At 43.1% G+C, this 72,089-nt stretch overlaps 1 protein-coding gene across 2 annotated transcripts; it reads left to right on the top strand.

The window, feature by feature from the left end:
- Positions 1–44,488: 44,488 nt before the first annotated feature.
- NR2F1 (nuclear receptor subfamily 2 group F member 1) lies at positions 44,489–54,144 on the top strand. 2 transcript variants are annotated; one of them, XM_039470324.2, is made up of 3 exons: positions 44,489–44,952; positions 47,396–47,923; positions 53,072–54,144. In XM_039470324.2, the coding sequence occupies exons 1-3, from the start codon at positions 44,490–44,492 to the stop codon at positions 53,350–53,352; spliced, it is 1,272 nt and encodes a 423-aa protein (XP_039326258.1). In that variant the 5' UTR covers position 44,489; the 3' UTR covers positions 53,353–54,144. The 2 variants fall into 2 exon arrangements, with proteins under 2 accessions (XP_039326258.1, XP_074239794.1); XM_074383693.1 differs by lacking the exon at positions 44,489–44,952 and adding an exon at positions 46,553–46,697.
- Positions 54,145–72,089: the final 17,945 nt, after the last annotated feature.

Below are 72,089 nucleotides of genomic sequence, written 5' to 3'. Positions count from 1 at the left end.
ATACTTATAGATAAGCTGACTAGTTAAAATACCTTACTAGACTGTTTAAAGACTACCTCTCGTGGCTTAGGTGGAACAGAGATACACTGCCTCCTCAAAAAGCCCACAACTGACCCAAGTTTTTCTGCCAATATTTTTAATCTTCTTCATTATTTTAACATACTTACTGCTTTTCTAAAACATACTTTGTAACCAATATTGCACGAATTTATCACAATAAATTCAAATTTTTGATTTCTATCCCTAGGAAAAAAAGTTGTTATAAATTTATTAAAATATAAATTATTTTGTTGCTGCTTTTGTATACTTAATTTTTATAAAAGTCCTTGCATTTTTATAAGTTTCAGACAACCAAGAGAGAGAGAGAAAGAGAAAGAAAAGGAGGGGATTGTGCAACAGAATTCTGCCTCAGCCAACTCTCAGTAGTCTGTTGGCAGAAGGCCTGCGTGTGAACTATTTCCAAGACCTCAGTCTGAAAGGCAGCCAAAGGCTCCACAAAAGAACAGGCCAAAATGGTTTATTACCTTTCACCTTTGACCTGTTGCCCAGCTACCTCATACTTTGTGAATTTGAAGTCCTATGAGAGAATTCTTTGCCATTCTGTTTACAAACAGCTTACTTATTCCACAGAACAGTTTGACAGGGCATATCCAGATCACCAAACCTTAGGCTGTTGCAGAAACCATGAGCCTCAGACTCATGGTTAAGTGAAAACTGCAACATTTTGACTAGCTGAAATCAGTATTGCATTATGCAGCAATCATCAATCATTTAATTACCTTTATGTATATAGGTCACCAAAGTATCAATTCACAAAATGTGAAAATAATCATACTAGAATCACAAATGGTATAAGTCATGGCTTCCACAGAAAAGAGAAACAGCACAAATTTTTAACCGGAATAATACAAGTTAAGCACAACTATTACACTGTCCTATATCTTGCTAAATTTATCAGTACACAACAAAAATAACACAATATTTCAGTTATCCGTGTGTTTTCAAAACTCTAGTCTTTGTCTTAGTCAGACTTTACCTTATATTAGGCTTTTACCTGAAGAAATTACTTGATTAAATCCATTATCTCCAGCATGTTTGAACTAATCCCTCAAGGCTGACACTTTGATCATTTTGGTGATTCCTTTAAAATAAATTAATTAATTCTTACAAATTATTAATGAGTACAAATGTAGCCAGATTTCTTTTTTAAACTGTGAAAATTGATTTTAAGAATGAATAAATTAGTGAGTGATCACATTTCAAAGGGTCATTTATTATTCAGTGGACTTATTTTCAGGAGTTATTTTCTGAATGTCCTAGCTGTACTCAAAACATAATTAAACTTACAAAAATACTATATGCACACAATTTATCAGAAATATCTACTCTTTGAAATAAGTACAGCACGAATGAGTTTTCTTAAGAAAACTGTATCATTGTATGTACATATATATTCACCACTAAGGAAAATTAATTGCCTTGATACTTCACAGCAGGGCAGCCAGTAGATAAATGGTAAATAATGAACTTTAATTTAGGAAAAGAGTTTTCTTTTTTAATCTAAGAATGATCATGATGAAGATGCTGATACGTAACATTTACTGAATGTACTGGGCACTACTGCAAGCACTTTACATCGATTACCTAATTTAATCTTCAAACCACTCTATGAGATACATATTATCATTTTCATTTTACAGAAGAGGAAGGTGAGGCTAAAAGAGGTTAGGATATACCTCTAGGAAGAGGAAGGCTTAAAATTTGGCCTTAAGCAATGTCATTTAACTTTACTGCCTCTCAAAACATAGCCTTTAGGCCTAGCACAGAGGCTCATGCCTGTAATTCCACACTTTGAGAGGTCAAGGCAGGCAGATCACGTGAGGCCAGGAGTTCCAGACCAGCCTGGCCAATGCAGCAAAACTGTCTATCGCAGCTACTCGGGAGGCTGAGGCATGAGAATCCCTTGAACCTGGGAGGCAGAGCTGGAGTGAGCCGACATTGCTTCACTGAATTCCAGCCTGTGCAACAGAGTGAGTGTCTCAAAAACACAACAACAACAACAAAAACATCCTTCAGAAAACAAAGTATAAAAGCATTCAAGTAAAAGAACATGTTATTACTTAGAATTATAATAACATATACTGCTTTATAAAGCACCCTCACAAAAATTATCTCATTTCATTCTCACAATTACCCTGTGAGCGAATACTACCATTCCTATTTTGCAGATGAAGAAGGTAAAGCTAAGAAAGATTATCCAAGGTTACTTAGCTAGTAAATAATAAAGTGAAGATGCCAATCCAGGTGTTCTAATACCATACCTTATATTTTTCCTACTATAATAAGTCTTTTTATTTCATATGCAAATCTTTGCTAAGATGAAATATTATTCATTCAACAATTAGAATGAAGAATGCCTAATATTATATAAGAAATGACAAAATAAAGTTATCTTTAACATTAAACAAAATATCATGAAACAATTTAGAGAAAATAAATCCCCTTTTCCATATTTAAAATCATATGATTCCTAGTAGCAAGATTTTCATTTTCCTTACTTAGTATCCATAAATACATTCGTAATTCAAATAATGAGGGAAAAAAAAAAGGTAGGAAGGCCTATACGGAAGGCCTATACACAAAGGATTATCCTATGACCCTGCCAGGCAGAGAAGTGGATCATCCAGGAAACAAGTAAATGATGATCCAGCTGGTGTAAAAGCTATACCAAAAGTATGACTTAAGAACCTCTATTGGTCCACTTCCTCTGAACATTTTTAAGGAGGTTCACCACCACCTGCATTATGAGCGATATTAAGATAGGTATATTACATGGAAGATCATTTCCGAAGTGGGATGCTCCTAACTCTTGCTTCTCTATTGTCACTGTTTGCCCAAAAGCCAAAAACTATCTGTTTCAGAAAATGCAGATTTTAAAACAGGCATCTATAGGAGTTAGATGGTAGGTAATTTTAGGAAGCAATATCTTTTCCAAAAGACTAAATATGATATCTGCAAAGCAGAAAGTATGTTAAGGAAAGTTAACTCATGTGTTACTAGAGCAAGTAGCTCCCCCAACCCCAGTTCTAACAACTAAAACTGTCTCCAAACATTTTTAAATGTCCCCTAGAGGAAAAAAAATCACCCCCAGTTGAAAACCACTAGTTGATGCCATCCCTCCTGCTGAAAACTGAAAATGCAGAATTTTTTTTAATGCAATCATTTAAAGCACTAAACTGACAAGATAATGGGAAACTGTCATGCCAAATACTAGGTGAAGTAAAAAACCCAGTGTTTATCTTTCTGTTAAGAAGAATATCAAAAACCTAAGCCAATTTGCCTTGAGGACATTTGCCAGTTGGCAAATAAAAGCTTCAATTCTTTTATTTACATCAAAGGCAATGGGTTTAGGAATCAAGGCTCGAGGTCCCATGTAAGATGGCACATAGAATATTCTCTCTGTATTAAGTTAGACCTCAAAGGACTATACCTAAAATGAAATTTGCCCTCATTTCCCACCCACCCCAAGGATTTCAGTGAAGGTTGTCTGTACACCAAGAGGAGCAGAGGAGGAAAGAAAAGAGAAACCGGAAAGGAGGGAAACTTCTGTCTAAAAATCTTTGGCCACAGCTTGGCCCTCATTAGGATTTACTGACCAGGTTCTCATCGCCTTGATTGATTGGGGAACTTCAAGCTAGGATTTTGTTTGAAATGATCCCAGGATACCTGGCAAAAGCAAATGCAAATTATCCTAAAGGTATATTCATCTTAAGCTTCCGGGACTCTCCAAATCATTTTGCAAGGTAAGATAACCAAGTATACAAGGAAGCAAAGCAAGATGGGTAAAAACTTGCATAACTACAGGACAACTGAAACAGACCTATTAAGACTTCAGATGTTAGAATTATCAGATATAAAACTACACTTGCTATATTTAAAAAATTAAATGGCATGACTGAAAATATCTTCAGGGATAGGAAACTATAAAAAATGGGAAAGTAATTTGAAAAAGAATTAGATGAAATTTCTAGAAATGAAAACACAATGACTGAAATTTAAAACTCAATGTATTGCATTTACAGCAGATCAGACCCAGAAAATGACAGAACTAGTGAACTGGGGGACAGATCAGGAAAAAACTATTCAAAGAGCAGCCTAGGAAGCAGCATACAGGAAATTGTGAGAAAATCTAATATATGTTTACTCTTGAGTTCCAGAAAAAGAGAATAAAAAATACGTGCAGAAGTAAACTAATATTTTATCAATGGTAACTTACAAACTTTTTAACATTTCTTAAATCAAGACACATCTCAAAACTGATGGTTTCTTATAATTACTGTTGGCCAGGCAGCAATCATAATGTATTTGTGCCATTCATGTTATCCTCACTTCAGCTGACTTATGTGCATTATTGGTAGTAAATAAGTTGAGTTTAAATGTTGTTTAAAATGTCTTCAAATACTATGATTTGGCATTTAGAAGTTATTGGTGATGTGTACTGCACTTACAAAAAGTTTGTTAAAAGTGTATACACAAAGATGCACAGTCTGACATTAGTGAAGAAAATATTTGTAATTGAAGTAGTGGCCACAGTTCAATTGTCATTAGATTCCTGCAAAGCAAGAAAAGAGAAATGGGAAAGGAGGGACTAAGTACTTAACAGGACCCAAGAAATAAAAATATTTGAGACTCTAGCTCAAAAAATTAAATAAAATATTTTTATACAAAGTTAATCTAAAACTAAAGATAAGCAGGAACTCAGTAATTAAATGAACAAATATAGGACATGATTATATGAGGAACCACAGATCAAGAAAATAAAAGTGAGAACTAATTTTCACTATGAGCTCACAGGCAGCCAAGACAAAAAGGAAGATGGTACATTACAGTCATTTGTCAAAAGTTACATGTTCATTAGAAGACAAAAACTTTCATTAGCCCTAAATTATTATAAAAACTATCATGACTTCTAGTTGAAGAATATATAATTATATATGGGTTGGGACATTATATAATTTAATCTTGGAGAAGAAACAGACATCTCAAAATAGTTTTTATACTGCCTGCTATTATCTTCAAGTCTCCAGGCATCCTACTCCGGAGAATTTCCAAATAATCCTAATAAATTATATGAAATCTTAATCTTAAATTTAAAGCCTTAATCTTAAATATAAAATAAGAATAACTGTTAGTAATTTGTAATAGCCATACAAAAAAATGAGTTATTCTGTAGGTATGTCTAATTTAATAACATCAGTGATATCAGAAATTATAAGAATGACTACAAAGAGTCTGCACCTTCTGGGGGCCTTTTGATAAGAAAAAGTACACATGCAGAGATAGATTGAATATTAAAGACTTAGTAGGAACAGTGTGAGGACAGTTTAGTAGGGCCAGGGGTAGGGAGGAACACTTAAGTCCCTGTAGATTTAAGATGGGTTACACAGTTTAATAACAAATATCCCGTAATCTCCATGGCTTAACACAACAAAAGTTTATTTCTCACTTATACTGCATGCACAAAATTCCTCAATGAGGGTCTCTACTTCATATTCACTTAAGAACCAAGGCTGACAGAGGTTCTGCCATTTTGTGGATATACCAAAAAGTACTGGTGACCTCCCCCGAGTCCCTCACAACTCCATCACCAGCTACAGAGTGGCTAGAGAATTAGAGGAGTACTTGGTTATTTGACAAGCATTAAGTATCTTTGTAACTATTCTCAGCTATTAGTGTTTCTATACTACAAAATGACTTAATGATTTGGAATAGTCACAAAATAGAAACACCCACTATCTCTAAGACCAAATTCATTTTACTCTACTCTAAACTTCTACTAAGGAATAAAAGGCAGTGGGTAGGCATTAATTCACACTTTTACCTCTTAGGCAAATTGCTCCTTTTCTTTTCCTTTACTCACACTTTCACTCCTGTGTATTTCTTTAAGTGTTAGTCATTTCTTTGTCTAAGCCTAGGTATACTGCAATAGTTTCCTAGTACCTACGTAAGCTATTCTCTTTTTGTTATTAATTTCATTAATTTTGCCTTAACATCAGTTGTTAAATGTTTCCTTCTACCCACATAATTTACATAATAATTCTCATACTGCTTGGGAGACAAGGTCAGTCAAATAAACTCACTTGTACTTACCAAAAGAGGTCACAGGAAATTTCATCTACAGAAGTCTAGGAATCTCTTTACACAGACAAGAGACTGTCCCAAGAGATGTCAGAGCCTTGCTAAGAAGCTTATAGAGAGACAAGCTGAGTGGGATAGAAAAAAATGAATGGTCTTCAGATTCGGACAGACTGTTTGAATTCCTGCTCCATCACTTAGTGACTGTATAACTGTGGGCAAGTTAGTTAACCTCTCTGAACCTCAGTTTCCTCATCTCTAAAATAGACCTATGAATACAGGAATGAGATAAAAGGTTTGTAAGGTATCTAGCATATGATAAGTTTTAATTGAAAAAATTATTATTACTACTGTACACAGACTGATCAGTAAAGAGAAGGGCAACCAATGTAAACTGACACAGAAGGAGAGGAGTTTCTACTTACAGATTAAAGGGCATGGTGCTTAAAAACCCAATGAACTCAAATATCAAAATTTTCCAAAACTGTTCTCAAAAATGTCTAAAGAAAAATATTGAAGAAATATAAATTATTTAAAGAGAAGCTTGGCTATTTTATCCATTGAGATTATCATAAGATTTATCTAATAAAAATTTACATAAAGCAAGTCACAGGGAAATGGTTTTTTTCATTGGGTTAACAATCACATTTTGCCTCTTTCCTAGGCCTCTTTCCTATTCTTTTGTAAACTACAAAAGAATAGGGTCTATAAGTGGTTGTGCATGTCATCCACTTTCAGTACTGGCACAATACATATCACTCAATAAATGTTTGTTAATGAACAAATGGATGCCAGCTATTAACTCTGGAATTGATGGTTTCATTTCGAGGAAGTTGCCTAATATGTTCTTTGATGATAGTTTGACCCTAGGCAATTCTGTGACTTGTGACATAAATAATGGGGGATGGGGAAGAATAACCAACTGTGATGGTTAATTTTATGGATCAATTTAGCTATGCTATAGTACTCACTTATTTAATCAAACACTAACCTAGATGTTGCTGTGAAGTATTCTGTAGACGTTGTTAGCATCTACAATCAGCTAACTTTAAGTAAAAAAGATTAACTTTTAATAATGTAGGTGGATCTTATCCCATGAGTTGAAGGCCTTAAGAGCAAAAACTGAGGGTCCTAGATGTGAAGAAATTCTGCCTCAAGACTGCAGCATCACCTGCTGTGTGAGTTCCCAGCCTGCCAGCCTGCCCTACAGATTTCAGACTTGCCAGTCCCCACAATTGTGTGAGCCAATTTCTTAAAATAAATCATATATGTGTGTGCGTAAGTGTGTGTGTGCATATGCATATGTATATGCATATATATGTATTTTATTGGTTCTGTTTCTCTGGAGAACACTGACTGATACACCAACAAAAGTGTATATTATTTGAGGCTTTAAAGTACTAGGTAGACATCAAAAGTAGAATGTACTAAATGCTATTATATGTTGCGGTAGACCTTTAGTTTCCACTAAAACAATGCCTTCTTTATGTTCTTCTTTTTTATCAATCCAAAATGACTAATTCCAGCCAGCATCTATCACCGTTAACAACTATGTCCCTTGAATCTCTTTGCATAATAATGTATACATTTCTCAGAATCAAAACTAAGTATCATTGAATCTAATTAAAAGGGGGTTCTAAAAGAATTATTCTACATATTATCTACAATATCAACAGCAAGGAGGCATAGAATCATACAGAATACACTTATGCCATTTTAGTGTTCATGTAATAAAAAGATATCATAATTCTGTACTCCCTACCTATTAATCTTTAGTTCCAACTTTTAGCATATGCCTAAACAAGAGAAATAAAGAGCTAATCAAATCCAGGCCAAGGAAGGATTTAACCAGAAATATCCAAAAGGGCCATAAATATTAATATACCAGATACTATTTAAAACCTGCTTATATCACCAGAATAGAAAATGTCAGTGTTAACATACGGAACTAGAATAGGAATACCAATGTAATATTGATATCGAGAAATACAGTATACATTTATGTAATATGAGACACTTGGACCATGTTACAAAAATGCAAATGTTATTGTCTTGCACATGTCAATGGGGAAAAGGTACAATCAGTGTCAAGGGTTAAAGTATAAATTGTGGAACATAAGTCTGGCAGATTTCACTGATACTGGACATCCTGACTCCTTTATACACTTACTTAGAAAAGTAAAAACCAGAAATTTCTTCTTAAATATTTTCCTTCAGTTTTCCTGAAGGAAATCTCCAGATATTTCATTTCCTCTTTCAATGACTGTCCTATTACTAAATTGCTCAATGGGAGCAATTAAGCATCCAGTTGACATCACAAATGGAGACACCCTAGCAATCTATTTAATCAACATAAACAAACTATCAAACTAATTCAGTCAATTTCTGTAGCCAAAAAAAATATTTTCTGTCTCCTCCTTTCCCCTACTCTTCTTTCATTTCCACATCTTATGGTCTGGTCACAGCAACAAAAACCCATTTTACCATATACTGTTTACCTCAGTATGTCTAAAGAATTACAACAATGCCTCTAGATTCCAAATGTCCAGCTCTGTCAAAAAATAGGAAGTATCAAGTCAGACGGGAGAATGGCATTATTTTACAGTTCCAGTTCAGTTTATGGTCCTCTCACAAAACCTACTGAAGTTATAAAAGACTTAAAGTTTTTTTCTATAATTAATAAATTGGACTGGGCACAGTGGCTCACGCCTGTAACTCCAGCACTTTGGGAGGCCAAAGTGAGCAGATCATTTGAGATCGGGAGTTTGAGACCAGCTTGACCAACATGGTGAGACCCTCATCTCTACTAAAATAAAATTTAAAAAATTAGCTGGGCATGGTGGAATGGGCCTGTAATCACAGATACTCAGAAGGTTGAGGTAGGAGAATCACTTGAACCCAGGAGGTGGAGGTTGCAGTGAGCCAAGACCATGCCACAGCACTCCAACCTGGGCAGCAAGAGTGAGACTCTGTCTCAATAAATGAATGAATGAATGAATGAATGAACTGATGCCTTGTCTTTCCATTTCTAATTCCTTAATTTCAATTATAGCAGGGTAGTCTATATAGTTTAAAAAAATCTTTGGAGGATTAATATTTTCATCATAATTTTAAATGAATGTAATAACTGGTTACATATACAATCATTGCCTAATCATGAATAAGACTTTAATCCCATAAAAAATGTTTAATAGCAATTTTTAACCACTAAGCACAAAATTAATAGACACACATTATACACTGACTCTAAGAAACTAGTAGGGAAAAGGGACTCTCCCTATTCATAACCATTAGAATGTTCCACATTTTTAAGTTTGCAACATCATGGCCTCATTGCAAAATAGGTTATTTTGGGAAAACTACATTTCCTTCAAAGGAAAACGTTTTTAAAATGCATAATTTCTCCATCATGCATTTTTTAAATAATAAGAATAGAAAACCTAACTGTTTTACAACTTACGTTCAGCAACTGCTCAGGCAGCCTATAGAACCGATATCAATAGTTTTATGCATGTTGGAAAATCATTCTAAAGAATTTTTTTTTTAATCTGAAAAATAACATCATCACTGTGGATTCCACCCTGAAACCTGGAGGCAGGAATTACATTGTGTTGTTAAAATGTTAGCAACTGCATTTCATTTTCTGAAAAGGCAATTTAGTTTTCCTGAAATAAAGAGCTGATTATATCTCTTATTACTGTTATATGAATTTGATATATCACAAAGTGAAAGAGTTACAGCATGTGTCAACTACCAACCAGGAAAAATGAACCTGATTCATAATTCACTTTGAGAATGTCTAGTTAGTCAATCAATTGATTTGTAATCATGAAGGCTGCCAGAAATTGAATGAGGAATGGAACACAGTAAAATTCTTAGATTTTTTTTTTTTTTAGTATTCTTATTTTGTTATGTTACTTTTATTGCCATTTTTGATCACTGTTTCTCAGCAGCACAAGTTAAATCACACATATTTACTTAGAAGTTTTTGACTATAAAATAGGCTATAGGTATACAAGTTGAATGACCATAGTATAGAGTGTCTTCCTACAAAATTAAAGTTTTACTGTTTATAGCTTGAACAAGAAAAATTTCATTCCTTCCAATCCCCTCCATCCTCTTCCCATTTTATTTATTTAGTAAATATGCTATTTGTTCTAATTCAGTATATTTCTATATATTCTAAAACAAATAAAGTCATTTAAAAGAACCTAGTTAATAACAGTAACTTTAAGCTTCCTTTTAATATCCTCATTGTATAGTAATTCCTCAGTTAAAACTATAATATAATCTGATAGTCAAAGAACATTTAACCTCTAATTAATACAATCCTAGTAAATAGACAAAATATAAAATCAACTTATAGCATGACACATTACTAACGGGGTAATGTGATAAATGAGTGTTTTTCAAAATGTAAACTACTGAACCATGTGCGAATATGCCATTCTGACAATACTGGCCATTATAAGCTTTTTCATCAGTACTGCATGACATAGAATTACACAGCTTTAAAGTAAACTGAACTTTAAATATGATAACAAATGGACTCCTCCTTTGATTTACTCCTCATAATTTTCAAGCAGAAGGGTCCTTTTTCCAACTTTAGACTGATTATAACACAAGATCTCCTTAGGGAAAGTAACAGAGTTCTTAACATCTATTATACTACTCATTACTGAAATCTAATATTTATTTTTAAAATTCAGCTATATAAATTTCGTGGGGAAATTTCCGATAATAAATGTTTGGTTTTTCAAAATAACAAAATTCCAGACACACATTATACATTGACTCCAAGAAACTAGCATAATTATGGTGAGACCTTGGGAAAGATACTGTTTTCCACACTGAATAGTCCCTGAAAAGTGTAGCAGCACTCCACTTGGGAATTCACATTATCACCACTAACACACCAACTGCCAGAATCACCTTTTCTTCTCTATTGAGCTTATTCAATCATTCATTCCACAAATGCTCATTAAGCACCTACTCTTGCCAGGTATTGTGCTAGAAATTGGGGATAAAAATGAATTTAAAACATAGTCTTTGTACTTGCCCTTAAGAAATCTATAGTAAGAAGAAGACGTAGGTAAATAAGAACAATGAAATACAGGCTCTAGAAGAGATCTACATCTTGGAAATCTCAGTGACAGAGGTCAGTAGTCAAGAAGGACTTCAAAGTGTTCACCAAGCTAAATCTTAAATGAAAGTTGGTACTTATCAGGGAGCAAAGAGGAAAGACTTCTTAATGGTAAGAAGGAGAATATGAATAAAGACCAAAGTGCAAAATAGCTTATCATGGGAATACAAGCTATTCAGTTTAACTGGGGTTTAACACGTAAGAAGTACATACAATGTTAGGTGGTAGAGGAAAAGGCTGCCAGAAGCCTCTTTCAAAAACATGTCATATTGGTGATCACGTGATGTCATGTGCTTGTAGGATAAGGATCCTGTCCCTCATAGCTACAAGTAGTTTTGACTTCAGTGAGCATCAGTCCTACAAATCTTTGACCTTGCAATTTGTTTATACTGTGAAAGAAGAAAAATTGAAAGATAATGCCAATTACCAAAAAAAAAAGTGGGGGGGAGAACACTAGCAAAGCAAGACTGTAAAGAAAATTTACTTTGACAATCTGACAGTGGCAATAACTCAAGTGAAAGCAACTAGAATAAAGAGGGCCAAAGCAACATAAGTGATTGTAACAAGTTACTTATATATTACTCACACATATACATACACACTCCATGATTATATAATATTTGGTCAAATTATAAATGAAACTAGTACAGTAAAATGAAGTTATGATTATTAAATGATATTGCCCGAACTATAGATCGCTATGTAGATATACTACTGACTCTTGTAATAATATTAAATATATAGAAGTCAAGCACTGTGTCTCTGGAATAGCAAACTTGCAACAAGCATTAACAATAGCCACCAGTTGATAGACTAAATAATTTATTTGAAAATGGAAAAGAATCTTTTCAGTGTACTTGTCCTGAAATTTCCTAATATCAGTAATACATCCATGGTGTTTTTGTTTTCTGTTTTTGTTTTTGTTTTAGAGACACAGTCTTGCTCTGTCACACAGGCTGGAGTGCAGTGGCTCGATCTCAGCTCACTGCAACCTCCACCTCCCAAGTTCAAGCGATTCTCTTGCTTCAGCCACCCAAGTAAAGCGTTTTTAGCATAGACGAGGTTTCAACATGTTAGCAAGCCAGTCTCAAACTCCTGGCCTCAAGTGATCCTCCCACCTTGGCCTCCAAAGTGCTGAGATTACAGTCATAAGCTACCTCACCTGGCCTAGTAATATGTTTTTAAAATAAGTATACAACATACGTGATCAATATATGACTCTTTTCTAGTCAGTATGTATTCAAATAAGAGTCATGAATTATAGGTTAGCTGCCATGTGTTATAAAATGAGAATGGAGAGGAGAGACAGGAGCTATTCAAACAACTCAAGTATATTCATAGATAACAAATTATAACTTCCATTACTTTTCACTGTTGTGTTGATTACTTTGTTATCCTTTGGGCTCAAGTAATGAAGCATCATGGTTTAACATCCCAATAATGTCTCATAAAACAAAGTTTAAACCAAATTGTTGTTTAATAACACTGCAAAGATAAAATAGCATTAACATGCTCTTTCATGTATAAAGATGACACTTACTCACCAGCAATAGAGATGAGCTGCAAGTTGTTGTTCCATAGTGGAAATGGGCTTGCTGATCTAGCCAATTCTCTTGCCAAAGCTCCCTAGTGAACGGCAGCTTACATCTGTAAGATGAGTGTTACCAGTGGTCACAGAAAATAACAAAACAAAATGATCTATACTTTAATAAAACCTATGTCTTTGGTCCCAAACTACCATATACTGATGACCTTTTAAAAAGTCACAGGAGTGCATAAATGCTGTATAATTCTTACATTAAAAATTACATATGTGATTACTCTGAACAATTCATTGTATTCTATATGTTACTTACATAAATACACAAATAATGAGAGCCCGACCCTCTACCAAAAAAGGTTCTCAGCTAACTTAAAACAAAGATTGCTTCTGACATGCAAAATCAGAAGCATATAATGATAATGCTCAAAACATGAAAGCATGCCAACTTTACATCCCTCATCACCAGTAGCAATAACTGAGAAAATCACAGAATATTTTTGTTAATTTAAGAAATACTCTCTATAGCATTAAATGCAATATTACTACAGCCAAAATCACTTTGACATTTCCTAGAATTCTGTAAAATACTTCCACTTTTTATGAAGTAAAAATACTTTAGTTACTAGCTACAGTGTTCGTTCTTGTCAATACAGAGGTTTCACAATGAAATCGTTCTGCTGACCCTCAATACGGAATTTTATCCTTTTCTAGTTAAATCTCCTTCATAAGACTTGGGAGGCTGATAAAATATTACTGGACAATATTGTTTGTAAGTAAAATTAATGTTACATGCTTCTTTATTATTTAAGGGAATAAGCAATTATAACTTAAAAATTAATAAGAAGCCATTAAAACTAGATACAAGTCAAAATCACAATGCTAAGCGCTATGATGAGCAAGGCACTATTCAGGGCTTCTATGAACAATTACAAAAATAACAAGGCATAGTACATAACCTCAAAAAAAACCACAATCTAGATATTATTGAAACATTCCTCTTTCAGTTCTCCATAGTTGTTTACAAAAACAAAACAGCTAGATTCTAACCCAGATCCTCTGCTAGAACCGGAAGGATGATGTGGAAGAGTACAGCATCACCTACCACGGCATGGTAGCTACCACAGGGATGAGGCTCTGGGGCTCCTCTTGCATATGGAAATAAGGAAATGTTAATAGAAATATTGAGAACATCTGCTGCAACCTGTGATGCAGGCCCACTGCCACCTGCAAACAAATAAACTTCATTAATTTTAAGACACTATAAAAACATTTCCAGTCACAATTCTGTTTTAATGGGACATGCAAGTATATTCTCTTTAACAGCTTTTCATTATCATCCTCCACCAACTTGCCAAAATTGGATGTCTTATACTAGGTTGTAAACTTCTAAAGCTCCTCTTCATTTTGGTTTCCAATTTCTACAATGCCCAGCAGAACACTCAAATAACTCAGTCTAGTAAGAAAATTAAGGTAAAAACTGGCTACTATAATACTCTGTAATCAGTTCCGTAACAAGTTTTATAGAAAGTATTACAGATACTAAAAGGAAGGAAAAACCGGCTTTAAATAAAGGCTTCAGAGAAGAAAGGAAATGTCATTTGAGATGAGTATTAAAGAATGAGTAGCTGCTGGACAGAGAGACAAGTAGAAAAAGTGCATTCTTAGTTGAAGAAAGAGGTAAAAAGTTAGGGAGGTACAAAACGGTACACAATATTTTGAGAATTTCAAGTAATTTTTGGAAAAGGAGCAAATAAGAAGACAAAGGCATGAGAAAGATAACGGAGATGACTTATATGATAAAAAGTTGAACCTCTACTCTGACTAAAGGAGTGAAGACAGGAAAGTGAAGTGATCATTAAAAAGATCTTGACAGCCAGGCACAGTGGCTCACGCCTGTAATCCCAGCACTTTGGGAGGCCAAGGCAGGTGTATCATGAGGTCAAGAGATCAAGACCATCCCCGGCCAAGATGGGGAAACCCCGTCTCGACTAAAAATACAAAAATTAGCTGGGCGTGGTGGTGCACGCCTGTAGTCCCAGCTACTTGGGAAGCTGAGACAGGAGAATTGCTTGAACTCAGGAGATGGAGGTTGCAGTGAGCCAAGATCGCACCACTGCACTCCAGCCTGGTGACAAAGTGAGATTCCATCTTAAAGGAAAAAAAAAAGACCTTGGCAGCAGTATGAAAGATGAGAGGAAGAACAAGACGGAAGGACAGGACTGAATGGACTAAATCACAAAAGACAAAGTTGGCTTTACCTAATGGTATATGGAATTATGGTGACCCAACTCATCACCAATGACCATTAGGTCTGTTACCCACTGGGTCTCAAATCCAGGTATACATTTAGACAACACTACAGACACTAAGTTATTTTAGAAAACTGTTTATGTAATATAATATCAATTTTAAAATGGCAGGAATTTGACACAGGAATATCAACCTGTAAAAAAAATAATAATGAGTAGTAGGGTTAGAGGTCAAGTTTTTCTTCTTATTACTGATATATTCCAAATGTTCTACATAATAAAATTAAAAATAAATTCTACAATTTCTTGAAGCTATAATAGCTAAAACTTGCATTAACCCTAAAGGACCTCACCCAGGATCCCTTGACAATATAACTGAACCCAAAGCCTCCTTCACCACCACAGCCCACTATACCTAAAATACCCCTACATCAGGACTTTCTTTACCTCATGTTCTTTCTGCTTCTGTAGCATCCTCTGGCCCCAAATGCCCAACTAAATCTCAACTTTATCATACCACCAGTTACAATGATCTCATCCATGCATTACCTGCTCCATACAGTTTCACATCCAATCATATTTAATGTATTGAAAACCATCTTCAGTAGTCCTCCTGTTTGTTCTTCCTACAGTTTTTATATAAGAACAGTGCAAGTCTGTTCTATTCCAAGGCAAATCTCATTTATGGACATATGCACATATAATTATTCCAATGTTTTGATAAACAAACTTATGCATATAATCACAACTAAAGAGTTTTCAAATCTATCTTCAGAAAAGTTGCCTACTGTTATGGATTGAATTGTTTCCCCTCAATTGAAGCCTTAATCTCCAACTCCTGTGAAGGTGACCTTATTTGGAGACAAGAGTCTTTGCAAATAATCAAGTTAAGACAAAATCATTAGGGTGAACCCTAATCCAATGTGACTAGTATCCTTATAAATAGGTAGATCTGGACACAGAGACAGACACGCACATAGGAAGAACACCATGTGAAGGCAAAGATCGGGGTAACAGATCTATAAGCCAAGGAATGTCAAAGATTACCAGCAAACCACCAGAAGCTAGGAAAGAAGCATGGAACAGACTCTCCATCATACCCCTTAGAAAGAACCAACACCTTGATCTCAGACTTCTATCTTCCAGAACTGAGAGACAATAGATTTTTGTTGGGTTACCACCCAGTTTGTGGTATTTTTTATAACCACCATAGCAAAATAACTCAACTACTAAGGGAAACCATGATTTCTTTTTCCCTGAAAGTCATTAAAAACAAAAACATTTGTAAGATTACAAATCAAAAAATATCTTGCTATTCATTTTTCACTCTGGCGGCAAATGTGTTATTTAATAGCTAAGCCAATCTAGTGCCAAAAACTTCTAAGAATAAACATGATTCATCCTTCATCCTATATAGTACCATTTACACAGACAGCATCACATAATCAAACATTAGAGGATGTAACCATTCTATAGATATTAGGATAGAGAGTAAAATGAAGTTATATAAATTTTTCTTTGTAATGGGAAGAGTTGCTTTGTGCATTTTCATGCTATGAAAATGTGATCTGACCCATAATACAACCAAAACATAGTATAATGAGTTACTTGATGAAGAGCAATAATATTGGCATAGACCAGGAATGGGCTCTGAGATAACACATACTTTAATTCAAATCTTTGCTCTGTCACTCACTAGTTAGAGGCATATCTTGAAGATATTGCAAATTTAATTCCAGATCACAGCAATAAAGCCAATACTGTACAAAACAAGTCATACAAAGTTTTTTGTTTCCCAGTGCACATAAAATTTATGTTTACACTATAATGCAGTCTATTAAATATGTAATCATAATATGTCTAAAAAAACATGTACATACCTTAATTTAAAAATACTTTACTGCAAAAGAAAAAAAAAAAAAACATGCAAACGATCCTCTGAGCCTTCAGTAAGTTGTAATCTTTTTGCTGGTGGAGGATCTTGCCTTGAAGTTGATGACTGCTGACTGATCAAGGTGGTGACTGCTGAAGCTTGAGTGGCTGTGGCAATTTCTTAAAAGAAGACAACAATAAAGTTTGTCTCATTGATTGACTCTTCCTTTAACGAAAGATTTCTCTGTGGCATGCAATGCTGTTTGATAGCACTTTACCCACAGTAGAACTTCTTTCAAAACTGGAGTCAGTCCCTTCCAACCCTGCTGTTGCTTTATCAACTAAGTTTATATAATGTTCTAAATCTGTTGTTACTTCAACAGTGTTCATAGCATCTTTATCAAGAGTAGATTCCATCCCAAGAAACCACCTTTTTTTGCTCATCCATAAGAAACAACTCATCCGTTCAAGTTTAATCATGTAATTGCAGCAATTCGGTCACATCTTCAGGCCCCACGTCTAATTATAGTTCTCGCTATTTCCACCACATCTGCAGTTACTTCCTCCTCCAAAGTCCTGAACCCCTCAAAGTCATCCATGAGTGTTGGAACCAACTTCTTCCAATATCTTGTTCATGTTGATATTTTGAGCTCCTCCCATGAATCACAAATGTTCTTAATGGCAGCTGGAATGGTGAATCTTTTCCAGAAGACTTTCAATTAACTTTGCCCAGATGCATCAGAGAAATCACTATGTATGGCAGCTATAGCCTTACAAAATGTATTTCATTTTTTTTAAGACAGAGTGTTGCTCTTGTCACCTAGGCTGGAGTGTCACAGCGCGATTTCAGCTCACTGCACCCTCCACCTCCCGGGTTCCAGCAATTCTCCTGCCTCAGCCTCCTGAGTAGCTGGGATTACAGACACCTGCCACCACCCAGCTAATTTTTGTATTTTTAGTAGACCTGGGGTTTTGCCATGTTGGCCAGGCTAGTCTCGAACTCCTGACCTCAGGTGATCCACCCCCCTTGGCCTCCCAAAATGCTGGGATTACAGGCGTGAGCCACCAGGCTTAGCCTCAAAATTTATTTCTTAATTAATAAAAATTGAAAGTTGAAATTACTCCTTGATCTATGGGCTGTAGAATACATGTTGTGTTAGCAGACATGAAAACAATATGAATCTCCTTGTACATTTCCATCAGAGCTCTTGGGTGACCAGGTGCATTATCAAGGAGCTGTAATAGTTTAAAAGGAATTTTTTTTTCTAGGCAGCAGGTCTAAAACAGTGAGTTTAAAATATTCAATAAATCATGTGATAAACACATGTGCTGGAATCCTGACTTTGTCTTTCTGTTTAAAAAGTAAAGGCATGGGGCCGGGCGCGGTGGCTCAAGCCTGTAATCCCAGCACTTTGGGAGGCCGAGGCGGGTGGATCACGAGGTCAAGAGATCAAGACCATCCTGGTCAACATGGTGAAACCCCCTCTCTACTAAAAATACAAAAAATTAGCCGGGCATGGTGGCGCATGCCTGTAGTCCCAGCTACTCAGGAGGCTGAAGCAGGAGAATTGCCTGAACCCAGGAGGCAGAGGTTGCGGTGAGCCGAGATCACGCCATTGCACTCCAGCCTGGGTAACAAGAGCGAAACTCCGTCTCAAAAAAAAAAAAAAAAAAAAAAAAAAGAAAAAAAAAAAGTAAAGGCATGGAAGATTTAGCATAATTCTTAAAGGTGCTAGGATTTTTGGAATGGCAAATGAGCACTGGCTTCAACTTAAAGTCACTAACTGGTTTAGCCTCTAACAAGAGTCAGCCTATCCTTTGAGGCTTTGAAATCAGGCTTTAGACTTCTCTGCTCTAGCTATAAAAGTTGGAGATGGCATCTTCTTCCAACAGAAGGCCATTTCATCTACACTGAAAATGTGTTGTTTGGTGTAGCTACTATTGTCAATGATCTTAGCTAGATCTTCTGGATAACTTGCTATAGTTTCTACAGCAACACTTGCTGCTTCACTTTATACTTTTATATTCTGGAGATTGCGTCTTTCCTTAAACCTCACGAACCAACTTCTGCTAGCTTCAATCTTTTTCTCTGTAACTTCCTCAGCCTTCATGGAATTGAAGAGAGTTAGGGCTTTGTTCTGGATTAGACTTTCACCTAATATTGTGGCTGGTTTGATCTTCTATGGAGACCACTCACACTTTCTCTACAATAAGACTATGCTTTTTTACTGTTTGTGTTTTCCTTGGAATAATAATGAGGGAATGTGTTCTCTTTCCAGGTCCACAAGGGGGCGTAGTTGTAAGGGCAAGAACTTCCCAGCGCCATGCCATCCTCACATCTCTCCATTCAGATTTAACTGCCTCTGTTTTAAGTTTCGCAGGCATGGTAAGAATCAAAAAGTCAATCGCTCCAGTGGAAGTTCTAAGGAACTCCTTTCACTGGCCAGAGGTCTAGAAGAAAGTAGGCGTTCCTCCCAGGTTAAAAGTCCCCTTCTTCCACACCCCTTTGGACTCCATGTTTGAATCCCCTTCCACTAACTCACTCTCGTGGAAGCCTGTCTTCCCCTCCTAAACTCCATCTCGCTCTCTCAATTCCCTTCTACCCAGTGTGGAAGCTGTCTTTTCTCTCCTGGATTCCATCTTTCTGGATTCTCTGACTCAGTGTGAGAGGAGCTTTCATTTTCTGAATTTCCCCTCTGGAGTCCCCTTCTACACTCTTCGTGGACGTTTTCTCTTCTCCTTTTTCTCTTTCTCTACCTAAAATAAAATCACTTTTCTGCGAAAACTCTGTTTGGGGTCCGGTATTTACTTTATGAGTGTACCTGGTCCCCTCTCTCATTCTTGAGAGAGCCGGAGATCAAGAACCTTGGAGAAACATCCTCTCAGGGAAGCTGAGGGCTCCCCTGAACCCCAACAATACCTTTGCTTTCACAACTTGGCTGTGTGGCACAAGAGGCCTAGCTTTTGGCCTGTCTTGGCTTTTAAGAAGCCTTCCTCAGTAAGCTTATTTCCTCATTTCTAGCTTTTGATTGAAAGTAAAGGAGGTGTGATTCTTCCTTTCACTTGAACACTTGAAAGCCATTATAGGGCAATTAACTGGCACAACACTTTCAATCTCAGGGACAAGGGTGGCCCAAGGAGAGAAAGGGGACTGGCTGATCAGTGGAGCAGTCAGAATACACACATTTATCATTTAGCTTTGCTGTCTTCGAGGGGCTCAGTTTGTGACACCTCAAAACAATGTTACGTTAGTAACATCAAAGACCACAGCTCCTCCTAACAGATATTGTAATAATGAAAAACTCTGAAATAGTGTGAGATTTACAAATTATGACACAGAGACACTAAGTGACACACACTGTTGAAAAAATGGCACCAACAGTCATACTCTCTACAGGGTTGCCACAAACCTTAAATTTGTAAAAAACATAATTTGTAAAAAATGTAGTATCTGTTAAGCGCAATAAAATGAACCACAGTAAAACAAGACATGCCTTTATATGACTTGAGCAAATTACCTTATCATGTTTGAGCTTCAAACTCTTCACCAATAAAATGGTAGTTTTACATTTTATAAAAACTGAAGAAATTAGATGAAGTAATTACATGTGCTTAACATACAATAATAATAGGGCTTTACTATTTTTATTAAAAGAAATATTTATAAATTAAGGATTTTTCTATACTTCTCTTGGGTAGGAAAAATAATTAAGCAAGCTCATGTAAGAACAAAAGTCTTGATCATTTATACTGTACACTAAATACTGCCTTTGGCTAGTTCAGTTCCTGACTAGAAGATTTAGGACTTTCAGAATTGTAAAACTATTTGCCAAAACTCAAAACACATTCAAACCTTAATCTTAGAACTAAAATCTCACTGACTTTTGGCTTTGTCATTGACATTAGTTGTTATGCAGCTTTCAAAAATCTATAATACCACTCCTTTATTCCCTCAAATCTGTAAGCTTTACTCAGTCCAGAAAAACTACCTTCACAATTTAGAATCACATCAGTTTAACTCAAATAGGATGGTATAATCCACTGAACCTTCTACCAGGAATTAGCAATGTGTTTATCGATTTTAAATATGAATCTTGTAAAACATATATATCAAAAATCAGCTAATTGAAGAAAATACTTATTTTGAATTTACATACTTATTTTGAGAAATATAAACAATGCAAAACCCAACAAATCACCAAATTCAAAAGGACCTCGTTATATCATGCAAACACTCTACACGAGATACAAATTAAATTCCCATATGAATTCCAATACCTGCAAACTGAAATTTGTTCCTATATCTACATATAAAGAAGTAGAAGAAATTGCACAATTAAGTGCAGAAAGACTGTAATTATTATGAAAAGTATGGTGGTATTTTTTGTTAAGTTCTTTATCTAAAAGAGCTATCTGCACTGGTCAAATTTGTTGGAAAATATATCAACAACCCATTTCTTGTGAGAGAGGTAATTGTTAGCATCTTCTTAAAAATTTTAGTGAGCTATAAAAATATGTTTAATGCTATAATAAGTTCAATAACATTAGCATCAGCATCAAAGCTAATGTATGGTCAAGACCAAACACTGGTATTTTTTTTAATATTTATGAGAACAGGCCAGGAACAGTGGTTCATGCCTGTAATCCCAGAACTTTGGGAGGCCAAAGTGGCAGGACCGCTTGAGCTCAGGAGTTTGAGACCACCAGCCTGGGCAATAAAATGAGACCCCCGTCTCTACAAAAAATTTAAAAATTAACTGGGCATGATGGTGCAGCATGCCTGTGGACTCAGCTCCATGTGAGACTGAGGTGGAAGGATCACTTGAGCCCAACAGGTCAAGGCTGTATTGAGCTATGTTCACACCACAGCACTCCAGCCTAGGCAACAGAGACCCTGTCTCAAAAAAAAAAAAAAAAAAAATTCTAAACATGTATGTATATTTATACACATATATATTTATGAAAACATATTTGCCTTTATTCTTAGTGTAGTTCCTAACTTGAACAAAAACAGACTTTGTTAGTTGAGTTTTCGAAATATGAATGCGCTTTTTGCTCAATTAAACAACATAAAGGTTACTTTTCAGAAAACTATTTTATTTGCAATGAGATAACTAAACTGACACATTTAATTTAAACAAAATATTTTAGAGTATTAAAAAAAACTCTAAGACTTTTTTTTTTTAAGTACTGATTTAAAGTTAACAAACATGGCTGGGTGCCATAGCTCACACCTATAATCCCAGCACTTTGGGAGGCCAAGGTAGGAGAATTGCTTCTGGCCAGGAATATGAGACCAGTCTGGGCAACATAATAAAACCTGCCTCTACAAAAATATATGCATATATATAATAAAATAAGATAAAGTTAGCAAATGCCATATTCTATTTATTCAAGATACATATTAAATAATACTATAATTTAGGCTGCCCCCAAATTACAATTCCTATCTCCCAGGCTTCCCAGGCTGGAATGCAGTAACACAATCTCAGCTCACTACAGCCTTGACCTCCCCAGCTCAAGTGATCCTCCCACCTCAGCCTCCTAAGGAGACGGGTCCACAGGCACATGCTACCATGCCTGTCTAATTATTGTATTTTTTGTAGAGACAGGGTTTCACCATGTTGCCCAAGCTGGCCTCAGACTCCTGAGCTCAAGCTATCCATCCACCTAGGCCTCCCAAAGTGCTGGAATTATAGGCGTGAGCCATCTCACCCAGCCTCAATGCCAAGCATTTTTTCAAAAAGTTAACAGCAAGGAAAAAGTAATATATTTTCTTTCTATCTTAAAGTCTCAATATAATAACATGAATAAAAATGACATGAATATATTATATTAATAAAATCTGTTAAATTATTGATAAAAGACCGTATCAATTATTATGGAGAGTAATTAGGGTAGGGAGTTTGCCTTTATCAACTCTCACATGCCTTAAGCATGATTAAAAACTCAATACCTATGTGTTGAATATCTATACTTCAAGAACAAGAAGCATAATAGTCACATAATTCTCCTAATAATCAAATATGGAAAAATCCTAAAGAACTGGGAATTCAAAACAGGACATGAACAAATTTTTACATCATGCAAATCTAACATTAGTAAGAGAAAATTCTACCACTTGTATTCACAAATTGTAAGTCACAGCTAAAAATTGTGTATTGGCTGTGTCAATGAAAAATATATAGCCAATGCTGGTTTTGAAATAATCTCAACTTGGTCTAAAGGGAAGTCATTAAGACCTGAGTAGAAATGGTGCATATATTTAAGCCCCCATAATCCTGGTATATATGGCCAAGAAAGAAAATTTACCACATTCTATTGTATTTCTGTAAACACCACACCACCTCTCTAAGGAGCGCTGTAATAAATAAGAAAGTGAGGTAACATATATGACTACACAATGACCATATATCCTTGTGTTTCACTAGGGTTTCAGGTTTTAGCATTGCTGGTTTAGTGGTTAAGGCTCAATATTCTTACCGCCATCATCCTGGTTCATATTGTGGTCAGGGAGAAAACAGGTTCATCATCGGCTAGTTTCGTTTACCCACACTTTTCTCTTGAGTTTCATCTACCTGCTGGAGAAACATAGGGAAATTTACTCAGGGTAGAAAACTCCTTATATTACAGATATTTGCCAGAAATTTTAATTGGACAAAGAGTTGCCTTTTAAAATATTCTCACACACACCCCAAAGAAGCTTTCCCAGACAGAAATGAAAGAAATCATAGTAAATGTGAGCAAATAAAGCAATGTCTAAATAAAAGGTGCGCTGAATACTGCTAACTCAATTAAATCAGATCTCTCCGCCCCAACTTAGTATGCTAAGGAAATATTCCTATTAGAAGCTGCTGAACATGTAAGACAATTTGACCTGCAATACTCACAGACAAATAAATGTGTTATCTGGTTTGCTGTTAAAACCCAACTACCTCCCTTAAGAATATTTATAGCACAGACAAAGCTACCATTAGCAGCTTCATCCACCCTAAAGAGAATGGTTACTATTATAAGTTCCCAAGTATGCATTTATAGAAGAAAGCAGTACTTTAAGAAACCAACTTTTTGATCTTGAAGCAACGGATTTGGGAAAAGATGGTTTTACAATAAAATATGTAACTCCAACCTCCAGTTACATTGCTATTTTTTCATAGGAGAGACATGGCACTGTGTGAATATTATGACTCAAGCTTAGTCATCTCAACTAAGAATGAAATAAATTTGTTAGAGTAAAAACCTGAAAGGGAAAGTACATGCATGTAATTCTAAGTTGCTATTTTTAGAATGGAGTTTTTCTCCAAAGAGATTTTTAAAATGTATTTCCACATTATTTGTGCTATTTTCACTTTAGTGCTCTGTTATATTTGCTACTAAATAAGAACAACAAACAAACCTATTTTCAAATAGGTGGTCATTTGTAATTTGAACACAGTATAAACTACATAAAAGAGGAATAGTAATTTATTAAAGACATGGTTGCTAAAACACTGAATTTCAGAGACGTATACATGTAAAAAGAAATTTGTGTTTGTCCTCATCCTATTTTCCCAGTCTTTAAAGAGATCAGAAAATTAACTGTAGGGTAAGGAGACTAGTGAAAACCTCTTTACATATAAACTATCATTCTTTCCCGGAAAGTCCAGAAAACACGGAAGAGATTCACGCTCTGCAGGACACACAGTATTCTAACCCTGTAAGTAGCTTTCAGGCTGATAGAGCTTCGGTGATTTTCCCCTATAGAAAAAACAGTCCAAGGGGAAAAAAAAATCTCTGTTTCTCTATTCTTTCTCCCCACTCCTTCTTAAGAATAATCAGAAAAAATGACAGGTAATATGGAGTGAAGAAAAGACTACCTGAATGGAAGTCAGGAGAACTGAGTTTTGTTCCCTACTCTGTGACTTAACTATATAGTCTTGGGCAAGTTACTTAGCCTTTCTCAGCCTCTGTCTTTTGTTTGTTTTATTTTTGTTTCATATGGAACACAAGCAGCATTGCAAAAATTTTTTTTAATTACACCTAGAAAGACAGCAGAGATCATACAGACTTAACCCCAACTTCATACATGAGGACACTAAACAGAGAAACATACCCAGTCACAGGTGATTAGACCAAAAGAGTTCTAACAACAGTCACAACTCCAACATTTTAAAAATTATTTATTTAAAAAGACAAGTTATTTATGTCAAATTTCTAGAACATGTTTAAAAAAAAAAGTAAGCGGCAAAAGGATGATAACTACCAAATTTAAGATAATTATCTATTCGAGAAGCCATAAAGAAATATATTCTGGAAGACTTCAATTGTACTCACAATATTTTATTTCTCAAACTTGGTTTGGTGTACATGGATGTTTATTTTTCTTCATATATCATTTTATATGAAACACTTTCTAATCTTTTTTTATGTAACCACCAAAATATCTTTAATCAAAAGCTAAAATAAATGACAACACTTCTCCGGAACTTTAAAGGTCAATGAAATAGTTGTGTGTGGTTTCAAATATTCTCCTGCTGAGTTTAAAGGGTAAATATCACTGTGTCCCCCTAATATAAGAAAAAAAATTCATAATGTTCTGAAAATACATACACATATAACTATTTCTAATCTAACTTAGTAAAATATAAAAGTACTATGCAAAGCACAAAACACAAAATAAATTTTATTACTAACAGCATGATAAACCCACTTAAGAACTGAGAAAGATACTTAACAATTTGTGCTTTAAACATATTCAAGAGTCACATCTAATAGCCTAGTGTTTCATCATCAGATTGGTTGGTTGTTTTTACTGAAACAAATAAGAACTGCAATAATTTACCTAAAGTAAGCAAAGGCCTATCTAAATGTCCACACAGAAACTATGTGTAAAAACTAAGTGCCTCCAAAATATGTGAAATTTTCCAACAAGAAAGTACAGGTCATTCAGCAAAATATATTTACTTTATACTACCATAATAGCTATTTAATTGTTATCATTATGATGCAGATATATAATGGAAACAGATGTTCCTTTTTCCTTTCAGCAAAGCAAAGGAAAAGCATAAACTTGCTGATATCTCATAGACTACTACCATAGCACAACGGAAGAAAAAAAGACATTAGCACATGACAATATTAGTTTTTACTACACAACTAATTGCATAAAACGTATAACTTGAGATCATTAAATCAATATAATTTTCAGCACTGCAGAAGAGAAACAAATAGATTTGTATAACCAGCCTATTTCACATCTGCAGTTGGGAAAATACTTCTAACAGATTAAGTATATGCAAAATGTTATCACTGCTTTCAGAACACAGGAAAAAAGTGTTGTTCTGTTTTCTTTGCTCATGTAACATGAATTGGAATGATGCCTTTACAGAGAAATTTTTTTAAGTCCCAGTATAAATTGGTAGAACCTTTCTGGAACACAAGTGGGCAATCAATATCAAAAACTTTAAAAAACAGTCTATATTCTCAGCCTAAGTAATTTCTCTTTTAATAATATATTATAAGAATATAACCATAGGAATGACTGAAGGTTTATTTAAAATGCTATTTATTACAACTTACTTTATACTAATGGAAAATTAAAAATCTGAGTTGTCTAATAGAGCAATGATTAAAGTAGATATGTTAAAACATTATAGAGTCAATATAAATGAGTTTAATAATAATTTTAATTATATTAAATGCTTAGAGGAATTAGGTTTAGAGAAAACACACAAAATGGCATTTCTAATTTTTTTAAAATTCTGTCTTATGGGCAGATACTACTTCTTTTATCATAAAAGTTACTTTTTCTTTAAACAGTTCTATTTTTATGATCTGATATTCTCAGTCAAAAGTTTCTAAAAATTATTTGGGCAAAAGAGTCATATAAATACTTACAGGTAAATTGACTTAACGTTGACATGCCATTTGATCCTGAAATCCAGCACAGGAAAAGGTAATTGTCAATCACATAGACCTTTTTTTTTTTTCCTGAGTTAAGCAGAATCCTTACAAATTAGAGAAAATTTTTTATGAAACAAACACTACAAGTGTGCCCTTAAGATCTACTAATATGATGTGTAGTACATTGTCAATTCAAGGAAATTTTCAATTTAAAATATTTCTAAAGCAAATGAAGTAGACTATTAATTGCTCTTTCAGTGTACCAGTAAAAAAGTTTGCCATAGCTTTCCTAGGACTCTTAGTTTCCTGATTCTATTTTTATAAGAAGAAGCTGATTTGTCTTTGGCTATTACTGTCTATTACTTCTAGAAGTCTTGAGGAAAGGTGGGAAGCAGCAAATTCTGGCAATCTGCCTAAAGAGAAATCAATGAAACAAATTAATCCTTCGCAGGCTGCAATGACACAGTAATCCATCATTCAGAGCTGCTTTTATATACCAAATCAGAGAGCAGAGGAAAATAGCCCTGGGGGATATCACAGACAACAACTTACACCAACACTGGGAAAATACTGAGGAATCAGTTTATTTAAAGAGGATAGATTTCAGTTGATTGCCTATTTCGTCAAATAAAGATTTTTCTTCCACAGTGTGGTGAGCCCAAGAGCCAATGACTGTATCTTCAGAATTCAGTACCATCTAAGCTGGCTGATATCAATAAGAGATGAATGTTTTTAAATAATTAGCATCATTAATCAGTATGGTCAAATATCTGGGTAAAGTAAATATTACTTTGTCCATCCAACTACAAAGTGTTATACACGGTCCTTGTTTTCACCAGAAACTAAGTGTAAATTTACCTACTAATCTACATCTTAACTAATTCCTGGTAAACCATATTTGAGGTATTTCTTCACATATAAAATGTAACCATCTAAGATATATGTTAATTTGCAATGCTGTGTTAAGTTTAAAGACTTAAAATTTTTAATTCAAGCTCTTGTGTAAATTCCAGCAAGCATGTCGAATTACAAATAAATGACTTATTTTAAAATGATAAATATTTTGCTCATAATGTAGTTGACAGAGTTGGAAGATAAATGTGGTTTTCTTTTAAAAATAAACTTAAATGTACAGCAGTATATTCACACTGAGTATATTTATTTATACTTATACAAAAGCCTATGTATCTAAATTTATTTGTGCTTCTGGAGAAAGTTATGGACCTAAGTATGTCTTACTAGAGTAATGTATTCTAAGTAGAAGTATATTTCCTTGATGAAAACTAATGGCAAGAACTATGAAGTCACACTGCATTACTATTGTAAATGTATGCATCAAATTCATGGTTAAATGTGAGATGTTAGTAAAAGAATTCAAGATTATAAACAGCAACAACAACAACAACAACGAAAAAAAACTTGACACGACAGTCCCTAAAATGTTAAAACTCCAGAATACCTAATCACACATCCAAAACAGAAAAAGAAGACTAAATAAATGCTAACTAGTCAATTTTTGAATGGCATGTTCGATTCTGAGATCCTTGGCCATATGATCATAATTCCTGGCCATGCTGACGCATTTTTAATTCAATGCATGGATCTAGTATTTATTGATTTAATAAGGTTAGGAGAATTACATTGTTGCTGCTACTGATGAACTGTCAGCAATTTAATCTAGTGAAATCTTCCAGAGAAATGTATATTTTTAGGAGAGAACAAGAGAGGAACAACAGCCATGTAAATAAATTTAATGCCTTTACTACCACTAACAAGAGCAAAAAACCCTTCTTTTCTAGACTGCTTTGGGCTTCAAACATTTTCTTTGACTAAAGATGTACCAACTGATTGAGCTTATGGTGAAAAGATTGCAGGGTAGCCTTGCAGGTACACCCTAAAAATTAGGAAAAGCAATGACTTTCTCCTAGTATTCACTCTGGCCTTTCCTCATAGGTGTCTGAGATACACACATACCCACACCTGAGCCCTTACCTTGTCACCTAATAAGGTTTCAACGGCCCTGTCAACGATTTCCTCTCTCCGGACCCTAAAATTTCCCACAAGCTCAATAGCATACAGGAGGACAGAAGAGAAGGGAGAAAACAGAAAATTAACTTTCTTAAAAGCAATTCTGCTAAAATACAACCAAAGGAGAGAGGTTCTAAGGGCTATGTCAAAGTAAGGAGGTATTACAGGATCCAGAATCAGAAAGGGGGTTAAACAAAATCCACCAAAGTTAATGAAACAAACACTTCGGGACTATTAGAAAGTTTTTTGCGCTGCTGCACCACCCTGCTCCTGGGCTTATCTCCCCAACCTGGACACCTGGGAAGCATGCTCTGTTTCAGCTTTTCCCTAACTTTGAAGAAATGGAACGCTGGTGGTGCTGCTGCGGAGGTCAGTCAAACTATGTTAATTGGTGAACCTAATTGCTTCAAGCAGTCCTGCCTCTAAACAGGGAGAGAGCACAGTTGATGGAGTCAGTCTGTTCCTAATAAAATGAAGAAGCACTGAATTAAATTCCCGAGGAAGATTCTATAAAAGTTTCCACAGTGTAACCAAATGACTTCACCTATGCTATTACCTCTAAGATGACATCTTTGAAGGAAAGCAGACCCCAGTCGGGCTCCATATTCATAAATTGGCTGAGCTTAGGCCAGTGAATCTGGATTTATTTAAAAAGGTTTTTTCATCCTTCCAATCAAATGAAGTCATTTTTAATTAGATGCTTTCTGCTAACAATGTCACTCTTCTCCACATTACCTGCTCACACTTGCAGCGCCTCTAGTGCAACATCTGGAGCACGAGTCCCCTGCAAGCAGTCCTCCCAGCAGATTGGCTGAACGGTGGTGGTATTTCCGTTTCTCAATCTAAATTGAGAGATTACAAAACAATCTCTGGAAAAACTCTTGAGATACAGTCTCCCAATATCTTTTTTATGAACTACATAGCGCTTTATCCGCTGTTCCCGCCTTGCAGATGGTTGTTTTAAAAAGTGCCAAGGGCCACAAAAGTAAACTCCCACAGACTCTCCAGCTTCTTGAAACCCAGTCCTTCCTTAAAATAGAAAATAAGGTGTGAGGGTCTCCAACCGTGTCCCAGGCCTTGCTTCCTACCCCTACCAGCAGCCCACCACCTGAAGAGGCGTGGCTGCCCAAGGCAGGGCAAATCGTTAGGCACCCCGGGAGGGTGGCAAGGCTCAGCACTTTAGCCAGCGCGGGGAGCGGGGGAAAGGAGGCGACATGGGAAGGCTGCAAAAGCAGCTTCCTTCGACGGCGGATCTCTGAACCTTAAAAGATCGGCGGGTACCCGCTCACACTCCCTGGGGCCCATTCCTAAGAGGTTTGCCGCGCCTACCCGAGGGGGCGCCAAGTGCCCGCGCGGAGCCGGGGCGCGGGCCCGGGGTTCGGGAAGCCTGCGCCACCCCCCGGTCGGACCTGGCTTCCCTCTTGAAAGCCCCCGGCGCAGGCCCGGGGCTTCGTCCCTCCCGCCTGCTCGCGGAGCGGTGGCCTTCCGCGCTGGCGAGAGCTCTGCCTCCAGCCTCGCAACGACGTCCCAGTGCGCAGATCCCGCGGCCGGGGCCCTTCCGCCGCGCAGGGCACCGCACTCGCGTCGAGCGCCCAGCCGCCAACCCCGCGCGCGAGGCTCCGCGGCCGGATGTGGGCCTCGCTTCCGGGAGCCGCTCCCTGCGGAGCTGCGCTCGGGGTCGGAGTTCGCCAGCCAAGGGGAGAGGGGTGGGAGGGGCCCCTACCAGGGATCCCGGTCTGCAGAGGGAAGAGTTAGTTCGCAAGGGAGCGCCCTGGAGGAGTGAGGGTCGTGCGGCGACACTCGAGAGTTAGGGTCCTGGACTGCGGTGGGGCCGGGTCTGGTCTTGGGGCAGGTGTTCCCCGGCCGCCCCGGGGGCCTGCAGCGCTGAGGGTCGCGCTGATCCCAGGGCTCAGGCGGACGAGGGGCCGCCACCGGCACCTTTGGACCCTGGCGGCCCGAAGATATGAGGCCTTCAAGAGAGCCTCGGGCACTCTCATCACTAGGGGACCTAGCGCCAGGTCACTATTCCACTCCGGGCGGGGAACTTCTCAACAGGAGTTGCAGGCCAAGGAATGAGTCTGGACCCGGGGCCTTGTCCCCGAGGACCACGACCTTAGGGCCCAGCTCGCAGTCCTTCCCGGCTAGAGATGCGGAGGGGTCGGAAGCTCGACGGCTAAACAACAGGGAATCTTGAGTTCCTAGGGATCTAGAAGGCAGAAAAACAACACTAGATGAGATTAGACGGTGACTGCGGAAGGACGGAACCACACAGAGACTCACACACTCTGCGAGTTGGGACTCAAGTGCATTTCTTCAAATCTTTGATTCCGAAGTTTCCCCGCCCTCATATGCAAGAGCGTTTGGGGAAACTAAGTTCCTTAGACTCTTTCATCCTTGTTATGTGAGCTCAGGGAGGAAGGCGGACAATAGCTGCAGCGTAAATACCTGCGATCTCTCAATGCAATAAAACATAGACGGTGACTGGAGTCGTTTCTCTTTTTGTTTCCAGAGGGAGCTCAAACCTGAAGTATCAAGGTTATCTTTTTCCAAAGGTAAAATAGGAGACGTGCGAAACCTGCTAGGGGCGCCACAGCCCGTATCTGGACGAGGTTCCCCTTGGCAAACAGAAAAGGCAATCTGATTTTTTCTTTCTTTCTTTCTTTCTTTCTTTCTTTCTTTCTTTCTTTCTTTCTTTCTTTCTTTTTTTTTTTTTCTTTTCATTTTAGTGCTTGTGTGAACCTAAGTTCGGTACCTGCGACGAGTAACACTCCTTTGACCCTCTAGAGACTCCGCTAGAACTGACTGAGCAAAAGGAAATCAGGCAAAGGAAAGGGAAGGTACTGAGGAGAAAACGGTAAGCAGAGGTCTGGGTGGGATGGTGCGCTGGGGCTCCTCTGACCCGACAGCCGGACCCAGCTGCAGCGCAGGTCAGTCCCAGTACGCCTGGCACTGGAGTTCTGGACGGACCTGGTGTAAATGCGGCCACGTGCTCAGGACTGCTGTGCTCCAGCTGTGCGTTTCGGGGCAGCTTGTGCGCACGCGCGCGTACACACATTCACACGGGCGCGTGCCTCTGTCCTGACGCGGGGGCCTGAGGTTGTCCAGGCAGCAGAACCCCGGAGTTCCCGCCGCCACTTGACAGTGTAGCTCATACTGGATACAGGGTCTCTCAAACCAAGGAGGGCGGGCAAACAGAGGCGCCTGGCTTGTGGATATCCAGCCTCAAGTAGGGGAAGGGCTCACAGAGGGGCAGAGCCCAGGGACAAGCGACGTCCCTCCACCACCCCGCTTCGTGCTCCTCCCCGTCTATCGGCCGGGTCACCTGTCAGTCGGTGCTCTCTCGGCTGGCTCCCCATCCCTCCTCGCTCCCCGCAGCCACGCAACAACGCGCTGTCAACCCGAGCTGGGCGCCTTGGCCGCTTTCTGGTGCCTCAGCCCTTCGAGCCAGGGCTTACCCCACACGGACGCTTCCTGGTAAAAACATCACCAGCGCCGTTTTTCCAGCCTCCAGATCCCTGCCTTTTCCCCCCACCGAGCAAAGACAGGCCGGTGTTTGGGGGTGGTGGTTGTTCTTTTAAAAGTATATTAAAGGATCAGTGGCGTCTCTCCATCAAGTCAATACGCCTTTATCCCCCATCAATTAACCACACCTCAGAGGCTGCTATTAAGAGCTCAATTGAACTGCAAAAGTAGGTATCCCGTTTCAGGCAGATGTTGTTATCTCCCGCTGAGAGGCGCGGGCGGCGGGGCCGGATCCTCCACTTCCCGCGACTGCCGGAGTCGCGATGGACTAGGCTGACCGCGCAGGGCAGCGAGGCTGGAAGGGAGGTCGCCGCCCGACACTGCGCGGGTGCTTGAGGAGCCAGGAGGAGTGAGAAGGGCTCTAGACCCGCGGCCTCAAGCGCCACAAACGTCAAAGGGAAGTGTCTCCGGAGTTGCGCCAGGAAGAACACCGAAAGCTAGCCGTGCGTTTTTGCGCAGAGTAGTCTTCGCAAGACCGCGACTCCGGGCCGAAGGCCCAGAAAGGGGGTGAAGGGGAGAGGGCAAACTAGTGAATTTGGCAGGCAGTGCTCCACCGACACACCCCACTTTCCCTTCCTGCCACTCCAGCCTCCTTCCCGGCAGCAGGTCCCCAAAACCCCTTGTTGGTAAAGGCGAGGTGCTGTGGGGATGCTGGATATGGAACTAGGGAATAAGGGACAGAAACGCAGTGTTTAGGACAAAGGGGATTCACAGGGGACTTCCGCGGCCTTTGCCTAGGTGTGTCTTTCCACCCTTTCTCACTCCAGTCACTCTCGAGGGCTTGGGGCACGACTGTCATACGCAGCTGGGAGATCCTGGAGGGTGGAGGGAAAAGGAACAAGGGGACATGGCCCTCACTGCAGTGACAGGGCTTTCCTTCAGTCAGTGGCCACAATAAATTTAGCCAAGGCTAAAGGAGATTAATTTCCCAGCATAATCCAATTAAAAGATTTCTAAAGTAATCTTTGCGAAAATGAAAAGTGCGCTACTAAAGAGGGGACTGGTTTTGATGACAGTGATTTATCGCCTCAGCACAGCACGCACAGGACACTCACTCTCCAAACGATTTGACCAGAGCATCCCGTCCTCGCCTCCTGTCCAAACCTTCCCCTTCCTGAAAGGCAGCCATCTATCATGCCAACCTGGGCAGGAGAGAATGTGCAAGGCGCTGGGGTGCCTTACAAGCACCATAGACTTTTTTAAGTGCTATTAGATTTATGGTCTCTTTTTCGACGCCCATCCAAAGTAATTAGCACATATGTTCTAAATAGATGATAGTTTTGTGAGCAATAAAGCAATTACCCATCGTTGGAGCTGACAGTTCCTCCAACTAAACTCCAACCAGCAGCTAATTGGAAAAGTCATTTCAGCTCCATTGTCTGCAATTAGTCCTGCTAAACTACTACACCCCAACTAGCTGGTTTGAGGTTAATTTATTCAGTGTTGTGTTTGCATGGACAAGCCTTTGCCACGAAGGGACTTGCCTTTTGCCCCTCTGGACTGGGCCCAGGTACTAGAAGAGTTGGTGGGGGGAGTGAGCTGCTGATATTTTGGGGCCAGGATGGCCCCCAGGCCTCAGCTTCAAGGTTAGTTGTCCAGCGGCTGAAAGCCTACGGAGAAAACCATTGTTTCTCCTGCCAGACAGTAACCGGAGAAAGCTGCTCAGTTCATGCTACCAAAACCTTTATTTAAGAAAATAAAAATTGTCACCACAGATGAAGCGACTGGGTTCTCAACTCTCCCCTTGCATGCACATCTGGTCATGATCCAGGGCCACCACACTGTCCCTAAGGAATAAACATAGAATCAGACCGATAAAACAGAAAAATCCTGAGCCCTGGGGGCTGGGGGGTGGTTGGGGACCGGCTCCAACTCTGGGAGTGGTTCTCAGAAAGAAATGACAGGAAAGGTCAGGAAGGCCAGCCTCTGCCTCAGCCACTCTGAGTTTAAAGCCACTTCCCCCTTGAAAGTGGGGTTTCTCTATGACTTTCTTTGATTATTTTTCCTTCTTCCTTTCTTATATATTTTTTTTCTTCCTTCCTTTCTAAAGTTAAGCCCAACAGGTCCAGGATTTGTGCACAGTGAGTGGAAAAAATGTGTTAAACGTCAGTTTGACGCCCCACCGGAGCTTCCAAATATCCAGCGGCTGGGATTCTTCTACTTAATTTAATCTTTATTGGACAGGGCGGCTCCTATGCTCCTATTCACTAGGAAACCCGGGGAAACATATCCGCTGGGGTTCAGAATTGAGAGTGGGAAGGAGAAGAGTTAAAGAGGGATTAATCCTCCCCCACCCAACTTCGAACTTTAGAACTGCCATCGCCAGCAGCCTGGTGGGGAGAGAGATGTCCCCAAAGTCCCAGCCCTGATAGCCCAGGGTCTCTGCAATCTGGAGCCAGAGGAGGAGAAGTTCGCAGGTTGAGATGGGAACTTGTAGCCCTGGTAACTGAGTATTCCCTTGATGGAATTTTACATTAAAGTGTCCCAAGCTTTGGGAGCAATGAGAATTTTATTTAGAAGAATATGTGTTTGGGGGAGTGTTCACCTCTTAGGAGGTAAAGCCCAGTGCTTTCAGTCCTAGAAATCCAATGTCCTTTCCTGGATTATCATTCATATTAAATGTCCTGAGGATGTTTTCCCTTTTGAAGTCAATACTATAACAATGCCTAAGGAAGACAACTGGGACATTTTAACCAGTATATGAGACTTACTAAAATAATTCTAATTTCAAAGAAATTATGATTAATTGCTCAGCTTCAAGAATTTGGAGACATGTGTCTATAGCATGTAAAACTTTTATACTGCCTAATGTCAGGCTCTTGTTTTCCACTATTTATTGTGTTTTAGCCAATTTAACTCCAAGCAAGACCAAAAAGAAAAAAATTGTGGGGAGAAGTTGAAAGTAAAGGTCTTGTTTTGCCCCATTACCTGCCACCTGTCACACAATCTCCACCCCCTGAAGAGAAATCCTCCTGTCACTGTGACTTCCAGTTGAAAACAGAAAGGAAATAAGATGCCTTCTGGAAAAAGCTGTACATTGTGTTCTTATTTGCTTTTATTTTTCAGGACTTAAATATGCCCAGAGAGTGAGTGAGGGCATGAAAAAGCTAAATGAAGAAGAGTCAGCTGAAAGTATCACCTAGACTTGCTTGTTAGAGATTCTAAGGTAGATACGTGTGCATACTTATGCATAAGGGCAAAATAACCTACCTAATCACCCCCGATGTATGGGAAATATTTACGTATATATCCATGCACTGAAAAATTTTTAAGTACATGTGTGCAGAGATTCAGTTATATGAAAGCTCAGCTAGCTGTCTGCATTCCTGTATTCACTTCTAGAGTAAAGGCATTTTTGTTGCTCCCATAGTTTCTTTCCATTAAGAGCGATTAGATGATGTCTATTCAAAGTTGCTGATCCAGAGAGAAAATAAGAGTAGATAAAAGGAGATTTCAAGTGACCTCCTCGTCCCTTTCACACCAACCTGAGCCCTAGAATAGCCAAGGATCAACTAACACAAAAGCCCTTTCCTTTCTCTTTTCAGCTTCAGAAGATTTTATGCAGGGGTGTAACAATAAAACATAGAACGATCCCCGAGTTTTGTTAGATCATGCATTTGGAATACTTTATTAACTCCCCCCAAAATGGGCTAAGTTTATTTTCCACCTTTGAAATGTGTAAATAAAATATACGCAGCATAACAAAGGACATAATTATTTACTGTTCTTATATCAGCGATGTACTATGCTTATGCTTTTTCTTTATTTAAACTTTACCTAAACCCCTTTCTCCTCAATGATGGAGGACACTGTAATAAACACATCCGTCCACTGACAGTTTAGAAAGAAATGTTAGGTTTATTATTTAGATCAACCTTCTGATAGGTAAATACAATTGCAGCATGACTCGTAACACCAGCAGATCTGCTGGCTTTTTGAGCCAATGGTTTTCCACTAGTTTATCTCATAGTCAGTGAAGAAAGTGACATTAAAGATTTAAACATATTCAAGCAGTCTTTAGTCAGTGAAATATCCAACTCAGATCTACTTCTGATGGGCTAATCCTGTAGTAAAAGAAATAGGTGCTCTGACAGGTAACTATTAAGGGAAGTGATTATATAGCGCAGTTGATTGTATTGTCAGGGTACTCTAACAACCTTCAAGCTCATTTCAAAACTTCAACTTTCATCCAGACCTAACCCATTTTCCTTAGGAAGAACAGCCATGCAGTTTTGTTCTTCACTCAAATTGGGCATTTAAAATAAATATGTTTTATAACATAGAAGTCTTCAGTTATTTCCTTTTTTCTTTTTCATAAATGCATTTAGATAGCTAAGACTTGATTTTTATAAAAAGTAAATATTTGGCTCTGGCTTAACTGGTATGCTAAGAATGATTGTCACTTTTCCTCCTCTAAAAAGGCTTGATTTGCATCCAAAGGTCACTGCTTGCTCTCCTGCCATCCTTTTGGGGCTGCTTCTCCTGGGCCCTCTAACTGGGGGCCTAGGCCAAAAGGAGAAGTGCTTCCCTTATCTCTCTTTTTAAAAACATGTGCTTTAAATGACCGGTTTGAGATAGAAAACTAAACTAAGGTATAACACTTACGTTATCTCTGAGCGTTTAGACCCAAAGGTGACAAAGAAGAAATGCCTGGGCTACCACAGCAATAATGAACACTGGAGTCTGTTGGGTTCCTGGTATGACTATATGTGCAAGCTAAGAGTAGGCAGTCGAGCAGAAGCCTGACTCCTAACTTGGCCTGTCCACCTTGTTTTTTGTTGACAAAGGCAGAATTTTTTACAACTGGGCAGCCATAATATAGGCTGGGTTCAGTAGAGATTTCTGAGATAGGCTGGGGTTTTGTTTGCTTGTTTTGGTTTTGTTTTTTAGTAACACAAAACATTAGGTGGGCATTCCTGCGCCTCTCTCCACCCTTTCTTCCAAAAGATCTGTGTGAGACCATTTTAAATACATCTTCAACTATCCCCTTCCTGGCTTTAATCTCATGCCAGGGGAGACTAATTGATTCGGCACCTTTCAAATAAGCTCTTTGGGAAAGGTCTGCAGCAAGATCAGAGGCACTGACCTTTTTCCCAATGATTGCAGGTGTTCATCTCTCCAGATGGGCTTGATAAAACAGGGCTAGTTCTGTTCTGTGGTCTTACTAAACAGAATAATACAATTTTTAACGATTTTGAGGTAGGGAAGAGGTATAAAAGGGAATTTCCTATAAATATCTGGTCATTTGTAGGGTCCCATGGCTCTTGAACTAGATTTAGAAAATGTTTTTACAAGGCCACTTTTGTTCAGTGTGACTTACCAAAAAGTCAAAATGAATGACTTTCGGGAGACCAAGATATCAATATCAAAAAGACCATAGAATTAGTAAAGAATGGTTCAGTCTTGTTGTAAGAAAGACATGGAGGGAGGGGGTATGTTAATAAGCTAGAAAGTCCTCTTACAGCCGGACTCTGGGCCCTGGAACGCAGGTCAACGCTGAATGTGCAGCCAAACCGATCTGTGCTTCTCTACCTCTCTCACCAGATCACAGCAGTTTACTGGTGGCTGGGAGAGATCAAGCGTTTTCTGGTAGGTCTTTTAAAATGTGATTAACGCTGAGCTTGATTCTAGCAACCCGCAAGGGGTACTACATAGGCTTACAGCCTAATTCCTTTCCCCAAGCGGAGCGGTACCTTCTCATCGCCTTTTAGGGGAACCACACTAAAGACCTAGTATGCACTGTTCAGGACCAGGAAGGCAGAAGAAGGAAGGGAGGCCCCCAGGAGCCCAGGCCCTTGGCGAGGCCCTTTGAGTTCCCAGACCCGCCGAACAGAGAGAGAGAGAGAGAGAGAGAGAGAGAGAGAGAGAGGAGAGAGAGAGAGAGAGAGAGAGAGAGAGAGAGAGAGAGACCCTGGAGAGGGTGGGCCTGGCTGGAGGCCTCAGGTAGGATGCTGAGGCAAGAGCCAAGAACCAAGAACCAAGTCCAGATTCAGCTTAAGGTTCCGGGGTGAAAGGCCTGGCCTAGAAGGGAGGGAGAGAGATCTAAATGGGGGTGGGGGGGCCTGTGAAAAAAAAGTGGACACTGCAACTGCGTTTCCTGCTCCTGCAGCTGAGCATGCCTGGACTAGTATGTGGAGTTTCCCAATTAGAGGGTCCAAGTACTCTAGAAAACTATGATCAGTTTTTTGTTAGGTACCCTACCCAACAACAACAGATATCGTTATTTCCTGGTTGGGTGTGGGTTGCATTAGGCCTGGGACAAGTGTGCCAAGTGGGACCAGTATCAAACGACAGCCTTGAAGAGAGAAAGAAAGGGCTCCCCAGGAACTCAGCTGACCCCTCAGTGCCTCTACGGGAGACTTTTTTTGCTGGAGGCAGTGCTGTAAGCACAAGTGGGGCGCCCTGTAGGTGTGCCACCGCGGTCGGGGACACAAGCTTCGGAAGAGAAACTGAGCTCTAAGTGCCGCTCAGTCCGGACGAGTCCGAGAGGGGGACTGCGCCCTTCTCGAAAAGCCTTGGTTTCTCCCTGCCCCCTCTGTGACAGAAAGTTGGCGGGGTTGCCCCGCAGGAGTGCGAGCCGCTCCTCTCCGAAAAGCCGCGAGCTTCGACTGCTCCGGGCATCACCACCAACAGCTTCCCACTCCCACCCCTGGGAGGAGGGCAAGGAACTGCACCCTCCTCCTTCCTTCCGGAGGAGCCGGAGGCTTCGCCCGAGGCCTCGCGGGCCCAACTTCTCCCCACCCCAGGGTCATGTCGGGTCCCAGGGGCCTCTTTCAAGTTTGAAAGTCCTGCAGGGCCACGGAGAGCCCGCAGTGAGAATGGGTGGGCGCCGCCGCTCCCGGCCAGGCTCAGCTGTCGCCCCGCCTCGCCTTGCCCTTCGCCTGCAGGGCCTGACCCCGAGCCAGCCCAGCTAGGCATGGCCGCCTGGCTCCAGAGCCCACCCAGCCCCCGGGTGCGGTCCCAGGCGTCGGCTGCCCCCGCCCCCCGCGCGCCCTCTGACGCAAACGCACGCCCCTGCCCGGCACAGAGGAAAGCGCTCCTGTAGGTTTTAATTGAGCCTCTTCCTTTCAACACACCCCCACTCTCCCCACCCCTGGGACGCGACCCCCTCCCCGCCCCCAGCCCGCTGGCAGGGGCGCGAGGAGTCTGGCTCCGCTGCTAGGCTGTGAATCCCGGTGCTCTTGCCACCGCCGCGGGTTGTCCGCTCGGGAGAGCGGCTTGATGTCCCTTTTAATCCGCTGACACTATCGCCCACATCAGACAGGCAGCCATCGATCGCGTTACATTAGGGGATGGCGTTACAAACGGCGCCTGCAGGTGGGCGGCAGGATCCAGGCTCGCCAGGTTCTGGCCGCAACATGCAAGGTGCGGGCACAAGAGCCAGCAGGGCCGGACTCCTAAGCAGGCTCCACCGCGGGTCGCGCTAGGCACCAGCAGAAACAGCCTGGCCGGTGTTAAACGTGCGGGTCCCGGTCCCCAGTCTGGGCAGCTGTTTCCCGCCGAGGGGGACATAGGGAATAGCAGGTGGGGGTGGGGGCCGCCTATTTTGAATGTGCTTTGCTGCTGCTCGCCTGGCACGATGCTCTCCTCCAGGGAAGTGCCGCGGCCGCGATCCTTGCCTTCGCGCGGGGGCGAGACAGAGGCCGAGCGAGGGCAACTCCCGAGCAGGCCCCGCGGAAAGTTCTCCTCGTCCCGCCCCGGCTGCCTAGACTCTGCTCCCGGCCCGCGGAGGCCGTGCAAGCCAAGACTGCCTCCCGGCGCTGCCCGTCACCAACCCCAAGTTCAAGAGAAACGATAACCATTGCGTTACTTGCCTGGTGAGGCAGGATTTGGCCGAGTCTCGTTTCTGGTGCCCACGACGCACGGTCCAGGGTCCGAGGGCGGCTGGGCCTGTGGACCGGGCGTCCAGCGTGCCTGCGGTGCCCTAGCGCTCGCTCTCGCTCGTCTCCCACTCCCTCCGTCTCTCTCGGCGTTCTCCTTCCCGCGCCCTGTCTCCCTCTCTCTGCCTGCTGCCTCTGCCCTCGACTCCCTGCCTCTGACTGCATGGGGAGTACGATTTAGAATTTGTACATAGAAAGGTTTTCTTTTCTTTCTTTTTTTGGTCTATTTTCATCGTGTTCGTTTCACCTTTTAAGTGACCAGAAGATGGGAGGGCGTTTGCGCGTTTATTTGGGCATAGGGGCGAGGGCAAGGAGCCCCTGCCACCTTCGGTCGCCTCCTCGCCATCAGCCGCGTACAATGGGCCAGCGCTCGCGGAGTGCGTTGACAGTCTCTCCATCATTCGAGCTGGAGGGGCTGTGGGGCAGGCACGGGAAAGCCTTGTAGTCCGCTCTTTAAAATCATCGCTCGTCACTAAGCGGTCGCCGACTCCCGGCTTGCAGGCTGGAGAGACCGGGAAGCGCAAAACGTCCCCCAAACACGCAGTGCTTCCCAAACCCCTCCCTGGTGAGACCTCAAGTGAGAACGAGTATTAAAAAACAAACCCTACCTCTGTCAATACAGCGTGGCCATTTACTTCCACCTTTACCTGAGGGCGTGTTGGCGCTACGAACGCTCGAGCTGAGACAAACTTTTACGCCCTCGCGAGTCGAGGGGCGGGCGGGCGAGAGCGGTTCCCACCCCCGGCGGCGGCAGCGGCGGCTTTGTCACTCCGCGCCGCTCCGCGCCCGCCTGAGCCTGCCTAGGGGAGCGATCTCAAAACGAGGGGGGTGCGAGGATGCGATTGGAGAATATGTAACTAATAGAAGTATCATTTTCCCCCAGTACGATCTTTCAAGGAAAAAAAAATCCATTGAAAGAATTTTCAAAGTGCTGTCTTCGTTTGGAGAAAAGGCACAGGCTGCCTGCGGGGAGGGGAGGAGGGACTCGGCGTCGTGCCGCCCGGGAGCGGCTCCCGTCCGCTAGGTGGCAGCCGGAGCCAGCGATTCCTGCGAGCCCCGCCGCGGGACCCGCTCCTCCCGCCGCCCCTCCTCCCGCGCCAATCACCTTCGGGAACCGGGTCTCTCTCCTCTCTCTCTCTCTCTCTCTCTCTCTCTCTCTCTCTCTCTCTCTCCTCTCTCTCTCTCTCTCCTCTCTCTCCTCTCTCTGTCTTCTCTCTCTCTCTCTCCGTTCTCTCTCTCTGTTCGTTCTCTCTCTCCGTTCTCTCTCTCTCTCTCTCTCTCTCTCTCGGTCTCTCCTCTCTCCTTGCCCTCTCCCCCTCCCCCCCCTCCGTCTTCTCCTCGGTTTGCTCTTTTCCCGGGACTGACTTGGCCACACTAATCGCCCCCCTCCCGCAACAATACGAGGACTTACTACTGTTTTATTAATGATCATTGAAGCATTGTTTGTAGTTTGGAACAGTCAGGTGATTTTTTTAAAAAAGAAGAAGAAGAAGGAAAAATTTGATTGATTGGAAAGTTTATTTTTAAAATCATCTTTGGGATACATAGGAACCCTTGACTCCGATCGAATTTGTGGCAATAGCTGCAAATTCCAGGAGCGTGCTTTGTCGTCATTAAACCTTTTAAACCAAGGTATACTTTGGATCAAAATATAGGGAGATCCTACCTGTTTCTAAAAAGGATATAAAATGATTAGAATCCAGACTTGGATTGTGCTTATATGTGGGAGAAGAAAACAATCCAAATCCAGCATATTCACGAATCATTACAATGGTGGGGGTTTCATCCCCATTAAAAATTTTTCCAAACATTTTCAATGACACTCTCTTCACGCTCATAAAATCTAATTTTAAAAACTTTTCAAAAGAAATCAAAATAATTTCCTTCTAATTCTCCTTTTACCCATCGCTAGGCGTTCTCCCCCTAGTCATCCCTTCCCCCTCTGGGGTGTGTGCGTGCGTGTGTGTGTGTGTGTGTGTGTGTATGTGTGACCATAGACGACCCATACTAATCAGGTCTCAGAGTAAATAGCAGCGCAGGGCGATCTCAATGTAAATTGCGCTTGTCAGAAACACACCCCCCTCCCTCACTTTCTCTCCTCCTCCCCACACCATCCCAGTCTGTAGGTAGCAAAGAGGGAGGGGGAAAAAAAGAAAGAAAGCAAAAGAGGAGGGGGGAGGGGCTCTCCAACCAATGGCGTGCGGGAGGCTTGGCTAACCTTAGCCTCCCATTTTCTCTCCCCCCGATTCAGGGCTCTGACCAGTCAGTCGCCTTTGATTATCAGTTGCCAGCAGCCCTTCTCTTGGCTCCTTGACACGAGCTCCATATAAGGCAGCGATCTCCATAGAAACGTGTCAGTTTCAATAGTAGTGTCAAAGTTCACTATATACAGACATTCGCGCAGATCCCCCTTTCGGAAACATTGCTCTGCGAGTCCTCCCGTTTAAACGCATTCAATTTTTGGGTCTCTCTCTCTCTCTCTCTCTCTCTCTCTCTCTCTCTCTTCCCCCCTCTCTCCTCTCTCCTCTTTCTCCCCCCTCTCTCCCTCCTCTCTTCTCTCTCTCTCCTGTCTTCTCTGAACCTCTCTTCTCTCTCTCCTTCCTCTTTTCTTATATATTCTACTAGTTGTTTTCCCCTTCTTCTTCTTTCTTTCCTTTTTCTCCCTCCTCCTTGTGTCTTTTACTCCCTTCCTACAGAAGAGAGAGGGCTAAACTTAAAGAAAAAAAGGAGGAGGAGGAGGAGGAGGAGGAGGCACCCCCTTCGTATTCTTCTTATCGTTATTTTATACATATATGATTTTTTTTTGGAGGGAGGGTGTTGGTTCCCGGCTGAAGAGCACTTATTTAAAATACTAAAAAAAGAACATTTTTGGGCGATCTCCAGGGTTTTTTTAACTAGCTCTGTGTGTTATAGCAGAAGAAGCAGAAGAAGGAGCAAGAAAGAGGAAAAGAAGAGGATTATTTATTCGACCTACTTTGGATGTCTCTCTCGCTTTTCCTTTTTCCTTTTTTTTTTTTTTTTTGGCAATTATTTTCTTCTGATTTTTATTTTTTCTATTTCGCTGTGAATTCGTCGCCGGCGTGAATTATCCCGTATTTTTCTCCCCCTTCCGTCACCTCCCGAAAGAAGAAGGCAGCGAGAGCCCGGCGCCACCGGCACAACAAAAAGAGCAAAGTGTGTGATCTTCCTCGCCGGCTGCCTCCCGCTCTCCAGCGCTGCCTTCCTGAATGGCTGGCTGCGTCCGGCCCTGGACCTGGCCCCCCGACACCCGCGCGCCCTGATCGCCGCCGGCAGCCTCGCCCAGCGCCCTGCTTGGCTCACCGCGCTCCCCACACTCCCGAGCCCGGCGAGGGCTCCCGCCGGGACAGCGGCGGCGGCGCGGGCGGCCCCGGCCTCCGCTCGCGCTCCGGCTGCGGCCCCGACTCCTGCTCGGACTCCGGCCCGGGCCCCGGCTCCTCCAGCGGCGCCCGCCGCAGCAGCTCCGGCGGCAGCTCCAGCGGCGCCTGCAGCCGCGACCTCCTCCTCCGCCGCCGCCGCCGCCGCCTCCGCCCTCGCCGGCTTCCTCTATGTCGGCTCAGCCCGCGCGCTGCGCGTAGCCCGAGCGGCCGGCGGGCGGGCGGGCGCCCGGCGCGGGTGAGCGAGTGTGTGTGCGAGTGTGTGTGTGCGCGGGGGTGCGGGCGAGGCGGAGGGCGAGTGTGTGCGCGCGCCGTGGCCCATGCCCGCCGCCCCCGGCGCTGCGCCCCGCGCCGCTCCCGGCTGCCGCCTGTGCCATTTCTGATTTTGCAACTTGGGGAAGAAGAAAAAAGCGAGAGAAGGGAGCTTGCTCGCCGGGGGGTGGGGAGGGGGGGAAGGAGAGCGCGGCCCCCCCAGGAACGGAGCGCGGGGGGAGCGGGCGAGGGGAGCAGGGGTGTTGGGGGGGGAGCCTGAGAGCCTGGGGGGGCTGCAAAAAGAGAGAAAGAAAACAGCAGGAACCACAACAAAACGCCAGCAGGGCGGGCGGGCGCGCAGCAGCAGCGGGGCGGCCGAGGCAGTAGCGGCGGCAGCGGCGGCGGCGGCGGAGGCAGCGGCCGGTGCCCGGCTCGGGCTCGGCTCCTGCGACCCCGGGGCGCCCGGCGGGCCCCCCGCCCCCTCCCCCTCCCCCCTTCCCCTTCCCCTTCCCCTCCCAGCGCGCCCGCGCGCCCCGCGGCCCTCGGCGAGCAGCTCGGCTCCCCCCAGCGCTCCCCGGGCCCAAAGATATGGCAATGGTAGTTAGCAGCTGGCGAGATCCGCAGGACGACGTGGCCGGGGGCAACCCCGGCGGCCCCAACCCCGCAGCGCAGGCGGCCCGCGGCGGCGGCGGCGGCGCCGGCGAGCAGCAGCAGCAGGCGGGCTCGGGCGCGCCGCACACGCCGCAGACCCCGGGCCAGCCCGGAGCGCCCGCCACCCCCGGCACGGCGGGGGACAAGGGCCAGGGCCCGCCCGGTTCGGGCCAGAGCCAGCAGCACATCGAGTGCGTGGTGTGCGGGGACAAGTCGAGCGGCAAGCACTACGGCCAATTCACCTGCGAGGGCTGCAAAAGTTTCTTCAAGAGGAGCGTCCGCAGGAACTTAACTTACACATGCCGTGCCAACAGGAACTGTCCCATCGACCAGCACCACCGCAACCAGTGCCAATACTGCCGCCTCAAGAAGTGCCTCAAAGTGGGCATGAGGCGGGAAGGTGAATATTTCTTCTCTGCTTCTCTCCCCGCGCTTCGCTCGCCTCCCTGGCTCTTTCTTTCTTTCTCGCTCGGGCGGTTGCTCTGTGGGGCTGGGGCTCCTGTGGTCCCGGCCCGTCCCAGCTTCCCTTCTCCCCGCTGCCTTCCTCCCCCGGCGTCTCCCCCCCTCCCCAGCTCGCTGCCGCTGCCTCCCCCTCCCGGCCTGCGCTCCTCTCCCCGGCTCCCCCACCCCGCCCGCTGCCTGCTCAGGATTGTGTCCCTGGGATCGTGAGCTGTGGCTTAAAATCCCCTTCTTCCCTCTGTCTTGGATGTGCTTGGTGTGTGTCTTTCCCGCGTGTGCGTGAGGCTGCTTGGGGCTGTGCTGGCATGAACTTGGGGAGGGGTGCTTATTTCCTCCAGAAAACTCTGTTTCTGTGTTTTTTCATTCCACTTTTCCCTCCACCTCTTCATACCCTTTATGTAAAATGGGGGAGGGCTGGGGGCTGGAGTACCCTGAACCATAGATTCATTGCTGCCATCATCCTTTTGGAAGCTTAGCTTGGAAAAAGAGGAGTGAGATTTATTGCACTTGTAGGTCTAATTAGGGGGGAAGGGGGGCTTCTGGCCCGTTCACTGGTTCCCTCTCTTCTTCACGGAGCTGGGGCCGCCTCCTCCAGAGCTGTGGCCTTGTTTTCACCCCTCTACTTTGAAAGGAAAGTTTGTGACTGAACCGTGCTTTCATAGTTGTGTCATTTTTTTTAAAGCATGATACTCGTTTTATTTCTTCATCAAACTCCACCCTCTCCTTAAATACTGCATACAAATTACAATTTACAACGGCATTTACCGATCCTTCTGATTTGGCCATAATGCATAGACTGCAGCTGGCATGAGCTTCCACATCATTTAATCCCTGTGTTGTATGGGTTTGTTTTTTTAAAAAACACAACTTTTGATGTTGTATTTGGATCTGCTTCATGTTCATGTGGCAAGAGATGCAGTACTTTTCTTATAAATATATTTAGCCGTTTACAGTTAAAGTTTATTTCTTGACAATCATTAAAGATGTCTTATAGTCAAATTAGAGAACTAGTCAATTTTGCAGAATGCAGATTACTCTTTCTTGTAATTGACTTTAAAATTATATTTTATATGCCAGAAGAAAAGAAATTGAATTCCTTCAGATCTCAAGGAGCAGGCAAATATGACTACTTCATTTCTAGCTCCAGGGAGATTTTGTAGGCATCTGGAAAAAAAAAAAAAAAAAAACTTTAAATTGTACTCTCACTTAATTGAAAAATAACTGCCAAGTTCAAAACTATAATTAGAAAAAAGTATTCTAGCCATTATGTTTCAAGAGCTTAAATTGCACTGGAACTTGTATTAAAATTAGAATCAAAGCAAACTTAAGAAAATAGGGCAAAACCTGAAATAAGACAGCTACATGTACATGAACATAGCTGTATTAATTTGTTGGGGGGAGAGTTCAGTAGCCCTAACTTTTCCTAAAGTTGTCTTTGTTTACATGGCAATTTAAAACGCTGGCACTGTTGAAGTAAAACATACACATTAAAAAAAAAAAACTTTGGTCAGCTTTAAGAACTCAAAGCATGCTTACGTTTTGCATTCAGATGGTTAATGAATCCAGTGTTTTTGCAGTTGAAAGCTCGTGCATTCACTGGGCAAAAGCTGGCTGCAGGTTGCAGTGGCACCGCACAGGACAGACATTAATTATATTTCCTACTTTTTTCAATAATGTTTGGCTACTGTAAGTTCAACTTTTTTTCTTGAAAATTTTCAATTTTCTGTTGCTTTTAATAGTGAGAACTTTGTATGAGGCGACGGGGAGGAGGGGAGAAGGGAGGGGTGCTCGATACTTGTTCTCTACTCAAAAGTTGTAAGTGGTTAGTAGGATATGCAGCTTGTGTCTATTTTAAGAATTATTCTATAGCATTTTAAGAGAATATGGAAACATTTTATCAGCAAAACGCTGCTTGCTTGCAAATGAGGAGGCCGCTAGGCATTTGTCTAGAACCACAACCTTCCTCCGGTTTCCCCTTTTTTTTAAATCCCTGATTTTTTTTTTTTTTTTTTTTTTTTTTTTTTTTCATTCTGAAGGGGTGACTGAAGGTTTCATTTATCTTTGTGTTCCTCCTTGGTGGCTTAGGGGTTGGGTGGCACTTTCTTGGCCTTGCCAGGGTGGGGACCCTGGAGTCAGGCCTAGTTCCGGCGGGGCTGAGGTGGCCAGGGGCTCAGGCGATGGCTGGACACATCGAGCTGCGGAGCTGGAGGGCCTCACCCCAGATCTCCTCGCGGTGTGGACTGTGAGAGCGAGCCAGAGAAGATGCGCGGGGCGCGTGTGGCTGCGGGAAGAGCTTCTGCATTGTGTTGGGTACGCTGCGGCGCGGCAATGTTCGCAAGCCCCCTGGATGCACATTGCCTCTTTTCTCTCTTTCTTTTTGTCAGCGGTTCAGCGAGGAAGAATGCCTCCAACCCAGCCCAATCCAGGCCAGTACGCACTCACCAACGGGGACCCCCTCAACGGTCACTGCTACCTGTCCGGCTACATCTCGCTGCTGCTGCGCGCCGAACCCTACCCCACGTCGCGCTACGGCAGCCAGTGCATGCAGCCCAACAACATTATGGGCATCGAGAACATCTGCGAGCTGGCCGCGCGCCTGCTCTTCAGCGCCGTCGAGTGGGCCCGCAACATCCCCTTCTTCCCGGATCTGCAGATCACCGACCAGGTGTCCCTGCTACGCCTCACCTGGAGCGAGCTGTTCGTGCTCAACGCGGCCCAGTGCTCTATGCCGCTGCACGTGGCGCCGCTGCTGGCCGCCGCCGGCCTGCACGCCTCGCCCATGTCCGCCGACCGCGTCGTGGCCTTCATGGACCACATCCGCATCTTCCAGGAGCAGGTGGAGAAGCTCAAGGCGCTGCACGTCGACTCGGCCGAGTACAGCTGCCTCAAAGCCATCGTGCTGTTCACGTCAGGTGAGGCTGCGGTCGCGGGGAGGGCAGGCCGCGCTGCCGGCGAGCGCAGGCCCCGCGCCGCCCGGGCCTGGCCTTTGGAGCCTCCCGCGCAGCGGGTGAGGGGCGGGCCGGGCCCTCGCCGGACACTGGGCCTGGCCCGGGTCTGCGATCCCTCGCGCGGGGACCGGCCGGCCGCGCAGCTGCCATCTTGGGAGCTCGGCAGTGCGGGAGCCGAGGCGGCGCGGGTGTGGCCGGCGGGCGGCAGGGCCTAGTCGCCCGGACCCTTGCGTGGGACCGCGGCTGCCGCGGGTGTGTGTCTGAGGCTGGCGGTGGTGGGGGGGAGTGCTGTGGATCTGTCTGGCTGCGCAAGTGAGCGTGTGTGTGTGTGTGTGTGTGTGTGTGTGTGTGTGTGTGTGTGTATGTGGTTTGTGTTATGTGTGAGCCAGAGCTCAGCGTTTCTGGGGGAGGCGAGGGAAGGAAGAGAACGTGGGAATGTGGCTTCTTACCCTGTGTGGCACGCTCCTTGGATGAGTTTCCCGACACAGGGAGACACAGAGTGAGGTGGAAAGAGAAGAATACGCGCAAATAAATCATAAATAATCCCGCTTTATTGCTGCCTGATTTTCCCTTATCGGAAACCATTCATGTTTGCAGTTGCTGAGGTTATTGAGGGTCGTAAAATAAAAGGATTCGATCTAAACAAGAAAGATAAAAAACAAAAGCAATACTGTAGAACCCCCAAGTATAGGAGGATTCCCCGCCTAGAGATGAATTCCAAAGCTATGCAAAACACATAAACATCGGAAATTTAACAGAGTGCCTTAAAAAATATCAAATTATGTGTAGGCAGTGGTAACATGCATGTTAACAATTTCTCTTATGATAGATGGTTCAAATTAACTTCCAGGAAAGTGCATTAATGTTTCCTTTGAAGGGCTCTGGTCTGAGCCTCCGAGAACATTGCCTGCTTTTTATTATTGTAACCTGCAAGAGGGAAATATATAAACACGCAAGACAGCAGGTAATGGGGGGAAATAGAAACAAAGCCAGAGAGAAGGCTGCTTAGACTGGATCTTGGGCCCTGCCCACTGTGAGTAGGGTTAGCTGCAGTGTTACCACCATTATTGGCACTATTGTTTTTAATTCCTCCATTCAGAGAACAAATAAACCATCCTAATAAATCTATCCTAGAGCCAGGCTTTCCAATGGCCAAATAAAACCATTCTTGAGCAGAGATGGCAAAATCCCTTTCCTAAGGCCTTGTTGAACAGTAAGCAACGGTATAATCTATCAATATTTCTTGGCTTTCATGCGTGAAGAATCGTATTTACATTGTATTAAAATGACTCTTAAATTTGCACAATATTGTAATGTAGCAAATGTAGTATTAATATCGATCTGAACAGCAGATAATTTATTTAGACAAGAGCATCTCATTTGTATGCAGGGTGGCCAGAGCCATGGACTTGGACTGCCCCCCTTTTACTTTCAGTGCAAATGCAGGTCTGCTAGTGAGAGAGGGAGTTATTCTTTCCAAGAGGATAGAGTGCAAACCTTAAAACAAATGGAAGATTTATGGAATAGCCTCCTTGGTGTTTGAATGCATTTTGTCTTAATAAGTCTTCTTGATGGAAACGTGTTTTTCAAAAGTGACAAAGAGCCTGGGAAGCAGCAACCAGGCTGCTTCAGCTCTGGCAGGCCTGGGGCCTGGCTGGCTCTCTACTACCAGGCTCTTTAGCCAAATTCATCAGGAAGCAAGCCAGTGTCAGGGAAGCTGGGGTTTCAAAATCTCATCCAGCGAGGTGTCTTGAAGCAGAAATGTGACTTGGAACTGGACAGAGGTCTTCTCAAGAAAGGTCTCCCCTCTCTTTTCCTTACTCCCCCTAAGGTTCTTTGAATCCCCCTTGACTTTGTTAATCTCATGCCCTTTCCCAGAGAGAGGTGAGGACTGTGCAGGCTGCAGGGAAACATTGTGGAATTATTCATGCTTTTCTTTTAACTTTCCATCCTAAAACATTCCTGTGAAAAATGTTCCTTTAAAAAGTTTTCCAAATAAGTTTCTTGAATCAAGTCTTCAAGGTGCAAGGAGTGCCTAGAAATGAACAATAACATTATATTGTTGGAAAATTGCAAGCAGAATATCTGAAAATGGAAATAGAGCTGTCAGTAGTAATTCACCCCCACCCCCCATGCAACACATTTCCACTTTTGACTAAACTTGTTTTGATTGCTAGCCAGAAGGGAATTCATGGGAAGCCTTCTCAAAGTCATCCAACTTTTAAGCAAACTTTGAATGATGGAAAAGACAGTTTTAGACATATTGTCCAATGTGGTTTGCTCTGGCTAAGTATTTGAAGCTGGCACGAGGGTCCCCCGTGGTGGTTTTCACATTTGGCCTCCGGATGGTATGTTTAATCCTTAATATTCTGGACTCCATCCAAGGACTAGGTCGTGACCTGAACTTACTTTTTTTAAAAATGCATTAATTCATACACCTAAATATTCCTTCAAATAAATGAGACTTTCTCTGAAAGGAGCCATCTAGTTAACATAAATACAATAAATCCATTTTCAGCACAATAATAACTTTGATTTCTAGTTATAGCAGCTGATTACATCTATATTTCCTGAACACTAAACTCTTCTGAATGCACAACATGAAATACATTCTCTGCACTACAAAGGCTAAGCCAGGAGGGCCTGAGCAGTAATGGTTATTTATTTACATAATTTCTTTTCCATATACTGTAGAAGAAATATTGAGAGTTCCCACATTGACACTACCATATAAAAAGTGTGACATGGATTTTGCGCATTCTGCCTCATTTTCTTATCTGGGGTATAACTCATGGAGCATAAATATGTACTGCATTACACTCCCTGGTCGCCTAGCTTTGTCACCACAACCCCCCAGTTGATCTGGGAACTCATACCTTCTGTCCACATTTGGGGGAATCCTTTTGCAAAGGGGTGAGCGAATATTCAGACTGGGAAGATAGGCCAGAACCAGGGCTCCTGCTGAAGGGAAGCCACAGAGTTGGCTGGCTGGTACCTAGCAGGCAGGCCCAGCCACATACATTTGTCTCCAAAGGAGGGAAGATATGGAAGCAGTCAGCACAGGGCCCAAGGAGGCTTTTCCTGGGCTTGTCTCTTTTGGAGCGGCCTGTTTGGGAGTCGGGAAGTGACCTTGTACGCTGGAGACCCTAATCGTAAATGTCAGATAGATATTTTACTGACCTGAGGGGATGCCAGATGGATCTTAAAAAAAAAAAAAAAAAAAAAAAAGAATCTGCTGGGGTACCAAGGAGTCCTTTTCACATTGCATTGTCTGGGGCTGAGAATAATCCATAGCATCCGGGCAGATAATGCATGTAAAGCATGCTATATGTAAATATAGGTCTGCATGTGAGTAAGGGTCATTCATCAGGGCCAGGTTAGCAAGCAGGGCCAAACTCAGCGTCTCCTCTCTAAGAAGCAAAGCCCCACAGAGCTCTTGCCACCCTGGCTCTGCTAGCCGTAAAGTCTCATTTGGCTTCCCAAATCAGACCAGTGTGGATATACCCAACTGGCTGGCTGGAGTAATTAGACATCTGAGAGAAACCTAGTCTGTATCTGAGGTCAAAGGGGACTTGCCTCAGAAGTTCTTGAATTATCACTAGTTTTATTTGTATTTTTGCTCGAGGCCATAGCCTTGTAGATGAAGGTGTTAGAATGCTTTGTAAATCCCAGTTCTTGAAATATAAGGACAGAAAGCTCAGAAATTCAGCAGACACATGTTTCACTTTGAATCATTTGTTGTGTCTCCTTAGGTTCACACTTGCCCATTCACAATTATACAATCTCATTTTGGGGGCATTGCCATGCATGAATTTTCTTCCCAGATCTATATATTAGCAAACTCTGCCTTTGATCTCTAGTCAACCTCCTGACTGGTTAAGGGCTCCTTTGTGATCTTCCTGTTTTTTCTTTAAAATATTTATTATTAATACAAGAAACAAGTGGGTATTTGAACTAGGAGAGGACACCTTTACTCCATTACTCCATTCCTCTTATTCCATCTTCCCCGCCCTTTGCTTGCCTCTAGTTAGTTTATACAGTATAATCTGCTGTCCTGAAATATTTTTAGAGGACCAAGACGGGCCTTGGTTGACATGAGATAAGCAAACAGATTTTGAGGTGCTGTCATTGTGTGAGGGTGCCTTTTTCTCTCTTGGTCCTGCCACCAAAAGCTTATCTCCCTCAAGTCCCCCTCAACTCCCCACTACCCACGAACCCCCTCACCCCCGAGTTCTGAAGCAGCAGCAGCTGCTGCTGCTTGTAGCCTAGCTTTGTCTGATCACTGAAGATGTCTCCTTTCTGCAGCCTGGAGTAACTGAGTCATATTCTTTCTGATTATTATACAGCTTACAGAGATGTGACCAATTTTCAATTACTTGATCCAAGGTATAGATAGAAGTATACACCTTCACTGAGGATTTGCTGCAGAGACCTTGCTTGCATAGATAGTGGATCTCAAATCCTATATTGCTAAAGCATGGGCTTCATCTGATTCCAGGCATTGCCAGCCCGTGATTCCTTACCCCCCTCCCATGTGTTTGTTCACTACACAATCTAGGTTATCCTTGAGAATTTCTGGTTGGGGTTATTTGGGTTTGACAGGACTCCAGGAATCCTTTAAGAACTGCCTTCAGGCTGCATATTTTTAAGGGGTACTGAACACCCCCAAATCAGAGGCCAAAGGAGCAAAAGTCCCCCTTTTAATGAGCATTGCCAGCAAGATGCTCCCCTGCAGGCGGAGGACAGGTTGTTATGCACAGCAAACATGGTTCCAGCATTGTACATTATTTAATCCAAAGGTGAAAGAGGAAAAACAAAGGGACTAGAGAGGTTGCTGCCTCTGCGTGTGTGTGCCTCTCTCTCCAGCTCCCCTAGGCTTGGTGGGGGTTTGATTTATTTTTATTTGTATTGTATTGAGGGCTGGGGAGAAGGGAATGAAGAAGGGGATGGAGAGGTATGGGAGGGTGAATTTTCCTTTTTTCGTTTACTTCTTTTTTATTTTTTCTTTTCTCCTTAAAAAGAAAATTAAAGGCTTGTTTGTGCCTTTGCTACTTGTCAGCCTAACCGTGTGCTCCCTTTCCCTGTCTCTCCCTCCTATGGCTGCTCGGGCAGACGCCTGTGGCCTGTCGGATGCGGCCCACATCGAGAGCCTACAGGAGAAGTCGCAGTGCGCACTGGAGGAGTACGTGAGGAGCCAGTACCCCAACCAGCCCAGCCGCTTCGGCAAACTGCTGCTGCGACTGCCCTCGCTGCGCACTGTGTCCTCCTCTGTCATCGAGCAGCTCTTCTTCGTCCGTTTGGTAGGTAAAACCCCCATCGAAACTCTCATCCGCGATATGTTACTGTCTGGGAGCAGCTTCAACTGGCCTTACATGTCCATCCAGTGCTCCTAGACCTTGGGCGCTTCCCACTTGCCCCCATCCCCCTAGAGACTCAGAGGACCCACCTGGGCCAAGGACTCCAAAGCCGCGGGGACACCGGGAGGTGCGGAGGCCCAGGCAGGCCAGGCGGGAGGGAGGAGGGCCGAGACAGGAACAGCCCACCCAGCAGAAATACAACCCGAGCTGCAAAGCATGGGAAAAAGAGACTTTTAGAATCAGATCTGTGAGCACCTTGGGGAGGAAAAAAAAAAAAAAAGTAAAAAAAAAAAAAAAAAAAAAAAAAAAAAAAGAACCTTGTGTCTGTCTGGTGAAAAAAAGAAAAAAATTTTGGAAGAGAGGACCATGAGAATTTTAATAAAACAGAAGGAAACTAATGGACCTTCCAGGATTTATTGTGGACGGATGTGGATATTCTGTACAGAAAACAACACATACGGAAGTGGACTGAATCCTATGTAGAAACACACCCACACTGAACATTGTTATTCATTTTGTAAAATACTAGTCTTTATTTTCATTTTTTGTAAAATTTAAACATCGTATGCGCATAAAGAAAAAGGAAACAAGAATTAGGGGAAAATAACATTTTCCAAATAATTATAAAAAATTGTCCTGTGTCTATGTATCTATATCTGTTTTGTATTTTTTTCTGGTTCCAAACCAGATTTCCTGTGATTCTATACTAATAATTTTTGATATAACCCTTTGCTTCTTATAATGAGTGCGATATATGTTGTCGAGGCTGTTCTTCAAGAATTAAAATTGAAGTGAAAATTTAAACAAAAATAAAAGAATTTAGCAAAACCCTTGTGTCTGTTTGCTTGATAGATGTTATCCACGCAGGAGAACTCGTTGCTTAATTTTCACCTCAGCTACTATTAGAATTGGGGGGGTTGGTGTGTGGAAGGGGAGACTTTTAAAGTCTACTACCAAGTTGGTTAGATTCATTTCCTAAAACCAAGCTGCTACCTTGGTTTTGTAAATGTGGAGGGTCAGGCTTTACCTGGGCTGGGCTCGGCGGGGAGCGCAGGGCGCCTTGGTCGTTGACTTCAATTAGTGAGACCTTGCGGGCTGCAGGCGGCCAGTGATCAGCTGGGCTAAAGACTGGGGCAGGCAGGGCTGTGTGCTGGGTGAGCAGCATCGGGAGCGCAGCCTGCTTTAGTGTCTGGTGGCGGCAACCGGGGCTTTACTGCAGGTGGGAACTTGGTGAGCTGGAGAAACTACAGGGGGGCATGGAGAGCGGGAGGTGGGGGTGACGGGAGCCGGCCGTTCAGACGCCACTGAGCCCTCCGCTGGTAGATCTCGCCTCTTTCCAGCTCTGCGAGACGGTTGGGGCCTCAGCGCTTGAGTCCTGGCTTTGCTCCCGTTTATGGTCCGCTGAAGAGTCCGCTGTGGTTTGCTCTTCACTCCAGACCCTGTGACATGGGTTCCCAGAAGGGTCCTGGAACTCAGATGGGTGAAGGGAATCCCTCCCTGCCCGGCTCTCGGCAATTAGGGACTTGGGCCCAGAACCTGGGAGTCAGAGGGATGGATCGGGTTCTTCTCAGAAGAGGTATTTGGGCCCTAGCGGCCCTTTGAGGGCAGAAGCCTCCCCCTGAGGCCTATCGGTGGGTGTGCTTGGGGGGCAGCTCTCTGTAACAGCTTTCAAAGCATGAATGTTTTATAGGATCAGAGCCGGCACTGCGAGAACACATACTGCCAAGGGAGCTCTTTCTTAACGTATTAATAAAGCCAGATCTTTTAAAATAACACCTCTCACCCCTCCCCCTTCCCTCAGCCCCAAACAGGCCCGGATGAGGGAAGCGCTTCACTTTCAGAAGTCACTGGCAATGTTTTGCTTTCAATGTGCTATCTAGAAGTCTCCACGTCCCCTCCCCGGCAACCCCCACTCACCGTCACCAAATGCATTAACCAGCTCCTACACTCCAACCCGCTTGTGGTTTTTAATATTCTGGGTGCAGCGCAGCATGGGCAGTACCGCACTCTCCATGGAAAAGGCACCAAAGGCCCATACTGCAGCCTAGCCCGCCTGGGGACCAGCCAGAGCTAGGGCAGCCAGGCGGGTAGGATATGGAGTCACTTGGGGCCCCTTGTTTTTCTGCAACCCACCCAGGAACAACGTCTTTGGGCCTGTGTTGACTTCCCTGCAGGCTGGACACCTAAGGCAGGAGGGGTTGGGGAGAACCCAGAGTTAACCCCCTCCCAAGAAGACTCAGGGACCGCCACTGGCTGCGGTATCAGGATTGGGGTGGAGTGGGCTGCAGCCAGGGCTCGGAGGGGGAGGGGAGCCGAGCTGCCTCAGAGAGCTCAGCGCTCTTTTTTGCCTTTCTTGAAATGAGATGTAAATATATTCATTACAGTGTGATCCCTCTGATGAAAACAGATAAACATTTTCGTAGGTCGGAAACGTATTTTTCAATTAATCTCAATATGGAGGCCCAAGCGCAAGGCGCCCCGTGTGGAGACTGGGCCGCCAGCTGCGGTAGCCCAAGATGTACACCCGCGCTTGCTCCAGTGTCCAGAGGTGACAGTGGTTAACCTGGCTCTTGCTCCTCGGAGCTGGAACGTTGCCCATGACCTGGGGAATCTCAGAGACCTTTCTAAGCCTGGGTTGAAGCCTGGGGCCCACCCTCACAGCCTAGGAAGAAGTGCAGTCCCCCCTGTGACCGCCCAGCCTCCCTCCCGGGCTCCTCTAGGAGCAGGAGGCCCTAGGGCGGAGGGGAAGGCAGAGGCGGGGGTTCTCCAGTGCTCCACAGGCCGGTCCTCCCCACCCCCTCTCCCCGCAGTGGGTTTCTCCTCTACCTCTTCTGTGACTGGGGTGGCCCCTGCCTGCAGTACCCACAGAGAGACAGGCCCGGAGGTCTCTGTGTGTTCCATCCAGAGAGAGACAGGGCCCCCCCTGGAATCAGGGATCATGTGGATGTCCCCGCCAGGGCGAACAGGTTGCAGGAGCCCTTGGCTTTCCTTTACACAGAGAGCAGACAGGACTCGGAAATCTCCATGTGCTAAGGAGAGCTTTGGGAGTTGAGACTTCTGATAACTGGGAAATACCCTCTGCTATCGGCTCCGACGATGTGTGATGTGAAGACTCCCCCTTCCCAAGCGCGGTGGGCTCACAGTGGCCAGTCCTGCGGGCTGAGGGCGGAGCGGCCCGGGGTTTCCTTGCAGTGCGGAGGGACAGGCCCCAGTAGAGGCCAGGCTGCCCTGGGTTCAGCGTCCTGTGCCTCCCCAGTCCCCGGTTGCTGCGGCCCAGGACCTAAGTGGGAGGCGAGTAGCTGGGAGCCTCCTCTGCCTGGGTGGCCTCCAGAGAGTTCCTGAGCAGTGAGCCCACCTTCACGTGGGGCGCCAGGGGGAGCCGTGGAACCGGAGCTTGAGGGCGCCAGCAGGTGTTGGCCGGGCAGTCACGCTGGGCTTGCAGCCACACCTCGCCTGCAGGGGCGGTGGTAGCCCTAAAGAGTCAGGAGAGTAGGGCTGGGCTAATTGGGCCGGGTAGAGCCCGACCCCTTTCCCAGGGCCAGAGGAAATTCGTTTTAACAGTTGGAGGGCGGCCCACACGAGGTGACTTCTCTCTCGAAATCACCAGTGACTTAGGAAAGTGAAACATTCGCTGTTCTAATCCAAAGGCTTCCTGGACAACTGAGAACTTTAGGGGTTTTGAAGTCTGTTTAAACTACCTTAGCCACAAGCTTTGCGGAAAACATCGGAAAGGCCATCTTGGGTTGTTGCTCTTCTCTGGGAATCACTAGGGAAGGAGTCTGCACCTTATCCGCTGCCAGAGGACAAGGACTCACACCAGGGGGGAAAAGTGTGACCTTTGTCCCCAGAGGCACATCCCAACCTGGGACCAGGCAGAGTGGAAGCCTATGGTGGGAATGCAGATCCCTCCTGACCACCAGGAGGACTATGAGCTTTGGGGACCCCTCCACTCCGGATGGTCCAGACTCTCGGCCTCTGGCAGCCACAAGGGTCTTGGTTGGCTCACAAGAGGCCCGACCACCCAGCTTTGCATTCAAGGGTGATGGGGATCTGGAGTCCCCTCTGTATGAGTCCACCTGAGTTTGTCTGCTTGAAGCATGTAGGGAGGTGGGGGGATTTTATTTTTAAAAATCTTTCTTCTCTTCTTCCACTCGTGGGCACTCCTTACGACTCCTACAGTGGCAGAATCGCCTCCTGTGAGCTCTGCAATTCCTCAGAACAAATCACCTGAATGTCTCTGCAAATAGCAGACTATGAGGATCGTGAGGAGTGGAGGGGACACAAGTGGGAACTAATAAAACTCTTGTTAAAGGGCCTGCTCAGGATCTGTGGCTTCGCTGGGCCTTTTACTTGGGAAGCCAAAGAGTTGTATTCCTAAATGAGTTAAAGACCCATTTACCTCTGTCGTGTCCTATTCATCAAGCCACAAGTTGTGAGTTCCTAACATGAAACTATTTGTTTGCTTACACAACCAGCTGGGCGCAATTTCACGTCTGAGATATCTATCTGAAAGCGCCTCTCATTTATTATCTCTCCTTGTCAGCGAATCCATTTTCCAGCTCCCCCTCCCCACTTTGGAGTTTATTTATTTATTTATGGTGGGACTTCTTTGCCTGGGAGAACCTGGGGTTGGAACGCTCCCCAGGGAACAATCTCTCCCTGCACGGGGTCTGTGCGCCCAGGACACGGGGACTAGGGACTGGCAGAGGCACGCCCGTGGTCACAGCTGACCCCGGCTGGCAGGCGAGCCAGGGTGTGGGGTGGGTGGTGAGTGGTCCTGCCTGGACACTGCGGAGCTGCCTTTCTCCCTGGATGTTCTCTCTACTAGCTCTCCCTGTGTAAGCCTCAACCACCTGTACGAGGAGGGGGTTGGGGGGAGGCCCGGGAAGCGAATCCAGGAGCCTTTCTCCGAGAATGGGGGCCCGACAAACGGATTTGAGAGATGCTTTCACAAAGCCTCACCAAGTCCCATGGGGCCAATTTCTTCTCTGGGGGCCGGAGCGCAGAGTGAGTAACCAAGATGTAAACAGTTGCGTGATGGGTTGGGAGGAGGGGGCAGCGCATTTATTGTGTGTGCGGAGGGGAGAAAGCTGCACGTGGTTTCAATTTTGAAGCACAAAGAAATAACATGCAATGCAGAAAATAGGTTTATGAATGTAATTGAGAGGAAAGAAAACAATTAACACGGTGCAAGGTTGCACACTCCATTCCCCACCCCTCGCCTTCTCTTCTACCCCAATTTTGAGAAATTCGGATCATGTGAATGGAATGGCTCTAGGCAGTTGGATCCGGCTGACAGGGAAACCCCTGATGAGGATCTCAGTGATGGCTGGATAATGGTGTCTATCCATCTCCTGGTCTGCGAAGGCCTCCTCTAACCAAGCTGAAAGCAGGGGATCAAATCCCCAAGTCCAGCATATAAAATACCCCAAGCTGAAAAGAAGGAAGGGAGAAGGGGTGCCTGCAGGGGAGAGGGAAAAGAGAAAGAGATAGCGAGGGATTTCTTTAAGAAAGACCAGGCTGGTCTCTGCAAGCTATCCTATTGTGTTGATTTAGGAAGACATTTGCTGTATATAATGTTTAAGGCTGATAATATCATTGCGCAGCCAGATAAATAAAGCGTTGGCCCAGCCGTGGGGTCAGCGATCGATCTGTGGGCTCAGAGGAAAGAGGAGAGAGACAGGGTCGTGCACGAGGCTCTGTCTGTGTGCCTGTCAGTCGGCATGCAGGAGCCCGAGTGTGTGTGAGCGTCAGGGTGTGCGAGAGAGAGAACCAAGTCTTCAGCTGGCCAAGAGGCTCATTAGCATTCCTAACCCATGGACCTGCGCTGACAACTAACAGAGATATCCCGCTCACCACCAGGCCTCCTCTCCTTTTGTCTTCAGATCTGGAGGAGAAAAAGATTTCTCGGTGGAAGCTGGAGCCTGAACTTCCATGTGGTTGTTGGAGATTCAGTGCCTAAAAAAAGACATACTAGGATCTTGCTTGATCTTTCACTCTGCTTTTAAAAACTTTTCCCCCTAAAGAGGGAACTTTTTTTGCTTTTTCTCTCAAAGTGTAATATGCTTATTGAAACTTCAAGCTTAAATGGGAGAGAAAAATTCTCTGAAAATATTTTGCCATCTTTCCTTGTTGACACGAAGAAAGGTAGATGTTTTGGATGTTTATATGTTTGTTTCACATACACATGTAAAGTTGGTACTTTCAGTTAAAGCTTTATAGAACATAGCTACCAGAGGTTGTTTGAGCTTTCTTTTTTACCCCCTCTTTCTTTCTCTTGGTCTTGTTTTATTATAAGATAAAATTAATTTTATTTTCTGTAATAAGCATCTTGCTCATTATTTTATTGCTCTCCATTTTTAAAAAATAAAATACATCTTAAAATTACATAGATCTAATTTTGCATTAACCATCAGAAAAATGTCATTTTAGAAACCTCTATTATTATAAGAAGCATTTAAATATTATGCTCAATCATGCAGTTTTAATAACCTTACACCTATTTGGGGGAAAAGCATCTTTTAACCATATCTCATAGGGATAAATATGTATCCACTTTGCTCTCCCATATCCTGTTCCTTGAACTCCATCAAACTAGGCAGATAGTTTTACACTAGAGTGTACAAATTATCCCATGTTGACAGATGTTTGTCACTTAGTAACTTCTTTCCAAGTTCCCCCCAACCCCCCCCCCCCACCAAGCTTTCTTTCCAGCTTGCTTTGTTGTTTTAAAATATGCATGTCTCTCACTGGAATGCCAGTCACGAGTGCAAACTTTGTGTCCAACCTCCCACATGAAATGATCCTTTTAAAGGGAACCCGATATGTCTCAATCTGCACTTCACTCAAAGCCTCTGAGTACAGGCCACTCACTCACTGGTCCTGGCTCCAAAATAACTCAGCAGAAACGAGTTTCCAACTAAAAATCCCCTCGAATGTCTCCCAGGGAAGAAATATAGCTCCTATAATTAAAGGAGGCAACGGCCAGAGGGGGAATGCAGCCGGCAGCCAAAAAAGAAAAGTAAGAGTTTTATTTATTTGCTGATTGAACTTGGGTTGTCATGACCAGCAGGTTTATCCACACTAGAAGTGCTGGAGGTTTGTACTATATGAGCACAGGAGGGAGAGGTGGGGAGAAAAGGAAGGAGAAGGAAAGTAGGAAGAATGAGAGACCAGGCCAACTTTGAGAGAGAGAAAATGATCTCTGTGGGACAACGTAAATAAACTTCCTAGCACTGGATTTGACTAAAAACTTGTAGCTAAGGAATATGTGAAGGGGGTTTCAGAAAAGATGAAGGCATAATTATAGTAAACTCTTAGATGTGGGGTATCATCAGGAAGAGGAGGACTCTGTTTTCCCCAGAAAAGTAATGTGACAGCAGGAAATTTATGGGCTGTGCTGTGTGTGGCGGTTAGGTATGTGGGGGGTGGAATTATGGAGGGAGGCTCCAGAGAAAGAAGAAGTTCCAGGACTCAAAGCAGAAGAGTCATGGAACCAGGAGCCCTCCACCCTCCTTGACAAAAGTTGCCTAGGAGGTGTAGATGTGAAATCTTCTCTAGAAGACATTATCTTTGCACCTTATTTTAATTAGTTTCATCTATTTGAGCTTATTCTGGCATTAGAACCACTTATAAAATGAATCAGCTCACGGGATGAAGAACACTTCCCCACCTCTAGGGCCACCCCCCAAAGGGAGTAGTGGTGGTTATAAGCTTCAAAACAGAAGGACTACTCAGACTGGGCAGCCCAATTCTATTAAAGAGGCAAAACTTTAGTACTAATGAAAAACAGATGATTTTTTTCTTTCTCTCTGAAACAGTTACTCTCTTTTACTGATGTGAAGTGACGTCAGCAATGCCTGCCCTATCCCCTTGGAGAGTAGGGAGAGAGGAGGAGGGGATGGAAGGAAGGAGCTCGGAGAAAGAGGAAGAGAAAAGAGAAAGAGGAATTGAGAGAAGAGGAAAAAGGGTGGTGGGGGGAGAGAATGAGAATGAATATCCTACACTTTTGAGTGGGCAAAAATCCACAAAGAGTGGGCAAAACAATGCTTTAGAAGCCTGTGATTGATAAGACACCTTTCCCTGCTCTCACCCGATCTACATATTCTAACATATGGAAAGCTTACAGGCCCTGTGCACTTATAGAAGCCGATAATGCATTAGCTCTCAGCAATATTTACAGCACCACTCTTAATACACACCAGATGGTTCGCGACTGTGCCGCCTCAGCCAGCTCACTCCTCGATTTTACTCGGCGGCACTTTGTTGCAATTACGCTCCATGCTGAGACCAATTTTATTGGTGACCTATTTTTCATATTTGCAGCATTTTATGTTAAAAAGAAAAAAAAAACCCTCCTCTCTGGCCTTTTTGTAAAGACCAGAGCTCAGGAAGGGAGAGCTTAGGAGGACAGCGGTGCTGTAGGTCTGCCGAGGTGGATATTAATATTTATCGTGATGTTACATACCTCGGGTTTAAGTGAGTAAACCGGATAGACATAAGTACTCCGGTCATTATGTTTGTTCACTCACCCCTGTTTGTCAGACCCCCACGGACTCTACAGGGCGCGCTTGCCTCAGAGTCAATACATCGGACCATAAATATTGTATTCCATTAATTATCACCCCACTGGCTTATCCTGGGCGCCAGCGTCCTCGAGCGACACAGGGCAAATGAGGACGCTTCCTGAGCATATTTCTAGGCTGGGAACCCCGCTGAAATTTCCGCGGTGCCTGGGAATTCCTAGAGCCTGAGTGCCTGGCTCAACCCGGGCTGGGCCTGGGGCTGGCTTGCAGGGATACGGAGACTGCGGGAGAAGGCCCGACGCAGCCAGCAGCGCTCGGTACCTGTTATCTTGCTACACAGAAGGCCACTGGGAGAATCCCATTTGGCACGCTGGAAAAGGCTTTCAACTTTATCTCCCGCCATGTAAATATCCCCGAGTGCCTGACTGAGGGACTTTGTTTTGCACCGAACAATATAAATATCCTGTTTGCTACAACGCAGGTGTGCTCTTCCTTCCCAAACTCTCCTCGCTTCCTCGCTTATAGTAACTCTTTCTTCCCCCCTCTCCTGGTTAAAAAAAAAAAAAAAAAAAATCACAGATGTTTACTTTATTGATGTAACCTGTACCGTGGTTAGGCTGAGAATAATATGCCTCAACTAACAGTCATTTAGCAAATAATAGAGGCGTTCTGGATGCTTTCCAACGTTGCACATGTACTTGGTCATAAAATGATACGTGAAAAAATTAACATCTGCTTTCCTAAAATAAAGTGTGCCAAGTAGCTTTTTATGAATGCTTTCCTCATTTTAAAAAGAAATATGGAGAGATAAACTGGCACCCAGATGTATAGCATATTTATAATGGTTTTAGAATTTAAAGGTAGCTATTCATTGCACAAGCCATTTAAAAACTGACGTTTTAAAAGCTACTTAACCCCAGACATCTTCGAATCCTGAGGAGTCTTCCAAATTTTATTATTTAAAGAGGAATTTACTGTAATTTAATTGCGTATCAAGGCAGAACTATGTGCAAGTCGGGGCACTACAGCCTCAGCTCAACAGAAATTCCAACTCGCCTTTTATTTACCTAATTTCTCAGCAAGGTTCCCAGGCCCTTAAGAAGGCCGAGCTGGAAAGTTTAGTTGGGCTCTTTTTTGTTGTTGTTTAATTCCACTATTAGGAAATGAGGCCTACCTTTGAATTATTTCATTAGGATTTGGCCTTTTGGGGGAAGGGGTGGGAACCATAATCATTAGTGGCTTTTTATTATTTCTACAATAAATGGCTATAGATTCTTTGTTGAATAAGCTGCTTGAATGTTTTGCAGATGTTCCACTTAGACCAAATCTGACCCCCTATTTCCTCCCAAATAAGTCGCTTAAACTCTCCCACCAGTCCATTTACTGGAGAACATCCTCCCTCACCCTAGCAAGTTTATAAGCCTAGGACATATTCTTATGAAATTTCCACCTAACTGCACGTGCACGCACACACACACACACATACACACCCCCCACACACATTTACACACACACTCCCACCCACTGAGCCTCTGAGCGTGGCAGAGGATAAGATGAAGAGAAAAAAAAAAAAAAAAAAAAAAAAAGCAAGGAACTGGTGAGGCGGAATGGAAAGGAGGAGGGAAGTCAGCCCAGTGGTTACACCCCTGTGCAGAGGCGCGCCCTCCACTGGCCCCCTCGCCCCCCTTTGTGCCTTTGGTGTGAAACTCTGGAGGTGGCCTAGGGCCGTTTTCCCCAAAGGACTGGGAATCTTGATTTGCCAAGTGCTTGGGGCCTCCGCCCTAGGTGTTTCGGGGCTGTGTGGTGAGCTGAGGCACAGCCAGGGTAGCCCGATAGCCTTCCTGGCGCATCCACCCCGCGGCACCGCCCCAGCCGCGGCGGCCGCGCGTGGGGACCCAAGGGCTTAACAAAGGGCTCCGCGGGGGCGCGGGGCGCGGCCATGTGACGGGCCGGAGCGCCGCGTCGCGGTCCCGCCGCGGGGAGGGGCGGCCAGCCCGGGGGGCCGTAGGGCTTCTTGACATAAAAAGAACTGCGGGGCCTCGGGCGGGCCGCGCTGGACCGCGCTCCGCCGGGATGAGAAGTACTTGTCTGGTTCCGCGCAGGAGAAGCCGCACCTCTCATCTCTCCGGCTCTTACTTGAAAAAGCACTTGGAAGAAACTGTGTGCGCGGGGAGGGCCGCGGGGTGGGCCGAGGCCGGGCTGCGAGGCTGAGGGGGCCGGCTGGTGGGTGGATGGGGAGGAGGTTGAAGAAACAGCCCTTTTCTGAGTGACAGGACCCCTTTTCAAAGGGCAAACAAGAAAAAAAAAAAAAAGAAGAAGAGGAAGAAGAAGAAGAAGAAGAAGAAGAAGAAGAAGAAGAAGAAGAAGAAGAAGAAGAAGAAGAAGAAGAAGAAGAAGCAGCTCCTAATATGAATAGGAGAATTTTCAATGTTTCGAAGTTACTCCCCCTCCCCTGTTTTAAAGAGGGAGATTTTTTTTCCTTTCCTTTTTTCCTCTTTTCCTTCTTTCCTTTCCGTTCCTTCTTTCCTTCCTTCCTTCCTTCCTTCCTTCCTTCCTTCCTTCCTTCCGTTTTTCTTTCTTTTTCTCATTAGATTGGAATTGCGTGCACAAACGTGTTTTTATGTGTGTTCAGGAGAAAGAATGATCCATTAACTTTAAAAAATCTTCTTGGGTTGGTCAGAATTATTGAAACATGTTACGGTGTTTTCGTGGACTCACTGACCAGAGTGAAAAGGCAATAGACGAGTCACGCTTTCAGACAGGGGGTTTTAAAGATTCTGTGTTTGCAGGGGCGAAGAAAGGGAATATCTTACGAAGTTCTCCCTCATTCCAGTAACAAAACCTGTCACACCCTCACTTCTTACTAGAAAAGATAGTGTCCTCATTTCCTCATGTGAACAGCTCTAAAGTGATTATTGAATGTCTCTGTGAGAAATCAGGATGGGAGAGGAAAGCTCATGACACACAGAGTTTTTAAGCCTGTCTTGATGTAATTTAACCTTAGAAACATTTTTATTATCCTCATTCTCAACCTCAGCCTTTTTTTTTTTTTTTTCTAAATTGGAGGACCATGTCTTATAGAGGAGAAAACCTTCTTTTAAAAAAGATTTAAACCCACAGTACTGGTTGTTTGTTGTTGTTGTTATCGTGATTATGACGGTTATTATGTCGTCCCCTTTTTTTGCACTTGATCTGATGAGAGAACTTTTTTTAAGAGTGTGAAATGAAGGACACAAAGACATATATCAGTGAAAAGAAGAAAGTGGCCCTTTTAATGAGAACTAAAGAAAACTCAAATGTAGATGAAGTGTACCGTAAAAGCTGCTTCAAAGTCCATCTTAATTCCCTTGGGCTCAGTCATCACGAACGTGTGATAATTGGGAGTTCTGCACGGAGGTAAGGCCTCCATGGGGTGGGGAGTCCCACAGATGCACCTCCCTGCCCTGTAATTCCAAATACATTTCAACCAAGAACTTGGAGATGTTACAGAACCCAGATCTGGCTACTCCACCTTCAAACGCTACCTGCCCATTAAAGATATTTTGTTCTCTTCCAGAGCAACTTTGCTCACTAGGGGAGCCTCATCCTCTGTCTCACCCCTCCACACACCCCAGCAGGATGGTATACGCTGGGCCATATTCTAAGGTTTTGACCATTATTTTGTGATCAACTCTGCTTAATTTTCTATTTATTTTTGGACCTGAGCCTTTCTGGATCACAAAAGTCCCTACAAGTAACACAGCAATAAATCTGAACAAAAATAAGACAGATTTCCTCATCGATGTGTAATAAAGTTAAAGGACATTGTTTTGTCAGACAAGCGCTAAGTAGAAAATAAATCTCAGAGTCTGGGGAAACAAAACGGAGCGCTGCTGGCATGTGTGTAAATTTACTTTTAAAAGCAATAAATCAATGTTAAATTAAACAGCTGGGTACCCTGTCTAGGAGAAGGTTTCGTGTTTAAGAAGACCTTGATGGGAGAAATGTACTATTTAACAAGACACACACACACACACACACACACACACACACACACACAAACACACAGAGTTCAATTTTCATTGGGATTTGGAGGCAAGACTGCCCTGGGAACTTTTCCTCTGAACTTAAGAAAGGGAGAAGGAAAGAAGAGAGAGCATGAATTGTGTTTACTGTCCATCCTCAGATCTTTAAACATGTTTTCAGGCATAAGGAGACAAGGAGATTTTGTAGAAATGTTTTAGATGTGTTCTAAATTGTTGGTTAAACTCTGAAGTCTCTCTTTATTGGCTTAGGTTTGTTGGGTGGGTTGTGATTTTTCTGAGATTTTTTTTCCTGTAACTACTATGACCTGTGAGCGTGTTGAGCATATTGTTATCTAATGCTTCCTTTATTCTTAATGTGGTTGTTTTGTACAGCAAATAGCACAGTAGAAAAATCAAGAGGACTGTTATTTTATATCTATTGTGCTTATGTTCATGGAGGAACAAACCTGAGATTGGAGTAGCATTTAAAACTCAACAGGAATATTATACTATTTCATTTTCTATTTTTTTTGTTTTTGTTTTTGTTGTTGTTATTTTCCAAAACTTCACTTCACTGGGAAAAAATTGTGTGTGGGGCAGTGGAGATGAGGACAGAACAATAGAGAACCCTAGCTCTGGCTCTGTGTTCTAAGAACAATGTGAATCAATGAGCTATTATAGAGGCAATATTCAATAGCAGGAAATTAGGAGTACTTTAAGGCTAGCATATATATACACTGGATTCTTTTCCAGCCTTAAAATGAAATTCCAGAAAGACTCTTTAGAAAGCACACATATTATTGAGATGAACTCTCTTAGTCTTTGGAATTCAGATGGACTGGTTTAAAAGAAAAATATGGGGTTCCTGCTTCTACAGAAACCAGGAGATATTCTTTACTTTCTTCCCATTGAAATCCCAGAAGCTTTATTTTGTATTACGTTGTTAGCCCAGTTCCAAAGAATATTCATATAATTAGGTAACATCATTCAAACTTTAAAATTATTTTTAAAAAGTGCTTCAACCCCACCCCCACCCCCTTCAAGCTACACACTAACAGGGGTATTTGGCAGATTTCTAGCTACTTTTGACTTTTCTTCAGCCAAAGGAAATGGGTGAAGATTGCTGGGAGAAGAATAAAGTTATAGCATTTATATTTAGGAGGCAGCATTCCATTTCCGTGACCATCGGTGGCTTGTTAAGTAAATGTGTGTCTTATGCCACTCGAAGAGACCTCAGATCGCCTGTCAGGAGGCGTCTGGGCAGCCTTGTAAACTCAGAATGACTTCTCAAATCGTGCTAGGTTTTCCCAGCGATGCGCTTTCCCCTGCGCTGAAGCCCTGGGAATCATTTCAGCCCAAGGTGAGCCTTTCAGGCACTGCTCTTTGTCCTCATTTGGATAAGAAGGTGCAAAACTAGTTAGACAGTGGGCTGGTTTGGGGGAGGTAGTAGGAGGGGATGGAGAGGCGGCCTGTTCTAATTAAAGACAATAAGCAATCCTGTGAGGAGCTGTCCTTTAGCCTTGGCTCGAGGCAGAAACGGTCTGTCTCACCTCAGTCGTTAAGTTTATTTGAGCTGGTCTGTGAGGCGAAGAGCAGAAACTTGCAGGTAGTGCTGGGCTCAGGTGAGACTAGGCGGATGGTTAAATCACAGCAAGTGTTCTTGAAGTCCCCCTTTACCTCCGCATCCCCTATCCCTCTGTGTTCTGTGCTTGACTCAGGCGTACTTTGATTCTAACTTTGCTTGCTAGATGGCGCTCGGTGTCTCAGGACTTTCTGTCTCAGAATTAAAGCGGCTTTTTAGCACCGTTGTTCTGAACTATTTGTGGGCATCTGATTAGTACAATGCTGGTAATGTTATTATTGCCCTTGTTTTCGTCACACTTGTTCTCTTTTTGATTAAGGTATCGTACAGGTGGGAGCTGCCCATCTTGACCCATATAATAATGAAATTCAGGGAAACTCTACACCTAAATTTAGGGCATATTTGTGGTTCAATTACCTGTTCTGGTGCATTTAAGAAGGAAGCCACCTTAGTAACTTTCATCCAGGAATCTGATTGAGGTTTTCAAGAGGACAACTCAGCAGTTCCAGATGGTAATTTACAATCCTTGAGGTTTCCCACTAGAGTCCACCACCCTCTCCCACCACTACTCTCCATTCTCACTCGAAGATGAATCAGGCTGATTTGTGATAGCATTAATTGACTGAAAAAGTATTATGATTTCTTTATAGTCCAAGTACTAAAAATTTATGCTACAAAGAGATATATTTTAATATTAGTAATGAAAGTCACTGCACAGCTTGTTTCACAAGAAGGATGATTTGTGGAGTCTAATGTATATTTATTTCAGTCACTAAATGATTCTTCTCAGATATTCAAACACTTTTGGGGGGATTCCTTTGTGTTGAAGCACGAAGAGAGAAAATCAGTAGTTCTAAGCTTCTGGTGGAAAAAATTAAGATAAACCAAAAAGACCTGAATATTGTTTTGTCGAATGAAGATATCATTTTCACAGCACCCACTGCTCTCATACCATTGTCTGTTTTTTAAAGAAAGGACTGCAGGTGAGGAAGGCAATGGCTGCAAATTAAAGAAAAACATCTCTTTATAACTTTAAACATTGACATGGGAGAGAGAGTTCAACTTGTTACTTGCTTTTAGGATTTGGAAACTTATTTATATAGAAGTGTTCTACCTTTAGGGGAAATTAACAACACACAGAGCTGGGTGGTTTGGAAACCTTTTGTCAACCCTTGGCTGCTTTGGTGAAGAACCCCACAAAGTCTCTCTCTAGGTGTTAGGCTGAAACTCGCAGGCGCTGAAAACCTAAAGCAGAAAATTTACAACTTGATCAGCCCCAGCCACACACCAAAAAACCTGCTACTTGTGCAAGCATATGTTCCAGATTAAGTTAAGAAAATGGCTCTCATTTTTTCAGGGTTGAAAGTTGATCATGAAAATTCAAATTTGAGTGCGTTGTGCTTCTAATAGATCACTAGATCCTCAAATGCTTCCAAACCATTTACTCAAGAAATTTCATTTATTCTGTTACCTTCTTGAGATCCTAGCTTAAAATCTCATGCAAATTGACTCTAGTTGGGTATTATTTTCCAGGAAAACACGTAGTTTTAAAAGTTGGCTAAGTTGAAAACTGGCTGTATTCTTCCCTCTAATATTAAACTGTTAAATAGCTGAAGTGTAACTCAGTTGTTCTAATGCATTCTCTGTTTCCTTGTACACCTACTTTTAAAAGCAGAAATTAAACTGCAGAATTTATTTTAAAGTTTCATTTGCTAGAGAAGTAGGTGATTTTTTTTCACAGCATGAGACAAAATAAAGGAGTGTAACCAAAGCCTTTAATTATGTCAAGAAAGACTGAAATCATGATATTTCTTTTAATGGGGGTAACTATCTTTTGCAACCTCTCTGTGGTCATCCAGCCACCTCCCAATTAAATTATTTGAAGACCAGCTTGGCTCACGAGATGTCTGGTAAAGAAGTTTAGAATTAACTCCCCACTCTCCAAGGTAAGTCCCTTACAAGTTGCAGGGGATGGAGCCAGGCATCAGATACCTGGGGTCCCTTCCTCTGTAATCTCAGGAGTTTAAAGTCATTCCCCTTTACCTCTCCGCATTCCAGTGATCATCCTGCAGATTTTAACCAGTATTGTCATTTTGAAGTTTGGTAGTTATTGTTTACATCTCTCCCTTCCCCAAGGGGTCTTTGCAAATGTTTGAGAGATTATTGATTTCCAAGAAACCAAATTAAGAAATCTGTTGTTATAACATACGAAATACACGCTTTTCTTTAACTAAATAGGCAGTGTATATTTGACACTGACAGATGGGCAAGAGACAAGGAAACTTATTTTAAAAGACTTTGAAAGGAAAAAAATTGATACAACAACAGCAATCCTATGGAATGGTAGGGTTGGAATTAAAACAAAAGCTTGGATAATAAGCAAAACATAGTCATCTATACTGTAAAATGGTTTAAAGTTTCACTGAACACATACAGATGGCGAACAAACATCGCTAAAGATGCTCCTCTCAGGAGGACCTGATCAGTATCCTCAAAGTTCTGATTTATTATAAAGAATACGAGTTTCCCATACTTCTTTTCTTCACATTTTTCTCTGGCAAAAGTGTTTCTGAGATTTCTATTCAGGTCTGGGAGTTTCTGACTACTAGAATAATCCAGAAAAGTCATTCTGAAAACTGAATCAGGAGTACACTTAAAAAAAAAAAAAAAAAAAAAAGTAAGAAGCTCTTGATTAATGAAATGCAGATCTGAACTACCCCTTTCCCCCAAGTCATAAAGGAAATCCCTCGTGAGAAAAAGTGATTCCCCAAAACCAGACTGAGAGAGCAAACCTTAGGCACCCAGGAGTTCAATAAGGGCTGTCCATTCCACCCCAAATCTCCACAACTCCCCAGCCCTGGCAAAGGAAAACCTCATGTCCTTCTCTGCACCTAATTCCCTTTCCTTGCTCCTGAACTCCGGAAGGCTAGAACGAATTTATCCAAAGATGGAAGCTCAGCTCATGGAATAAGCTCCCAAAAATGTACTGGCCAAAGACATGCAAATATTATGTAGCTATTTCAGTTGTGGGTTTAGACAATGGGAGATGGATCCTAGTCTAGAATATTCAAGTCTTCAAGTCACTATTATTCAACAGGTCTTTGCTACGCTGCACACTTCAGATGCCTAACTGCATTAGCTAACGTGAGTTGTCTCCTGTTTTTGCATGAAGGTCGTGTTGCTACGTTGGTTTTCCGCATGGCCGAGTTTCTGTAGGTGCATGGATTTATCTTAATATTTGGGCAAAATGACCTTGAGATGGAAATAATGTCCAAACTACGGAGAAAAATTCATCTTTGAGTAGAATTCAGCAGTGACTTTGCAGACTAGGAAAAGACAAAAAGTTTGTGCAAGCAGTGCAATGAGAAAGCGGTGTGTTGATGATGGCTGTTCCGAGAAAACAGACTAAATTGTTAACCCGTGAAGGATTTAATAAAATATTTGTATATCTTATGGGACATACAAATAAAGTGTTTTGAAGCCTAATTGTTGCTTTAGTTTATTAAGGAACTTACTGAAAATTTTCCTTGCAATACTATGGCAAATAGATAATAATTTATCCTGAAATGTATTGTAGTTCATGTTACTATACAGAAGCAGTTTTAAAATCAATTTATTAAGGGCATTCTATAGGCAAGAAACCCGTTAACTTAAGATATTAGAGTTCTTTCCCCTTTTCATTGATTCCTGACTCTTTCTAGGAAAGTTTGGATTAAGTCGGTTTGAAATTATTTTAGTACAATTGCTATTTAATAGAAATTTGGTTTTGACCGTTTCACCTACTCGAGACCTAGTATTTTCTTCCCCAACATCAGTTAGAAAGAGCAGATGACCAGAATGGGGTCCTGGTGGGAAGGAAGAGATTTCACTCAAAGCCCAACAAGTGAGGCCAGTTTCAATATAGCAAGGTGCAATTTGAAATTTAAAAAAAAAAACTAGTCTTGTCTTAGGAGTGGCAACTTGTGTTGCTAAGGAGACCACGCAATGAAAAAGATACCACACGGAAGTGATCTTCCTTTATTGTACTTTGCTTGACGCGACAGCAAAAAAGAGATCCAAACGGGGAGATGTGCCGAAAAGCGCAGCTTGGACTTAAGGTCTGCAAGTAGGAGAAGAGGTGATGGGTACTGAGCCAGACGCGTCCCCTTTTTGGTGCTGTCAAGTAAGTTGCCGTCAGGCTCCTTAGCGCGCGGCGGGCTGGGCGCCCGCTGCGGAGCCGCCTCTCTCCGGGAGGTAATTAACCAGTGCTTGGGCGCACCAGAGCCAGTCCGACAGCTCCAGCCACTGGCAGAGCCGTGGGACCAAGGGCCGGCTGGGTCTTGGACGTAGATCTTCTGGAATGCACATCTCTCGAGACTGATATCCAGAGCCCGGGAGGAACGTGCTCCCAGTGCAGACCTCCTGAAGTGCAGCCATGTACAGCTCCTGCCAGCTATGGGCGGTGGTGACAAGTTGGCCTTAGAAAAGTCGGGGGCAAGAGAGATGGGGAGGGAAGATCCCCACCGCAAAAATGACAAGAGTGGCGCTGGTTTCGGCTTAGATTAGATCCAAATTCAAGAAGACTCGCAGGCAAATGTGTAAACTGGGCGCTCTAACACCGGCGTGGAGAAAACAAGACTCTCCACCTACAAACTGCAAACTCTTTAAAGTCACTGTCGCTTT

This window comes from Saimiri boliviensis, chromosome 1 (genome assembly GCF_048565385.1).
Source record: "Saimiri boliviensis isolate mSaiBol1 chromosome 1, mSaiBol1.pri, whole genome shotgun sequence".
Lineage (NCBI taxonomy): Eukaryota > Metazoa > Chordata > Mammalia > Primates > Cebidae > Saimiri > Saimiri boliviensis.
The sequence above is the reverse complement of the archived record's forward strand: the minus strand, read 5'-3'. Positions and strand labels throughout refer to the sequence as shown.

Excerpts from the sequence above, each read along its gene's own strand:
- NR2F1 (XM_039470324.2), top strand. The coding sequence starts at position 44,490 with ATGGCAATGGTAGTTAGCAGCTGGCGAGATCCGCAGGACGACGTGGCC. Across the intron at positions 44,953-47,395 it reads AGTGGGCATGAGGCGGGAAG|CGGTTCAGCGAGGAAGAATG; the intron begins GTGAATATTTCT and ends TCTTTTTGTCAG. Across the intron at positions 47,924-53,071 it reads CATCGTGCTGTTCACGTCAG|ACGCCTGTGGCCTGTCGGAT; the intron begins GTGAGGCTGCGG and ends CTGCTCGGGCAG.